The 72,089-nt window shown below is 32.4% G+C and overlaps 2 protein-coding genes and 1 non-coding gene across 3 annotated transcripts; 1 reads left to right on the top strand and 2 right to left on the bottom strand.

The window, feature by feature from the left end:
* Positions 1 to 20,039: 20,039 nt before the first annotated feature.
* Positions 20,040 to 20,111, bottom strand: Smp_tRNA_02269_Pseudo_CGA.1.1. Its single transcript has one exon. It is a non-coding gene (tRNA).
* Positions 20,112 to 23,599: 3,488 nt separating this feature from the next.
* Positions 23,600 to 31,851, bottom strand: Smp_143090 (hypothetical protein; the record flags this gene model as incomplete). Its single annotated transcript, XM_018789344.1, has 6 exons — positions 23,600 to 23,953; positions 26,918 to 27,055; positions 27,129 to 27,228; positions 28,593 to 28,690; positions 28,799 to 28,867; positions 31,723 to 31,851. The coding sequence occupies 6 exons, from the start codon at positions 31,849 to 31,851 to the stop codon at positions 23,660 to 23,662; spliced, it is 828 nt and encodes a 275-aa protein (XP_018654796.1). The 3' UTR covers positions 23,600 to 23,659.
* Positions 31,852 to 39,219: 7,368 nt separating this feature from the next.
* On the top strand, positions 39,220 to 40,680 carry Smp_038530 (putative map kinase phosphatase; the record flags this gene model as incomplete). The annotated part of the gene is made up of 1 exon (XM_018789343.1): positions 39,220 to 40,680. One exon carries the CDS (start codon positions 39,220 to 39,222, stop codon positions 40,678 to 40,680), a length of 1,461 nt encoding a protein of 486 aa, XP_018654795.1.
* Positions 40,681 to 72,089: the final 31,409 nt, after the last annotated feature.

The raw sequence follows: 72,089 nt of genomic DNA, 5'->3' as shown, positions 1-72,089 counted from the left end.
ATTAAGGTTTACCGTGGATGGATGATTTAAAACTTATGTTATAACTTATGATTAATAGACATTGTAGTAGGCAAGTACCGTATAGGACGAAACGGGTATTCTAAACTCCACCACTAGCCTCATTAAAAATATAATATTAATTAGAGTCTTAAATTAGAACCAAATGAGATGGTTATTAAATATTCATTAAGAAAATGATCTCAGTACTAATTAAATGTTATATCCTGAATATCAAATATATGAATAACATTTTTTTATATATCTTGAAAAACATAAATACAATTTAGTGTAACTTGACATTTTCTAGATAATCAGGTTACACTAAGATTTCCAAAAGCCACTTATTCGAAGTTTTATATATGAGGTATAATTTTGAGAGATAGATTGATAATATACACAGGTAAATTAAGTTTATTAGTCAGAGAGAATTTTCACAGTCGTAAACTTTGGTTTCATAATAAGTAGTACACACCGACATAGCATATTTGCAATTGGACGGCATCAATAGAACAACAAAGAAACAGTACTCATGGATTATGGGACTTATACTGAAGAATATTCAATATAACTCTGGTTACTACTCACTAGTCTGTAAAACTAAACAGATGACCCATAGATAACATATATGAGAAAGCACATCAATATTCGCTTTATAATCATGTGACCAGGTTCAAGGCAGTTTTCTATCAAACATTGACATCATCAATCACTGCCAATTTTCCCACCGATAATAGTTCAAAGTTATTTTGTGTTTCTGTTGCCAAAATTGTTATGTACACAAATTGCAGTTTCGACTAAGTTCTACACGATCCGAGTATTAAAACTATGATTTATTAATCGTTGAACTTGAACAGCAAATTTTACTAAATGTTACAACATATTGTTAACGCATGCGAATTCAAATAGTGTGACTATAATTTATGAAAGACCTTTGAGCGACGTTAAGGTGACCTTAAAACAACTTACTAGGATTGAAAGAAGGTTATTAATTAGAATGGGGAAGTGGAATTGGGATAAAGAGTAAGATATTGAAGCTATGGATTAAAGTAAGGGCTTTTATTGCCAGCTGGCATCAGCTATACTGTCAAAATGCTATTTAACTATATGGATGAATGGATTTCGCGCCAAATCTGTGACTTGTTATCCATAATTTGCTTGGTTCGGTCATAAATAATAGTCTCGCTAATTCAAACCGACAACACACAATAGATTTGCTTGTTGTTGTAACATTTTGAAGACCACGTGAAACTTATCCAGCTTTATTTGCATTAAAATTTATTTTGTATTTGCAGCTTACACTTTGATAAGCAGTGTGTAAAAGAAATCTTTCTGTCTAAAACTTTACCTACCAATTTATTTCATTATTATTATCTACTTGAGTGTGAAATTAACTTTTTCCCTCTTTTGTATTCTCAGTGGTCAAGAGCTTGCTTTAATCAGTGGGCGCTTAGTACAGGTTTGTTTGATGTTTATTTATGTTTCTTCTACTAATCAGGTTTGTCCTTCCGTTTACTATTGTACCAATATTTCTATTTTAGTAACTAGTAGTGATCATAACAATTTTAAATTTAAAGCTTCATGTTTCACAATTAAATGGTAATAAGTTATTTGTCTATGGATAAGCTTTCGTGATTCACGCCAATATACATTCACTTGGAAATAATTAACAGATGTGGGTATATTCTATTGCTTATGAAAAAGTCTATCCATTAGTCTACGAAAGGGAATTTTGTATTAAAGAAATTAAAGTAAATTGACATCAGTTTGAATGAAGTTATGTTACTAGTTATTGCTATTATTATAGACACTTTTGCTCTTAATGTTATCAGTGGTAAATGAAGCAAAATCTAATCATATCCTTATAGATCATTATTGTAGGATGTTACTAAATCAACCAATGTGTCTTTTTTCTACTCAAATTGAATTTAGTTTTAATATTATTTCTTTAAGTTACGCAAGTTATTTAGTATGCAGAGTATTTAAAACCTTTCTATTATCAATTTTTAGACTGCCTTGAGTTCACTCTTGTGAACTGTTACTTTTTATTGATTACTTTCGTCATTAATAGTAAGTATAGCCTATGTGCACACTGAATCCTCAGTTTACGTTTTCCATTGCTTTTTCTTATCCACTACACGTGCTCACAAAACCGCATGGCTCCAGGTAAGATAGGCTTATCAAATCACACAATCAGGAAAAATAACGGATAATCAGTCGTCCTAAGTAATATACCACATAATATGTGTTGAACTACAGTCATAGCAAAGAGGATAGATTGAAGGTTATCATTTCTGATGTTAATGTCTATTGAAAACTATTAAGATATTAAAAATATCACTTTTGAATGTTCTCATACAAAAAGGTTGTCTGTAGCCACCCTCAACAAACAATAAAATTGAGTAAATCAACTAAATGAGTATGATTAGCCACATTTATTCAAACGCGTTGGATATTTATGACTACAATTGTGCGAAGAAATAAATATATAAACGCTCACAGTGGGGTTTGTGATTATCACCTTCTTATTTTCATAATCTCGAGGAAATCAACGGAAAAGCACTGGTCGTAATTCTTTCACTAGTCTGTTTCATAACTTTAACTATACGTTACGTGAGAACTGAAAGATTGTATCACACAAAAAGATAGGTCCAGAAATGATGAATTTATAATATCAGTAGTCTTCAATTTAACAAAACATCACTGACTGTTTTCTCTGAATTTTTATCTTTGGTCAATTATGTTTCTATTTTCGGTTTCTGAACGAACATGGTTGCTTTAATATACACTTGATAATGTTTCATGAATTCCCCCGTTCTCCTGTTAGGCTGTAGTCAAATTTATTTTACTATTTAAAATACATGCACTGTAGATAAAAATTTGAGAGTTTGTACAACGGAGCCAAAAAAGCAACGCAGTATTATAATACACTATATCACTACAAATCTCCTGAATCTAAACACCTATTTACTATGTTTTGTTTTGTTGGTCCAGTGTTTTCAGAAACTAAATAATCCTAGCTTAAATTCTCAGCTTCTTGTCGATAATAATTCTTATGTATTATGCATGTAATTCATTTGATGTTTTCCACAATTATTAAAGCATATTTCATTGATTCTACATACCATTTTGTCTATTAAGGATAATGCTTCCTTTATCATATTCAATTATGTTTAATTAATGGGTTCCTTTTCAATTATTTAACTCATTAAAGAAAGTGATGTCTCAATCTATGTACTTTGATTTCACACATCGTATTGCAAGTTCCCATGTTACGTAACTCTGGTCATTTTGGGGATTAACTAATCGCACAAGAAACAGTTGATAGACCTTTGAGAAACAATTTGATTTTATTCTGTTTATAACTAATATACGTGTTAGCGATCTAATTATTAGTATATTCTTATCAAAAAGGTAAAACAATACTACCTTCTTATTATTAAGCCTATAGCTGACAATGTTCTATTACATAATTGTAGAACCAACTCGATCACTTATTTTAAATTTTGTTTTTACTACATTATACTTCTTCAAAGGGTTATCATGCCTTCTCATATGTAACACATTACAGTTATGCATTTTGATAGAAAACATATTGCATGAAATTAATAGAATTGCTGTGTAGTAAATCAAATTTCTCCTTAAAAGTATGTTGATTGTAAGTACATTGAGTATTTTTAGTAAATGCGGATGTCATATACAATTCACGAAATAACAATTTCATTGACGTGGAACTAATAGCATGTTTATCTATTTTTTTAGTGGTATTAATCATGGGTAACATCCAAGTAAACTTTAAGGCATCGTTGTGTATTATAAGGTAAAATATATTATAGTGATATGCACTGCACTGTATTTATGAATGAATTGTTGAAGCAAAAAATCATTTTTACTTTAGGTGGGGATCCCCAGAAAAGCGGTTAACGACCAGGATTCATATTAATTTTTCGTTATTATTAGGAAGCAGTCAATAATTAAAACTACCTGTTTAGATGAAAACTGTAAATTCTAGGTATTCTTTAAGGTATTTTACCAATGAATGGTAACACGCATGTAATTTTTAGATAGATGCTGTTTGCATCAAAGACTGTTAGGTTGTTATTGTTTATCCCTTTGACAATTTCTTTCAATTCGGATATGAGACAAATAACAATGACTGATTTTAAAAGGCCAACATCATTGAAACAAAAAAACATAACAAAGTGAAATCTGACATAAAAGTATACAAATTGTATCAACCACAAAAATACAGAACCAGAAAATCAATGAAAAGTCCTCAAAATCTGCCTAATTAACCAAGCTAGTTAGGTTGTTTATTATTTGTAAAAAGATAATCGCTGTATGCAACCACTGATTGCAGTCAACGTCCAATTGTTTTATCTTTATCAGAATCGTCTCGTTCTTACTTATCAAGGAAATCAATTATAAAAATCAATAAAGAAGAAGATGAATCAATCTATGGTGTAAACACTTGCCATCCAAAATAATAAAAAAATCATTTCTTTGAATTATGGTATACTTTTAATGTATATTCTTTATTCAAACTTACTACATTGTCTTCGTCCAATATTAAGATCATTGTGAAATATGCAAATGTACATTCGAAAAGCTTTCTTGACCTTGTTTACTCAGCCATAAAACTATGTTTAATTGTGACATTTTTAAAGTATCATTTGCTTACTGGTTAAACTTGTTCCAAAGAATAAACTATAAAATAACTCAACATTATTTTTCTCAAACATGAAAAAACATCAAAACTATTATTTCATTATTTAAACAAGTAACTTATCTTTCTCAAAGATTTCACATGTTATCACCTAGACCGAAGTGCCATAATCTTCGACGAACTTCTATAATCTAAGTATTCATAAATCTAAACGAAATTAAATCAGGAAATCTTTATTTCACTAGAACTAAACTTTCATGGTTGAGTTCAGCTTCCCAGTAATAATCTAATTCATACATAATATGCACTTGAAATTAGTCGAGAGAAATGTATATAATTACCATTTGTTTCTTAAATTATTCCTTTACATCCCTACTGATTATATATCTGACTGCCACGTCTGAATATAACCTTTTTTTTAATACAATTTGCTTTTAATCACCATTTACTTCAGGGAGATTTTCCGAAGTCCCTTAAAGTCCAGTATGATAGAAATTAATGTGTGTAGAAGTACAACTAACTTTCAGGAAGTAGTGGACAGAATGATGAAAAGTGTATTGGAAATTATCTTCATTTTCTTATTTCAATTTCTAATGTTTAAAGAATATTATGTGATACCTAAGGTTTTACAGGTTCTATGTATTCTGCACATCATTTACTATCAATGCTACGTTTTCAAAATATTCCATCTACTGAGATACGTTTTTAAATGCGCAATAATTTTTAATAAAATGAACTAAATGTTTTCATCTGATATACGAGAGAACAATGATACATTACTGATATATATCTTCAAAAAATAACTATATCTTTGTCTAATATTAGCTCAATAATTCTATTTATTCTATAATCAATAGCTTTACAATTAACTTATTGACTTTTTACTAAGAATCTAAATTCAACAAAGAGTTCAATAATTCAAAGATACTTCTCATCACATTTCATCATCATAGTTCCTGGTTATTTGTTCTCAGTTACTTTAAGTTTTGTAAGTATATTCCCATACTAGTACTAGGGTAATGCAATTGGCACTCATACGTTTCTAATTGACTGATGGTAAAAATGTAAGCACCCAGTAATTTATCATACAGAATATATATTGATTATCAAGTTTACAATGTGTAAACCTTATCATTTGTCACCAGTAAAATGAACTGTTTCTTTAAAAGGTGATCTTAGTTGAACGAGCATTAAGAACTGGATGTGTTTATGTTAGCTTTACTTCTCTGAAGATTATGATCATGACTCCAGATAGGATAGGCTCCCGGATCTTGAGATTCAGATGTTTTCAAGATAACACTAAGTCTTTGAATTGAAATCCCGTTCTTTACCAAATATTAACTTAAATTCCTTAACCTAATATCATGGATAAGCCTCTCTTCTAAATACAACTTCTTTGCCTATTCAGATAATAAGTGTTTGCTAGAATTCATTAGAATATATCCGGTAGCTAGTGATTAACAGATTCATAGTTGTTATTTAATTATACGATTTATGAATATCTCCGTTTGATTTGAACACAAATTTTAATTCTGGTTGACATTAATCGGTAAGAATCTCTATGAAGCCAATGAATAGATCTTTGTATATTGGTTTTATGTCTAATCATTAATAAATAATTGATATTTTTACATGATAAAATACTGAATATTGATCATGCGGTAAGGAATGACAAACAGTTGAATTAGTCATTGGATATATCCAAATTATTGTAGTAAAACATTTATCTTTTTATTTTTGGCTCCATACTAACAACTTTTCATGAAAAACAATTACAATTAAGTCTCATGGTATTATTTTCAACAAACAAATCTATTAATACTGCAACAGTAACAGTAGAGGTAATAGTATTTCATAAATATATCTATTTACTAACTATATTATGAAGCAATAAAGTTGCTTCATGGGTGTACTTGTTTGTATGCCTTTCAGCCCCTCTCCTTATGTACGCGCATATATATATATATAATATGCATATGTAGTTAGCCCAAAGTCTCATTAAAATCATTAAACAATTATGTTAATGATCTACAAAACGACTGAATCAAATGTTATCACATACATCAAAGATTATAATAGTAAAAACGAATAATATTAGGTTCAAAGTCGATTAATCATATACTATTTATTTACCAATTGAAAAAAAAAACGGTTCCACTAAAATAGTCTGTGGATATACATTCATTTAGAAACCAATGTTCATGATAAACTCTCAAACTGTTGGACCATCAAAACTACCTTCAAACTGGGCATCAACTGAAATCATAGTCATTTAAAATCAAGTGATTGAATTAAATCTGTATGTAGCTCCAGAACACAATTTCATATTAGATTCACTTGTTAACGGAATGTATTTGGGACATTGAAAAAAATATGCGCTGCCTGTCGGACTCTAACTTTCCTTACTCAGTATCGAAGTTAACATGAATAGCTTAATGAAAAATGTATCTCACTATGATATTCAGTGATACAAGTCCGAATCTTACAGAGAGCATTGGTTCCTTCAATATTTCATGGACGCATTGACAACAACTGCCAACTTACAACAAAAACCAAATTTAGTTTCTTTTCCAGTAATCCAATGTCACAATGTAGTATGCACAAAGTTGAGTTACTTGAACTTTTTCACACGTTGCAACTTTATTTTTTTGTGGCAACCAGCCTTTATATTTTTCCTAACTTTTAACAAAGCTAAAAGGTGTGTTACATCAATAGATTAGAAAGTAACAAAATACCCCATCAGTAATAATTCGATAGGAATTGAGGGATTTCGAAAATCGGCCGAGACATTCGCTCGTTTACAGTAAATCACTAGCTGACTTTAAATTTCTGTAGGAAATTACTTCTGAACCATACACACATCTTTAGAAAGTAAACATCGAACCGGCACTATTTAAATGTTTCAAGCAATATAAATTCCATTTTGAACAGACCAAATTGACGGGAGGAAACTTAACAATACAATATTCTTCTTAAAAGGATGTTAAAATTTCAGGTATAATCAAACTGCCTTAACTTTTAACTGATAAAATAACAGCAAGAAAGTAAAGTGATACTTTTTGATCAATACGGAGGAATTCTTCTAGCTTTGACTCTCAATGCCAAACATTGGCTACTTTATTTTTTCTCTTTTTTAAACCATGACTAATTCAATTACGAAATCTAATTTTTGAGACTTCAGATGAACATGATTCACAATGACTGTGTATACATTAATTTGCAATATTCCTAACAGTAAAATAGAAACAATGACACATTAAAAGAGAACCGAACTAATAGCAAAGAGGTGTTTTAACTGGAGCAAAATTAAGGGATATCTGGAGTAAAAAATTTTAGCAGAGAAAACGGTCAAATACAAATTGTCGAAATTAATTAATGAAAATAACTTCATAAATAATCTTCAGTGTTCTCTTAATGTTTGCTAATTTCAAGTATGTTTTTATAATTTATTACAGTCCATTGGATTTTCATGGGAAATATGAGTTGGTAATTAGAGTACACTGCAAATTACCTAAATAGTTTAAGGTAAAATGTTATGTTGTAGACGTATAAAAGTTTAATCATTGTTCTAAGCTAACTGATTTCAAAACCAGGAAGAAAACAATTACAAACAACTTACCAATAACTTTTTCACATTCATCCAGTATGTTTTAAAATTTATTTCACCAGTGACTACTTATTCTGGTCAATATAGTCATGGAGACAAATATCTGTATTCTCATGGCACGAAATCCCACACGTATGCATTGCACAGACACATATACACATACATACTGGTCAACTCCAAATACTACATGTATTTTGAATGATATATCTCTTCTTGTAAATGCCTAGCGTTAATTAACAAAAGTAGTTAAATTTATGTGTGAATAAATAGTGTATACTTCTGTGTAATACTGATTTCCAGTTATAATACAGAATGTATTTGTTTACAACTAAGTGATTAATGAACATGCTTGTGTGTATGCATTTCATTTTACTCGTTTAAAGTTTTCAGTGCTAAAGTAAAAAAGAAAACACAGAGTGTTATTTTGTAAAATCAATATTTTTGAACAAATATCTATCCAGCGTATGTTAACAAAGTGCCGAAATCATAAAAATTGTTCCCTTTCAAATCAGCTTCGTAAAAGCATAATTATTACGATTCTACAGTTTAAAATGATTTTAAAATTGGCTATTCCAATTAATTTTAATCTACTGAACTGTGTGGATGTTACTGTGAACATGTGTTAACTGTTGTGCATACTATGCACAATTCGGCTAACTGAAATGTCATTATTATAGTTTAAAATTCTCCAATTTTTATAACTGAAGTATGAATTTTATATTTTAAAAGTTTAAATTGTTGCACTCTCTTCATTCATATAAGTGACTGATGTAGAACAATATAAGTAGCTGATTCTTCGGGTAGCTGCAGAAATTTTATGCTTTACATTTTTGTGTTGACTAGTTTTTGGTGATTTATGTGCAGCATTAGACGGTTATTTCTTCTTGGTATGGACTCATCACTCGCATCCATCTGTGATTCCATCAATAGTTGGATTATAAGATTTTGCGGTGAACCCCGACTCTAACATTCCAGATTCAGTAAATCAGACTGGCAATCACCTGATATCATTGATAACACCTGTCTCACTCTCATCAGGGGTGAGTGCAGTCAAAACTTTGGAAACTAGAGTTGATAACTTACGTTACCATATGCGAAATCCCATCATATCAACTTCGAATTTCTGATTATAACAAATAAAATCTAGTAAGAAACACTTAATGTAATTTATCAATCTGAGTAATAGTTCACTATGTGACCGGTTTTTATTTTCATTATAAAACTGAGCATATTGATTTATTATAGCTCATTTAACCTAAAATGTTTTTCGATATATATATATATATAGTATCAGGTTTCAGTTCCAAGGCAAAATGGTTCATTGAAACATAACTAGAACACCGTAAATGGAAACGGTGAAGATAGTAAATTATTTTTATTTCAATTTCCTACAAATGAATATATAGATAGAAACAAATCACACAATTAATTAAATGATGCATCTTAAACACCATTTTGACAGTTCTATATTGATTTAATTTTACTGATATGGATTGTGCTATTTAAACAATGGAAGAAATTTTTTTTTCTTTTTTCAAATAAATAAATCTTGAACAATCAATTTATTGAAATAACAAGTACTTACTTGTGTTGTTTTAATGTGTGCTTATTTGAAATTGACGCTTTATAATTTACAACCACACTATTTGAAATGCCCTTATTTATTTTTTTAAAATCAAAGTGCCGAAAATCACTCAATAAGAAAATATGAAATGTTTATTGTAAAATCATATATTATTCAAATGATGTTTGTTCAAATGTTGACATTTTAATTTCCTAATTCATAAGTGTATGTTATAAGTGAACGAAATTTAGGGTGGAAAAGAAACTTGTGAAGTTTCAGCTCTTGTTATTCTATATTTAATGTTGAAATAAACACACACACACTTAACTAATAATAAACTAAGTTTACAGAATATTGTTCTCCCTCATTTACAGTATCAGTGTTTTCTTCCTATTTAATATTGGGTAGAAATTTGATATAGATTTTTAAAAAATTCTATTTTCTGCCTATAGATTCTTAACCAGAGAACAGTGGAAATCCAACTCAATAAACGTCTATATGTCGCGAGTTCTGCTCGATGAGGCATTGTATTTATTTAATAATGGGTAGTACTAAATTGATATGAAATCAGTCTTTGGAATGTATTAGGTTTCATTAACATTCCAGTTAATTTTCGTCGCTCACGAAAATTGGTTTCGAGAAGTCACTTTCACTCTTCACAGATTAAAAGACTTAACACAAGGAAATGTACTCATTTACTCAAGACCTTGTGATATTCAATATTTTCAAGCGTTATCTTACATACTTATAGTTACCTTTATTCGAGAATTTAAAATGAAAGTTGTTTCCGATTGTCCTTTGACTTTTTTATTCAAACCTTACATACCCCTTCTGTGTCTGGAAAGAAAGTTAACCTATTTTGACCATAAAAATATATTCACAAAACAGTGTAGCTTATGAGATCGATTTCATTCCTGATATGTACGAGTTCATTAAACATAGAATGTCCTGGATTATCTCACTAATCATTTCTTAATATTTACCTTAAATACTTTTGACGGTATATATCAGCACAAGCTGACATCAGTAAAGAAACTCTGTGCGCAATCATAAATAAGCGCAAATTCATGGTCTTAAACAGAAAAAAAATAGTCGTCAAGCCTATTTTCCTGAATTGAAAGGTTTAATTACCATGCAATTATCTTTAATTTTAAATTCCTTTACAATCAAGTTTAAATTATGATTAATTTCATATTGTTTGAAATAAGGATAATAAAGATGTCAAAATGTTTCAATGAAAAGTGACTTAATAACACTATGTGTATCAACCAACAGAGTATCTAGTTAATTTTACTTTCCCATCCTAACTATCTATTTGTCCTAATTAAGTTCACGTTATTCATGTTATACCGTTTTTTTTGTTGAATGAATTTTAGTAGTATACAATGAAATAGATAACTATCTGTGAATAGAAAATCGAATAGATTTTATATCAGTAACTAAGCTTTAGTAATACCAATTCATTGGGGATATATGCTAACCACTAATAAAGGGGCTAACTGGTACATAATACAAGTTTATTGACACAAAGAAATATTCTGATGAACCATGATCGAGTTTGAGAAATAGTGATTCCTAAATTCACATGTTTGAAAAAATGGGGTGTTTTCATTTTTCACAAAATAAGCAATGGGGAGATTACCATCTACAATTTCTTACGGTCTCCTTAAAATTAATTGAGTTTATGTCGTTTTTCCTGAAATGTTTGCAGTGAATCACCAACTAACTCAACACACATACCAGTAAGAGAGACCTATGATTATTATGATTAATTTACAAGCGTTATGATAATGAAAACATACTGATGAACTTACAATATTGTCAGAATAATATTTATTAACATAAAAACAAGTTTATTGATTATTACTTTTATCGCTAAGACTAACTTCCTGTTGGTTATTAATAAACCTACCGCCAAGCTTGTTTTCTTACGGAATTACTGTGTAGCAGGTAATAATAGAACGACAAACAAACATACCGATAGTCTCAAAGTAGAGATGATTGATGAGATCCATAAGTGGTTCATCCACTATAAGTTATAAACAAAAGTGATGAAAATTAATCTCATTTCATAACGACTGATTGTGAAAGCGATAAGGGATTGAACTATTAGCTCATTAATCACTTTTCATAAGTTGATAAACATAAGTCATTTCATGTTTTTAAAAACATTAACTGAGATATGTATATATAACCTTCATTTTACATTGCTACTGGTGATACTTCTTTGAAAATCCTTAAATAAACTGTCAACAATAGCATACTTTCTTTCCGACTGTAACAACAATACACTACATCAAGCATACATAGATGTTTTAACATTGTATTATTCAAAATAACGAGTATCTGGTTTAAAAATTTAATTTACTATACATTAATACACATTAACCTAAATAATATCTAAAGTTACACATCCCCTTTCTTCAAAGCATTATCGAGGATTTTCGAAAGTATATATTTCAAAGTTATGTACCAGACGATTGAAAGTCTGAATCACTGATTAAGCTTGATGAGTTGTTTAAAAACTTGTTACGTAAATTATATGGTGGGGTAAGAATTAGGTCTGATAGTGAAATACTAATTCCATTAGAGAGTGAATAACCTGTAGCTGTCATATACTTCAACCCTTAATTTGTTAAATGACTTATAAAAGTGTCCATTCTTGTGTCCAGTACCTTGTATGTAAGCTTGTTATTTCATTAGAAAATAAAGCCTATTCTAATGTCAGCTACTTTACCTCTGATATCAGTTTAGTTTAAGCTTACATCAATAATTCGGTTTGGTGAACAGCTATTATCGGGCCGTATTTTCCCACTGCGTATCATCTGTCAAACAACATTCGTTTCTTTAACAATTACAACCAAGAATTCGTCCATAAAACTATGAAATCTAACTTCATAATAGCTCTCATCTTATTTATAAAAGATCACTTACAACAAACATCATTTGGTTTAGAGTTTACAACTTTAGTTTGTAAGAATTTTTCATTACGAATAGATATCAGTTGGGGTGTTATTTAAAGACAGGGAGCGCAGAATAACTATGTTTGTTCCGGTACTTGAACTCTTAGCAGTATGCACTCATAACTACAACGATAGAAACCCGTATGTTTTGGTTTCACGACAAGCGCTTAACCTCACGGTTTCATAACTGTGCATAACAGAGCAGTATAGCACTAAGATTAAACGTTTGTTCAATGGTCGATAGTTTTCAACAGTACCCTACACGATAACGGTAACTGTTTATAATTCATTTATATACAACTTAGTGAATGATGTACTTGTCACATGATTCTCAAACAGACTAAGTCAGGTTTCTAATTGTGTCATGAAAACAAATGTAATTGACAATCTACACTTAAGTGATGCTCACTGATATAGTTTTCAGTATGCAACATAAGTTCTGTATTAATTTTCAACTTAAAATATATGTCCATCTCATTGGTGCTTATTATATCCTCATTAAATACACACTACAATCATTATTTAAATGGAAAGGTTCAAACGATTCAAGATTCATTCACACGAATATTGACTTTTATCAGGATAACATACTTGAGTAAAAAACAAACATTTAAATCCAAATTTAAAATCATGCCAACTAAGTACATTTCTGTAGATCAAATGATGTTATAGTTGATTTGATAAGTTCAAACATTTGAGAGAAGATCAGTATATTCAATAATTTACATATACTATATCATCAAGTGTCAGTAATCATATCGCTTAGGCAAACTGTTTCATAAGCTATTACTAAACATGTTCAGTCATATAATTAATTTCAAATGACAATTAAGAGTATCACAATATCATTGTAAACTTGGGGAAAATATATTTGTTTCCTCATTAATAGACTAATATTTGAACGAAGAGTATTCTTTTCGATAAATTCTCTTCAGGTTCTACAATTCATATATCCAAATTAATAATCCGAAAATAAATGGCTAGGTTAAAGGCAAAGCACATCGTTTAAAGCATGTAAATATAGGACCGTCAAACCAAATAGAATAAAATTGTTAATATTAATATGGCTCATATAGAATGCTAACTTGAATCTGTATATGTGTTAAGTGAAAATCTTAAGATCTGTGATCAGAATAAATATGGGTCAGATAGGGTGAGAAAGATATGATAGTGCAATCACAATTCGATCAAATGGAAGACTAAATTCTGTGAAAAATTATTAAGACGTAATAAGGAGGAATCAATGCGAAGTGAATGAATCATGTCTAGGGGGGATTAATAATGATGTTTAACCGATAATCATAGTAATAATAAGATTTGTGAATAAAGATAAGAGAGACAATTACATTTGACTACGAAAGGTCGTAGGTACATAGTCAAATTAGGTCAACCAATAACTAAGATTACTATTGTGGTTGGCCAAGGGAGAAGCAGGGATTGGAGATATTTCTTCTGCACGCTTAGCTCCGGTTGCTTCATCCTGATGGCTACTGCCTCAGCCGTTTGAAGGACCCTATAAACAATTGAAAAGGATTGGTTTATACTGGCGCTATGACCAGTTTGTACTAAATGGGCCAATATCGAGCTGTTTACTTTCTTCACCAACACTTTACTTAGACACGCTGGGAGGTGTTCACGAGCACGAAAATGTAAATTCCCTAGAACTTCGACCAATATAGCTTGCTCCACAGGAGCAGTCGAGCTGATAAATACAGGTAATTCATCTTTAAGCCTCGCTGTCACCATTCGACGTGTAGAAAACACTAAACGTAGTTCACTGGCGTTGAAAGATTTTTGGATTGATCTGCGTAATCTCTGAGTTAGTATTTCGCTAGCTGCATCCCCTACTGAATTTTAGGTGCATGAACAAGTAAAATAAGTAGTAAAACTTTTAAAATAAAAATTTATTTTAATTTATGATTATTCTACTTCAAAACAGGTATTAGTTTACACAAATTATGGTGAGATTTTATCTACTATATAGATGTTTAGTGAGAACTCACTATATCCTAATTAACTAAGTAAGGATGGTAAGCTGTGATGCTTGTGTTCCACATTCCCTTATTTGAGATTCAGTCTTTCTTATAAATTCGAAGACTTCTCTTGTCTATAGAGAATATTCAGATGAAATAATAAATAATAATTTTTGCTTGTTGAGAAGTGAAAATAAAATTTTTAAATATAAGGGTTAACAATAGGTGATCTCTTCCTGGATTCATAACCTTGTAAGGTTATTTTTAAAAAGACGTTTAGTTTGACTACAAACGGTAATTATAACAAAACAAGACTTTAATATGTATCCTGAGATGGTTTGGTATTTTTTGAAAGCTTTTTTTATAACTCAACGGTTGTGTTATTATAAGTTCGATTAATTTGACTTTCATATATCACTTGTTTTTCTTATATAAATCAATATGATTAATAACAGAGAACTTCAACTCAGTAAAAACCAACTTATTCAAATGATATTCTGGTGAAATTAAACAATTCTTCTTCTTCTTCTTCTTAGGTTCTTTATCTTCTATTATTTGATCAAAACACCACTTTTGAGATCAATTTTGAGAGTAAGCAATACCCTTTTTTGTGTATATTAACAAAGGAACTAATTCCCGTAGGAATAGAATGACAAAACAGATCTCATCCTAACAAATTCATATGTATATGTATATATTTACGTTCGGTGAAAAAATAATCTAGATATTGAATTTCATATTCGTCACTAGATTGATTTTATTTAAATTTGGCTTCATTTTGAAGAATCAAAATCCTAGAAGACGGCACAAGATAGCAAGCTATGTGATAAAATAGTTCAAGAAAAACGGTTACTCAGGTTAATTTCTTTCTGTAGTTCATTGTTTTTACCACAAAAATACCATTATCGGAATCACGATCTTATTGTTGTTTGAGTTAACTTTAAGGGGAGTAGGTGATTTATACTCTAACCATTTTTTCCAGACTTTCCACCAATATATATATATATATATATATATATATATATATATATATATAATCTTTATTTTCATAAAAACAGTAGCATTATTTTTCACTTCATATAAAAACTTTGATTGATTATCTACTTCTTTAAAGCTGTTTTTGTATGCCATTTAGTTACACGTGGATGATTTACAGAACAAGGATTTTTAACAACCTATTGGTAACATAGACCTACCTGCATTTATAAGATAGAAATTAACGATTTCTACATGATTCTATAAAAATTATGAGTAAGTTTTACATTTAATTCTTGTATGTAAAGTATTTACGGTTTGTCCAATTATTAAACACTTTTGACCAATTTATGGATTGATCAGAAGAACATTTGTGAAGAAAACAATTAAAAACTAAACTCCGAAAAATACAAATGATTTCACTGAGTGACATTGTTTTTATAATTTTTACTCATCTGATAACAAAATCTATATTTTTGATTAAAACAGTGAAAGAAAGTAACTTTAAATCAACCAAATAATATTTTAGTTCCTGGAACCATCAACTACATTCATCAGTCATATTGATCACTAGTTGTAAGATTTGTTTATGTGTTTACTAAAAAGCCTGAGCATCTTGTGGATGAAAGTGAAAAACTGCACATTGAACACTCCACTGTTTCTATTACTAATTCACTTTAAAATTTTATTGAAACGAGAAGACTAGAGCAAGGAGCTAATTTGATGTGTTAATTCAGACAAAAATGTGTTTATCTCATTCAGAAGAAAAAAGAATAGGAACATAGATGAGTAAAGATAACATCAAGACTAACGTTCATTTCAGTACTTCAGATTAGTCGACAAAGCTTCATTCTGTGAATCGAGATGCTTCTTGAATTTTATACTCTGCCTTAATCTAAAATACTTTACAGCTTTCTCATTAGCATATCTGTACAATCAAGCATGTTTTTGAATCTGAACCAAGTTAAATTATGTATTGAGAAACTGGTCCAGAAAAGTAACATCTCATCTTTCAACAACTATTTGACCGAGTAAAGCTGTAGAAAAATAACATGATTCAATAACACATGAAGTAATTCATTTGGAGAAAAAAATGATAATCTAATAAAAATTTTTAAAACGCAAAAATAATATTCGAGGTGATAAACACACCTGAACACCAGAAACATTGAGTTAGTAAACGTCATGAAAACCTACGAATGAATCTCATAAGCTAGGTAAATAATTCGAGTTATGACTTGATTAACCTCAAATTCGGACACAATGAACTTAGTGATTATACCCACGGCATGCCATCTAGTTTAGAATGAATAATTTTTAAGGAAAATGGAAAACTCCCACCAAGTTGTTATATATATAAAATTAAGTTACCGTTTGTTTAACAAAAATAAGTCGTTTAATAATGGTCTAATCAATGTTGTATCTACCTCAACTGAATGACGAAATATCAATTTGATTACTCTGAATATCACTATCCATTACACAAATGACGAGGAACGCAGAAAATAGAACTATACTGGTTCTTTACAGAAAATTCTTCATCTGGTGTGTCAATTAGAATATAGGAAGTTCATCTGTAAACAGGTATGACAATGACCAAAATGCTTCTCTACGCACGAATGCGTAGAATACCCATTTATTCTAATTTTTATACTAATTACATACCGTTGAGCTTTACACAATCTGACAGTTATAAAGTACATTTACATAACAGATAAAGTCTTCAACTGTCCTAATTTCTCTGCTTACACTTGATAGACTTCATACAAAGACATAAAGACACTAAGAAATCATTTAATTAAAGAGACTGAGGAAAGAGATGTTTTGAACATTTATCATTTTAGTCTCAAGTTTGACCTGAGTTGAGTTTACGCTGGTTTGTAACACTGTTTATTACTTCTTTTTAAATGTATTCGTTGAATTACGTAATGCATCAGAATATGCTTTATTTTATTACACTGATCTTCTGATCACAGTTTCTTACAACTTACATCCAAATAATGTTTTATTTCATGGAAGGACATGCAGTCACAACAGTGAGGCTAGTATTACCCAATAAACACATCCTGCAATAATTTAACATAAAATGTAATAATCAAAAACTTTCATTTACTAAATAGTGGATTAAAAATTATCTTATAATGCATTCCAAATGACATAATCTCTGTTTAACATTTGTGAGATGCCTTTCATAATTTTGCTAATAAATAAAGGAATTTTGAGAGACAAATAACAATCAAAGGTAGAAAACACCCGTGTGCCATGGTTTTCTTCAAACTAGCAGCCTTTTGATCATCTGTCTGTCTTTTACTCAATTAGATCACTTAATGATCTTATCATCAGATTTCAACTTTGGTGATATTTCGTTTTCTGAGCCGGATAGTTTAAGTGTAAAGCTACTTCAAAATGAAACAAAGATTGATGATATTTCGTGCAAAGAAAATGAAGTCTTTATCGGTAAATCTCCTATCTCAAAGAATTCAATACTGAATACTTCTATCTAAGATGCAAATCTCCTTCACCATTTCAAGATTTCACTTTCATTTAACCCCTGAATGTTCTCCTTAGGTGTCGAAGTAGCGATGAACATTGAACAAGATGGGACTAATTACAAACTGTTAATCATACAGAGAATTAATGAATTAAATGTCACTACACTAACTGTTTGAATTCTATTGCGATCCAGAATTAATTAATTTGGGGGAATGTTTGTATAATTTCAGAGTTATTTAATTATGGTTTTCAAAAGAAACTCAATTTACTTATACTTTGTGTAACATTTACGTTTTTCCAACTGGATATAAAATTATTTTCTGACTATTCAGAACTCTGTTAGGCGATTCTGTAATAAAATATACGCATTTTACTGTAATTTGATTACATTTAATGTAAAAAATAAATATGTTTAGCACATTCCAAAAAACATGTCCCACTTTATATGTATATGATGAAACTGTAAAATGTAACCATCCAAGTTAGAGATGGGATATTTATGCATCAGTTACATTCAATAAAGATTGTGATATATTAGGGAAATGACGAGAGTTAGATACTAACCGTAGGAGGTAAATTCACTTTTTTCAATTATAACTACCCCGCTCCAACTCTTGAAAGAGTTTGGTTTGATCCTGTGTTAAGGATGATATCTGGTATTGATAAGAACTCCTGGTCTATGACTAAACAGTATTTTAACGCTTCTAATTTCCTCAATTGTTCTTCATTCACTACCAGTTACTTTAATTCAACAACATCACAAATTACTCAATTGACCTAATACTAAACTCCAATATTAGGAATAAATAAACAAAAAAAGAATATTGACACCTTTGTTTGCTACCATATGATCAAGAGATGCTTTCGAAGATTATGAAGAAGTTCGATTTTTTCTGTTTTATTTCCCCTTACTTCTCTTTACCAAACTTTATCTTCTATTTACATAGCTTGATAAGAAATAACGCCGTAACACACTTACACAAATACGGAACAACAAAAACCAACACCAAATACAAATTTATTCATCAAATAATACAAACAAAAAGAAGAGGTTAGTTTATAACAGATATTCGAAAAGATACTCAAGCCCAATAGATAGTTCAGTATTCAAGCTAACTGATGAATATTGGTTAGTCGCAAGTATGCTTTTTACACCACTTTTTATTTACATTTGTGTTACGAAAAAAAAGGGGAAAACAAACAAAATTCACCAAACAGTTTGTTATTTTTGGCCATCGCTCCTACAAATGAGACTGTCTAATCAAAAAGTTTGGAAATATAGAGTTCTCAGAAGACTCTTGAAGAATCTCAGTGTAGTTAAGATCAAAATATTCACGAAAAATGGTAAAAAATATATTACGAATTCTTCAAAGAAGTAAAAGTCATAAAAAGTGTAAATAAAATGACATTTCATAATGACTTTTACATCAAGTAATATCAAAGTAGTTTTTCACAAACTCGAATCTTTTTAAAGACTGAATGTATATTTTGCCATAGAAGCGATTCAAGACCGTTTTAAACACTATTTATCATCGTATAAGGGCCCTCTATTAGGAATCATTTTGAGCCTTACACATGAATTTCTTTGCTGGACGCCTCTATATCCTACAAACAATGAACCAATTTACCACCTAAAAGAATTCATTAATCATATTATTTTATATCCACTATAATTTGTTATTTTTGTTTTATAGTTAAGATCATGAGTCAATTGAGGCTAGACCACCATCGAAAACCTGGAAGCACTGGACGGCCGTTTCGTCTTATTATGGGACTCCTCAGCAGTGCGCATCCACGAACCCGCTCTCGCGAGATTCGAACCCAGGACCTACCAGTCTCGAGCCGGAGCCCTTAACCAATAGACCACTGAGCTGGCATCCAACGGTTTTAATGTCTAACCTCAACCAATCCACGAAATTGCGCAACCAACTTCCAATGTACTGAGGTAGATACCTGTCTCTACCTGACATGGATTAGCTCCACTGGCCACGACTTCTCACTAGAACTCCAGGAATTACCTCAAGGAGCCAGTCACTAGTGAGCATATGATCATTATCACAAGGGGGGTTTTATAAATTCTAGTTTGACTAAACACTGTCTTCTAATTGACCGAAAGTCTCTCAAGATAGGCACAATAGTTTACTTTGGTATTCGGCACGCTGTAACTTGGTTCGCTGAACTTTATCAGCATGCCAGACTATTGTAAGAAATTTGAACCAACTGTAGGTCAATTATTGCTTGAATAACTCAGAGATAACTTATCTGCCTATAGCACTAAATAAAAAGTTTCACACATGATTGAGGAACATTAGTTCCCTCGAGGTTGCAAAAGTGTGAACAAAATCAGCATTACATCATAACAAGCTGTTAAAGTCAATATAGATAATCTCGAAGACTGTCACAAAATAAAGACGACCTGTTTGGTTTCAGTTTTAAAACTATATTAACCATTCTATGGCATTTTAAATATTAAAACTTAACAAACTGCGAATTTCCTTGAAAACAGAATTGAAAACCATATTTCGATAGGTTGAAAATCACTTTGAAGTTTGAAAACGACCGCATATAGGTGCAATAATTTGGTAACCGATCTTAAGGACTTTTTCTGCCTTCTGTAAATTGAGTAGTCATGTTATTAAAGTAAGCTTGCCTGAATAAGGACTGGACATCAATTACTATTAATGTGCGCGGTGCCACTGTGAATCTTACTTGTTCTCCTATTGCTGAATTAGCTAGTTTGTGCATTTGTGGGTGAATATTGTGCCACCTATAACCACTTTGTTGGATGTAGGTAAATTTTCAAATCTGTCACCATTCTTGTTCTTTTCCTCCAGTCAGTCCATGTAGTCCCATGATATCTTCATATCCGGTGTTGTCCATTCCAACTTTGGGGTACATGTCTCCCATCAGGATAGTGAGATTCCTCCTTGGGCAGTTCGCTGTGATTGATTGCAGCCTCTCGTAAAACTGTTCTTTATCGTCGTCAATACTATAATCGGTGGTGCATGACACTGGATAACATTCATTATAATTTTCCCCTTCTTTGTTTCGAAAGATGCTTTGATGCTCCTAGTATGGTGAACGAGAACACAACTGGGGACAATCGAATGTATTTTAATACAAGATTACAGAATCGCTCAGTAAAATCTGAGAACCATACAGTAAATACTTCATTTTCAACATATCAGTCAATCGTCTAACACTTCATTGTTCCTCCATTTCTACACTAATCATTCTCTGTTCTCGTTCTCTTTTCTTTGATCTTCCTAACTTTCCGCTGCCAGGTATTTCACTTTCGATTGATGATACATACTACTTAGATCTATCGAATTCAGTAGCACACACCACATTAGGTCCATGAGATCCCCATCCCATGAGTGCATTTCGTGCTTCTTTGGACAGCACCAGAGCAGCTCACTGAGTGTGTGGAGATTTTTATATTACCTGACCAGAGCACAGGAGCATCGCTCCTGAATCCATCCTTTTCTGTTCAGCTTGGGTCTAATGCTTTCCACTCATTCCAAGAACCACTACATTGTATCTCCTAATTTCCGCAGCTATTTCATTGATTCTCCAGGTCTCTTACTTTGTCCGGACACTCTATGTGCCTATAAAAGTTGTTGCTCTGGTTGTCAGAATGGATATGTGCCTCGTGATTTCCGAAGAATCTCGGCTTTCATCATGAGGCGTCGTAATTCCTCCTTTAACTCGGAAGGCAGAGTTTAAATAGTTTAATTTGTTTGTTCTGGTTAGCATTTATTTTAGCAAGGTTGTTTTCTACGGGTTGGGGTTGCCGATCCCATGCCCAACTTTCTTCACTGGTGTGGACTTGGGACCGGCAGTAGTCCTAGAAAAGCTACAGGCGGAGTTATCATCAGTAATTATTAGATTATTATTTCATATGATAAATTTTTTATCACAGTACGCTTTAGCCGAACATTTTTACAACACATATCGTTTTAAACACATTCACAAGTATTTGTTTGAATGTATTTTCCAAACACTACTAATGTGTAGTTTGATCAAAATGTAACTCTCTGTGTGGCGCCAGAAATACGGTTCACGGTACACAAGTTCAATCAGCCGGTGAAGTTCGGAAAAATAGTTAACTGAGGAGACTAGGACCGTGTGTTGTGAACGTTGTGATTTTTAATCGTTGGTCATTATATGTGGTGGTATTAAATTGAAGCTAGGTTAGATGATGATTTAGGCGAATGAATCAATCTGTGTTATTCATTGAAAGTTTTTTAGTTTACAAATGTAATCAATAAAGTATGACAAATTGAATCGGTTCAGTTTCTTACATGATCCTACAATGTAATATTTGTCCGTTTAAAAGATGAATACCACTTCATTCAATAACAAATCAAAAGCTATTAAGTAAGTTTCTTCAAGATATTTTCTATAAGATAACTTGCATGATAAATGATGAAGTCTGGAAGCATTGAACTTGTGGAGAAGAATCGATGATCACCAAGTAAACTAGTGTTGGGACGGCTTCCAGGAACTACGATGGAGCCTCCAGAAGCACTTAAGGTTCCCACTTAATCAGAACGTGATGGAGCTTTCTAGAATATGAACGTGACATGCTACTATTGGACAGTAGCATAACTTACCTCTTTGAGGGTTGGCTAAATTATAATGTTGATAGAACAAACGCTAATACCTATAAATACTCATGATTTTCTGTACATTTTGATTCTTACCCAACAAGCACTTCTCCAGCCTTCTTTTGTCTTCGGATTTGTGACTGTGTGGTTCTGTACGTTCAAGTGCCGTAGTTGTATACCGTATTCTGAGTTAATCAATTAGCGAACTTAACAATTAGATGATGATTGTTTTATATCACAAGACAACTAAAAGAGGTCTATTCTTCAAAGATCTCAATGGACTAAATAGATTTGCTCCTATTTGAACTAGAATGAATAACCTACGGAGTATACTTTTTTATTTGATGATAATATACCTAATGACATCTAATAAATTAGTGTACAATAAAACAAAGACTCGACAGCAGATGTTATCAGTAATTATTTATTCTTTATTTTCTTCTGATAGTTAACTAACTCATGAAGTAAAGGTTTAATAATCTACATCTCATATTCGTATATATCTTCTTCAATAGTAAAATACTGATTGATCGTGTCCATTCAATTGTATATTCTTGAAAAATTGTAAGCAAAAATATCAATAATTCTTTTGAATATCATATTTTATGTCCAATTTAAGTAAAGAAGTCTAGTTCTTTCAAATAAAAAAAATATTTAATTACTCACGAATTACATACATCTAACAATTACAAGTGTGAAAAATCCTTTTCGTTCTAACTAGTGTCACAATGGACAAAAAAATTCAATTTGTGTTGTAAAATAATGTTAAAGACGACAATCAGTTTCTGCTTGCTTACAAGTAGATGACGATTTATTCGCTTTTTTCAACTTGATCAACAGTTAAACAAGCATTATTGGTATTATCAGCATTGTTATCATGAAAGATGGGGGATGTTTTGAGAAAATCAGGCTCAGTTTCAGCTAGTTGTTTCGGCGGACCTACTTTAACATAATCCGCTATTGATGGTGGTAAAGGTGGTCTACCGCCACCAGGATACCATGAACGGTTTAAGTCACCTATATATTTATATGATGGTGATGAATGAAATATTGACAGTGATGGATGTATATTTGCTGTTACTGGAAGAGAAGGCTTTACTAAATGCTGTGAGAAGAAGAAACAAAAAGCAGCAATAAGGTTATTATGGATGATATATATATATAAATCATTCTAAAAAAAGAACTTATCTGAACATGGTGGAACAGTTCCTGAAATTCCTTCTGGAGCGTCAATCTAACTGGAAATACTCTAATCACTGATCATTAATCGTCCGAATATGGTGTAAACAAAAATGATTTTTATGAATACTTTATATTTTCAATTGGTTGTTTTATTAGTTTTTTGATTCCTCCCATTGACTTTTGGAACTAGCCACCATCCATCTCTGCATATAATGATTGTGACTGAGGGCAATATTGAGGCAATCCGCACAGGATGCACATAAGGCAATAAGAGACTGATCAATTGTAGTCCTTGATGTCAATGGAAAGATCCAAACAACCAAGACAAAAATCAATTAGGCTCCACTGAATTGAACAAGCTAGTTGTTGTCTGGGCTCAGTAACAAAATGGACAAAGAGATGTCGTTTGAAGCGAACGTAATGAGTTCAAGTCTTTGAGTGAATATCAACTCAGGGATGCAAGTACATCAAGCTGACGAATCCAAAATAGGATGAAACGCGTACCCAAGATTCCACTGTCAGACACCACTCATCTCTATTTCATATTTTTATCATCAGATTGTATATTAAAACATTAGGATGATAGAACAAACCATATTAAGTCTTATAACTATCAGCTCAAATCAATTGGTCAAAACAGAAAATCCGTTATTCATATATTGAACAGAAATTACAGAAACAACTGTTTGTTTAAACTATGGAATGGTAACTAACAGTAATGATAGGAGTTTTTACGACTTGCATAATCACAATGGAAATAATAAATGAATACACTAGAAATAGGCATAATTAATATTAATTTAGCCTAATTCTTTATTCCTATATTTATGTTTTGACATAAACAAGAACAGTGTATAATACAGATAAATTTTTTGAAAGTAATGAACGAAAGTGATTAACTCGCATAATCGTTATGTTTCATTCGTTTTTACTAATGGTCCTAGAGGTTATATGAGTAGGTAGCAGGGATAAAGTACATACGCTCTTATGATTTGATTTTCCTCATGTTTGGTTTTCTTTCAATTAATTGAAAACAACATGAAATATTAAAAGCATAGAAAAATAAAAAGGACCGAGACAGTACGGAGAGGAGAAGGCCACTGTTTACATATTCGTTCCGTACATTTTTTTCTGAATAGATAGTGTATTTGGAAAGATAGTAAAATTATATCAATATTAACCTGAATTTTATGCATTCTCGAGTTCAATCAATTAGCTTGAAGGGTAATGAAAATAAGCATACTCTTAATACCATATGCATATATCACTTATTTTATCAAAATGTTTTAACCAAATGAACCGTACTAATTTGTAACCTAACTAAAAGAAATTAATTAATTAGCTTAACCACTTGGAATAAATGTTAAATAAAAGTCTACTCATGTGTCTGTAAAACTTGCTTAACTTTACTTATTTTTATCTACATAGTTGCACAATTATTTACTTCATCTTTCGACAACAACTCAGAAAGGATTTATCGCAATTATTTAATCAACAAATAAATACATTTTAATGCTCCTTGTCATTAAATCATGTAGAAATGAATGTGTATCATATGAAATTACAGTTACCAAAATTACAACATGATAACTGAAGTAACCATACCATGTCACAATGGAATTTTTACTGAATTCAACTACTAAAATATGCACCATAAGACTGATCACTTGAGGAAAACAAATTAGAATTCATTTCTATCACTTTTCCCATAAGTTCTTCAACGAATCAACTTGTTCTTCTCGAAAAAGATTTCAAACAACATCTTACTACTTATAAGTAACTAACGAAGTAGAGATGCATTTTTCTCCGGTTTTCGAAGTTGTGAAACAGAGCATAAGAATATGAATCGGTCTTATTATTATCCATTATTTACAAAGATAGCAAAATTATCTAAATTGAATTATTCCTGTGAAGTTTTTCTTTTGATCTTCTTACTTTGATGTCATTTACAACCTCAGAAGTGACTTGTTGTTGAGAGAAATCGCTGGTAGGTGTATTTGATAACTAACATATAGTAGATAATGTTGCATTCTACATTTATTAACCACTAAGCATATACCATCGTCATTCTTATGTAGCCTCCAGTGCTAATTGAATTTCATCAACCGCCTTGTAATGTGCCCATTAGTCTAAGTTACGAGACAGTGCACAATGTTAAGATATTAGGTGGTTTTATGGAGATCCCAAAAGTACTTGTCACTTGTCAGCTATCCATATCCACGAAGTCTCAGATTAAGATCCCTAGTGACAATGGTTTCAAACCTATGGAGAGAGTCGATTCGCTGAAGACTGACCATATGTGACAACTAGTATGAAGCCTAGGTCCATCAAACAATATATTGCCTGAAGTTGATACGCTTCACTTTTAGTTGATCAAAAAGAAAGTAATAGTAAAAATAAACAGTGCTCAATCGTTTTTAGTAGTTGTACAGTCGATATAAGTGCTCGGTAAGATTCATCTTACAACTGAACCAATATTCACAAACCACCCAACTGAACAAAAAGGAATTGTTAATTAATGACTTCCTTTAAAATGAATTCTCAGAGTTCTAGTGAGAAACCGTGATTGGTGAGATTGAACTATCTTGTAGGTTAGACATTTATCGCCTTTATCATTCAATAATCCCATATTCACTAGTGTTCAAAGTGTAAACTCTGACTAAAATCCTTACACGACCTAAAGGCTTTGTGTTCAATCTTGTATGTGGTCACAAGTACACAACCCCAAGGTGTAGTAAACCTTTCAATACTCTACAGTATTCAGAGATTCTTCAGCTTATATCATTATACAGCGAAAGCTAACGTAAAAGTGTATTACTTACTGCAAATGAATTTACTTAACCAAAAGGTAATAAACTTATTTGTAATAAAAAAGAAAGCTTCTTACATCTTTGAGAGCCATTTGTTCACTAATTGGTCCATAGAGTGCCTCACAACCTGGAAAGCTTTGGGTATAAAGACCACCAAATGGTGCATAGACTTGATGTCCACCACTGGCTAACTCTTTTTTAACATACATACTAACCTATATGTATGTGGATAAAAATAAATAAAGAGTGATTATATTATTTGTAAGACAAAATAATCTGAAACATTACAGTTGATAATATTTGTAATGCTTTCAATTTATCAATTTCATAAACAAAAGCTCTCAAGATATATTCAATGCCATCAGTTGTTTCATGATCAATTAATGTACTGAAAAACAAAAATAAAAAAAGTGAAAGTGAAAAGCGACATATTTTTTTAGGTAAAAGTAAATGAGTTAAAGAGGAAAAAGAATTAGGAACATTAATTGATATATATATATATCAACAAAAGTATCCTAGTTAAATTATTTTATGAAAGCTTTGTACAATTCAGACGTAAATTAATGGCATACGAAGTCAGTCAAACCAAAACAGAAATAATAATCCACTAACAATACTAATTATGGTATATTAATGTTCGACTGAAATTAATGATGTGGAGCATTAAAGACCGAATAAGTGGTTCCAGTAGTTAGATCAGTATGTCAGTGATTAGATCTGGTTCGGAGTTGCAAGTGTACACAGTTATGGAATTTCTAAGACTGTAAATTTGTTCATACTTTTACAATAGTTTCTTCACTGATATCACTGCTGTGAAACTGGTTAACCAGTGGTGATAATCAAACCTAAACGAACCAATTGACTCTGTTATGAAAATAACGAAAAAACTATCCGTTCAATGGTGTTTACGGAAGTTCGTGATTAAATCACGATCAGCTACAAAATTTACCGTAAACGTTTATAATATACATGATGAACATATCAGACTATAAAGAGCTTTTAGGCCTAACTGTAACCACCAAGTCAGCATGATCCCTCTGATCAATATAATTGGACCTGATAAACATAGAGACAAAAGAGGATGAGTCGGGAAACATTTGCAAAATGAATTGTCAAAACCTTAAGAAAGATGAGACGAAACAAAGTGACGACCCTCTTCAACCTGATATAAGTAAAAATGAATGTTATAACCCATATTCGTTCGTATCGTTTATGTAAACATGAATTCAACTGAGAAAATGTTGAAAACCTATGCAAATGCAACACAAAAAATGTCAAACAATTCCTAAAGCCATGGCATTCGAATCATTAATCAAGCGACAGATATTTTGTAATAAGTTAAGTAGAAAAAGATGTTGACAAGGTACAATGAAAAGAGAGTAGAAGAGAAAATAACTACCGAACTACATACAGGCTACATGAAAGGATAACTGACATTAACAATCAATCAAATCCACCGACGTCGTGAGAAAAAACTACCCATCACCTGTATTGAAATCCCAACAGCTCACTTCTTTTAAAAGTCTCCAGTGAAGACAATCAAATACTTCATAAGTGAAGTATCTAGTGTAGAAAGGGTACAACTACTAAAATCTGATTTATGGGCTGAACATCTCTAACGAAAAAACATCCGTCACTCCATAGTTTTAAATCTCTCTGTTCTTTAATAATTTGTTTTCTAAAATTTACGTAAGTTAAACAAAAAAGTTAGTTAATTATTTGAAACAATTAGTGGAATAACAAATGGTTTACTGTTTAATGCAGTCCAATGCAAATAATCGATCATAATTGGTTGATTGTAAAACATTTAATATTTCAGTTGCTTCAGCACATGTCATACGGCATAATCTCTACAATGCAAAATAAACGAGAGAATTGAAGTAAAACAATGGATAATGTTTACAATCATGATTAATATTCAATATCAGACTATATATAATTAAAGGATGTAAACGTACTTTTTGTAAGGCTTTTATCACCTTGACTCTTTCTGGAGCTGTTTTATAACAAGCTAAGATGGCCGCAGCCTAAAAATATGAGTGACAACAAAATGAAAATTGATGATCATTAGCCTGGTTAGTGAATAATAAAAATACTTTGAAGTTTTTTTCATGATAGACAAGATATTTCAATGATTCCCAGATTTTAGTTATGGTCTCAGATATTGAAATATGATGATGATTGCAGTCAACGCAACTTATCCTATGCAATCAAATAAATTAGGAGCAGCAAATTCTTCTTTCATGGTGTACGTATGGATAGAGTGAAAAGCAATTACTCTGTTGATATCTAATTAGTAATTGACGGATTAACAAACTTTCAACTAATGTCAAACTTTGGAACATTTAAAAAATGAAATGTATATATGATGGTTTAATTTTTTACACTTATGAGTTTTATTCACCGGATAAAATTGTCGACATAGTGTGAACTGCTTTTTTATGCAGTTAGTCATATATAAGCAATGGAAACTACATAAGGTCTATCAGTCGAAGATGCAGTAATTAACATTTTCACAAATAAAGAACTTTAAAAGTCTGATGCAAAGTGGAGTGGGCAATCGAATATGCGAAGCACTGTTTGAAAGAGAAAGAATGAAAGTTCGAACTCGAAGGTATAAAATACTACCAAGAGTCAAGAGTTATCTAAAATAAATAAATAAATAAACTTGTACTGCTTGAGACCGATTTTTGAGCTTGCTAGTAGTTGCACCTTCGCCATTGCAAACGATTTTGAGTCATATTATTCAAGGTCTCTAACCATCGATTGCCATCATCTCATCCCAACCAGGTAGTCTACACCTACCAACATGACTCAGTACACTTGTAAGTGACTTCATGGAGTTGTGCCACGCTTCGGTCTGGCCACCCCTAGCTTTCTTCCAACCTAATCCTACACCATAAAACATTGCACGTCAGATTACTGCTTATACTCTTACTACTTCTACCACTATGGGATTTGAATGGACAACTACATCTCTGTGCTAATGTGGTATGGCAACTCGAACCGATGTACGTACGTACGAAGTTCTACGTTGTGACTGACTGACTAATTTTCAACACTTGTGTTAAAATTTCCTGCTTTACAGAAATGAAATTTCTGTACAAAAGATGGAAATTTTCGACAGGTCGAATGATTGGAACAATAATGTCATGAGTTACGTTTCCTTTACATTACGTAGTAGGTTGGTGCTAGTTGATATTTTGTATTTTCATGTTTAGGTTGTTAATTATTGATAACTTTATGTACGTATGACTATCGGTCATGTTTTCAGTTTTGATATTTAAAATTTTACCATTGTGAGACATAAGCATCATAATAAACAAATCCCTCTGTATATATCATTCGTTCTGACTTTTTAAAACACCCTCAAAGTTCAAATTAATTCAGTATTTAATTTTTCATTATTTCATCATATATATCAAAAATACTACAGTTTCCAAATTTGTCAACCACTTTACACAGGATTTCTCCACGAGATGAAGGTTAAAATATCCGCATCAATCCTTCACAAATAACCCAGACTATTAAAATATATATTGGTATTCATTCAAATACACCACCTGACTGATCAACTAAAATCAAGATTCGAACTATTCTATTTGTTATTCACTCATTTAACATCAACAGCTTTGGAGAAAAACATCCGTGTATAATAATTATATTGTTAATAAAAATGTCTTAATGTACTACACAAATACGTTTGTCAGTAAATTATGAAAAACTTAGTGACAGGCACAAATATAGACGGTTTCAAGTTTTCATAATATACGCACGGTGAGAATAGATGAATAACACAACATGCAAAGAAATAGTACCCAAAGTGATGAAAATTACCAGGAGTAGAGAATGAATTATGAGTCGAAGGGTTAAAATATGGGGATAAAAACTGTGAAATAATTCTAACCAAATCTAAGATTAAGGAGAAAGACATCAAATTCATCCACCCTATTGTGATCTATCTTGATTCATGTTACTTTAAGCTTCCAATCGGTGATCACAAGTAACATACGAATTTCAACTAAGAGGTCTAAACCCCTTCATGCTGCCCTGATTATCATTATGCGACTGTCTGAACTGATGTCATCTCTTGTTTTCACCCCCTATAGCTTTCAACCTACTTCTACGTCAAGTACTATCAATAGTCAGGTCGGGCAGTGACTGGACATCCGTAACACCTGTCCCAATCATCACGGCAGATGAAATTTCGCCTAATAGTCAATGGATTTGTCATCTTTACAAAATTGATGACCTTAACTTCAGCATTACTCACTTGGTAGTCTCAAATACATTACAGACTAATAAACTTCAGTAAAATACTGCTGATTTGAATTATTCGCACCTAAATCATGATATCGCAAATTGTTTGAAATTATAAATGGAAACTACTGGATGATAACTTAATGGTCCAAAAATTAAACACTCGTTGTACTGCCCGCAAGTTCAGGATTCGAGCCTTAGTGGTGTTGTGTATCTACACTAACAAGGCGTTCCGTTATAGGATGAAATAGCTAAACAGCACTTGCTGGTTCTTAAAAGTTATCTATTTCAAGTTGGTCCATAATGTAAAACCACGGATTTCAATAATCTTCACTACCCAAAATACCAAAATTTGACAATCAATCAGAGAACAAACAAACAGGGGCATTTTGACAGCTCCTCATGCGCTTTGAATTAATGAATTTAAAAACATTTCTCATGAACTTCAGGATGAGTTTCAAAAAAATAAAAACTTCAAACAGACAGAATTCACTATATCTTCGTGACTTTGAAATGTTTCAAACGACAATCAAAACTAATATGAATATGAGGTATACTGAAACTATGCTGACAAGAAATGAAATTTTTTCAACCTCTAAAACTTTTTAGTTGCTGCGCCTACCTGCCGTCCTGTAAGGTATCCTTTAGAATAATACAGCTTATCAAATTTGTCTGAAACACTTGCTGATTCTGATATAAGTGTAGTTCTTAAATATTCAAAGTCTGTGTCATTCAACGGAATCTTTGTCATATTCTCTTGGTCAGTTTACTTCGCTTTGTGCTTTTGTAAATTCTAAAAGAGTGAAATTGCATATCATAAGAATCATTCATATTCTTCTCCTCTCAATCGTAGCATCATTTAAAAAAATAAATTGAAAAAAATTAGCCCTGATTAAACTATTTTATTGTTCAAACTTACATTTGCAATTTGATCAGGAAATGTTTTCTGGACTGCTGTTATTTATATAATCTTAAAGAACTATATATACATCCACATTTGGTAAAAGTCAGTCAGTCACAACGTAGAACTTCGTACGTACGTACATCAGTTCGAGTTGCCATACCACATTACCACAGAGATGCAGTTGCCTATTCAAATCCCATAGCGGTAGAAGTAGTAAGAGTATGAGCAGTAATCCGAAAGATTAGGGTTTGAAGATGTTATTTATGGAGTAAAATCCAGTGAAATAAATTTGGAAAGAAAAAAGATAGAGACATGAAGAATTCAGAAGATTAGAATTTGGAAGAATAAAAAGAGCGGACGCACCTGAGCCATTGCATACGATTTTGAGTCATATTATTCAAGGTCTCTAACCATCGGTCGCTATCATCTCGCGGGTTCCAACCAGGTATTCTACACCTACCAACATGGCTCAGTCCACTTGTCAGTGACTTCATGGACTTGTGCCACGTTTTGGTCTGGCCTCACCTAGCTTTCTTCCAACATACTCCTACACCATAAAACATCTCACGTCAGAGCAGCCGGTGGTTGGACATACGTAGCACGTGCCTTAGCCATCTCAACTGATGAAGTTTCACTACTTCATCAATCGATTTACCATCATTACCTAGTACCCGTCTCCTAACAACTGTATTACTTACATGGTGGTCCTAGGATATACGAGCAATGCTTCGAAGACACTTATGATAGAACACTAGTAGCCTCTTACCGGTCATGTTTCACTGCCATAAAGTAGGACGGAGTGAACTGCGGAGCAGTAAACCCGTCCTTTGGTTGCTAGACAGATATCTCGCCTACGCCACAAATGACGCGAGTTGGCGAAAGCCAGTCGAGCCTTCTGTATCCGTGCTGAGATTTCATCACACATCAGACCACAAGGGCTGATGAGACTCCCAAGATAAGTGAAGCGGTCAACACGTTCAACTACTTCACTACCCATCGTTAGTTCAGGTGCCGATGAAATCCAATCCTGAAGTAACATTTTGCACTTCGAGGAGGAGAATCGCATCCCGAACACACCTGCATTGTTGCTTATGGTGGTCAGAAGACTCTGCATTTTGTGAGCGTCTTCACCAAACAGAATTATCTCATCGGCATATTCTAAGTCAACAAGTGAGTCTCCTGGTAGGAGTCCAACTCCACCAAATTTGGATTGGGTAGGTGTTTATAAAGACTAAAGAATACAAGTACTAAAAAGGCTGTCATGAAATCTTTTTGTCACTTTTTCAAAAGATGATATTATCGATTATTCGAACAACTTTATAGCATTACATATGATGTCTTTCGAACAATATCTGTACGAGCAGTACTGAATATTTAGTGTCAGACAAATTAAAGTTTCAAATAAGACTAGTCAATTTGTAAACACTCAATAAACAAGAGAACCGTAAATAGAGGTTTAAAATGAGCACCTAGCTGTTGTCATGACGCAACAGTTCAAACAATAAAATATGAAATGGTCTATTCGTTATTTGTTCATTTTTAAATCATCATTATAACTTAATTTTGAAATTTTTAGTGGGGTTTTGAAATGTCACATTTTCTGATGCCCATAACTTGAGGAGGTGAATTTATATTGGTTGCTCAACGTAACGGTTTATCCTAGGTAGTGCTTGTTCCGCTTAATTCTGTTATGTGGTTTAATTTTTTGAGATACTAGTCATTGTACTGATGTGATAACGTACATGTGCATGTCACTGAGGTGTGAATCGATCCTGTGTGACACTGGTCCTTCCACGAAGGACCTATTCATCTGTAGTTAATCTTTATAGCGTTTCTATGTTTGTCCCACCGACCAAACCTACTTTAAAATCTCTCTAAGAATTTGCGAGAGTAAGTCTTTGTGTGGCACAGTTACGTCAGAAAACAGCGAAAACCGTGGTAACGTTAAGGAAACCTTTATCACAATTACTTTCCTTACTCGAAAAAAAACGTTTGAAGTATGAATTCATGTTTTTATAACACTAGATTGAATATAATTCATTAATAAACTCGATTATGTCCTTATTTGACGAGTGTGTAGAGATCGGTATTTTTATATCTTAAACATTGTGGACCGAGTTAGTTTATGAAATGTTTTGAATCTTATTTTCCACCTGGATAAAACCCCATTTAGGATACTGCATACTGAAAGCTTTTTCCTGTCTCATTATCGATGTAGATGTACTTGAACGTATCTAGAGTATCTATATGGGTAACAGGACTGTCCAATCTCTTTGATAAATATCCACTAAAACAAATATGCATCATTCCCCTATGTTATCGTAAAATCTAACCCTATATTACCATTTCACATAAAAGTCTCTAAACAACTATTTAGCTAACCCCATGTGTATTAAAGTTGTCTTAATATCTATCGCAAGTTTTTAGACTTCACTAGTCTCCCAAAAGCAAGATTGACGGTTATTTGATTGTTTTGGAGGCTTTATGTCTTTTCAAACCTGGAGATAATCAAGAATAAACTTTCTAGGACCTCCGGACAGTACTGTCAAGTATTAGTTTTCAGCACGCCTAATGTGTTTATGATTATACGGTATAATTCAGAATCATTAATTTATGCTTGAACAGTTTTTAATCTTTGATATAACCACAAAATTCCTACTGGATTTGACAAATTTGGGTAAGCTGTTGATGATAGATAGCACCTAACATTCTGCTAAATAGTTTGGTGTCGGTTTAATACCTATAAATTGGGTAAATTTTCTTGGTAAATCTTCATAAATTCATTTTACTGCAATTCAAGTATTTCATCTGTTGCATTATTTTGTCCATACGCAGCTATAATATAATATAATTTTCATCTATGAGCTTCTGGTAGATAGAATATGAAACAACTTATCAGATAACCGTCTTCTTTCAACTACGATTTACATATATTCATGGAAATAAACTTAACAGCGTGTTATGAATAGTTCCTTTAAGCACCACTTGTTACACGGGACACGTAGTCATATATCAGTGAATGTTGTGAATTCTAGCGAATTATGTGACTCTGAGTCGAGTAGTGGGGGTGTTGTTTACGAAATTGAGGGGACGGAAAGCGAATGTCCGACACTTTAACCGGGTTGGTGGACACGGCGAATCCACCTAGAGGAGTTGGAAAACCCTGATTCCGAACCAATGGTGCACATGGGCTCCAGTATCCTGAGAGAACAAATGGCGTATGAATCAATCGTTGGTCACCGGCTACCATAGGACTGCATCTCCTTACGATGCTCCACTGCCTTGTGGACTAGATATTTAGGTCAAAGGCTCCGGATGTGGGCCCCCTAAGAAAACCACCTGTTTCGGTCTGGGCACCCGAGCAGTATCCCAGCCCTCACACAAGTCGAATGATTTATGTGGCGCATATATATCTGGTGCTCCCTTGTACCAATATTTATGTGTTTCAATAAATAAATAAATAACCAACCATCATTAATGGAATCTTTGCGCCGATACTAAATGCCCGTTTGATTCCCAACTTAAGTCACGCGTGGTACATTTGAGTATCAATTTGTTTACCAAAACGTATGTCAAGAAATAGTCCACTCTGTATTGCTGTACAGTCGTAAAACAGAGTTACTGAAAGTCAAAGGCATATCTATGTCCCAAGTTTTCGAAACTCTGCCTACGTGTTGTATATGCTTGACTTCCACATACCCTGGCGCTTTATGTTATTTAGCTAACTAATAAATTAAAAAGGACTCGGGGCTACCAAACCAAGATATGGAATGAGTTCCTAAAGTTATCAACTATTAGTCTGAATTGTTCTCAAAAATATGGGCTATCTGGTTACGGTTGGTGAGTTATATGTAGTCATCGGATTACAGTGTTAAGTGATATGACTGGAACTCGGTGATACGGACGCACATGTGGGGACTTTAAAACACTTACTGGTTCTATCATTCTACTAAAATTGTAACCCCATAGTTTGGGCCCTCGAATCTCAAGAGGTCAAGCTCATGTTTGAACCTTGCCTTGGTTATTAATACTTGAGCAACTGAATAATATCGTTAGCTCCAACATGCAAGACTTTTGAGTTGTATTATTATTGTTTTGTTTTATCACAATTTATTGTTTTATGACTCTAGTTTAAGCAAAATTTTGAAGAGAGCATACCTTAGCTTCACCGAATAAAACTTAGTTTCCTGGTTTGCGTGATAAATATTAGAAACATTCTTTTAAAGCTCTTGCACCAACTGAAACAAACTTTTAAGTTACCATTTCATTAGGGTGCTCTCGAAATTCATGTTGATTGCTAATGTTTGTTTGTAAGCGTCAAATTTTTGTTCCGTTTCCATCTGGGTGCTTTTATAAACCATAAATCTCACATATCTCATTTTTCCACATTGTTTATTTCGTTTTCATTTTTACCTCCGACAGGCTATTGTGTCATATACTACAGAGTCATTTGATGAGTATTTGTACGACAGTTTTTTCCATCTTTCTGCGTATTTAATCCCTCACAACGAATCCCTGTACCTGTCTTATCATCAGCCTATGACTTCACATCACCGCTAGCACAGAACATAATACATTGTCTCTAAAAGACGTCATGAGTTGCGCTGTTATGTGCTTTTGAATTCTTTCAACAATTAGAATTCACACTTTTTAATTGCAAGGATTCCAATCATTCATCACTGTGTTTATGAGATTTATTATTATTTTATCGTAGTATCATTTTTGTCACAAACCTTACAATTGGATCCTAATGTTCATCTCTCACAGCATATTTGTTTGTTTAAAATAAAATATTGCTCCAAAGATGCTTTTATTTCAAGTCTTTTAACTAATAATTTTTACCAAATAAGCTAGTAAATTCTTGAGCTTTTGATAGTAGTTTAAACTGTTATAAATATCAATTGGTTGCTAAAATTTTGGATAAACTTCTAATACTTTGATATTTTGAAATGATATACTGTACCTAAATAATAATTGCTCATAAGATTGGATCGTCATTTTCCTATACTTCTAGTATGCGTTTAGGTAGTGGAAACTTCTCGATACCTCTATTAGTTCTCATGTTTCTGTTAGAAAGTACTTAGTACACAATCAAGATATAGCGACATAATCATTGTTCAATATTAAACACGTCAACTGTCTAAATTCAAGTCAAACAACATATTATAATGTCTCAGATATACTCGCATAATTACATCACTTAGTTTTTTTGTTTACGGAATAAACGATTGTCAAATAGCCAAAAGTGTTCCATATCGATCTATATTCATAAAATGTACAGTTAAAAGTTGTTTTGTTGTTTCTTAATCTTTTTCCGACACGTGTTGTAATAATCTCTTAAATTCGCAGTAATCAAAAGTAAGTGAAATAAGCAAAATATTTATATCTGACATATTATTTTTCACTCTAAACCCAAGTTTTTGGTATGGAATACTATTTGTATACGTATACTTGAGAGTTGCGGTAGTTAAGATGTTTTAAATTTTTCTAACTAATTATAATCATGTAAAAAATATTCAGACTTCATGTACTCCCACATGTAATTACATCAATGGTTGGTCAGTTCTTAAATTATGTGGCAAATAGGGAAATAAAAGCATACTAAGAACTGTTTGAGGTCACTCTTTTTACATAAATGTATAGAAAACTATGTGAATTATTAAAACCAAAGTTCAATAGGCTTATGTAAGTCAAAACGACTGTTCAATTGTATTCTTGAATTTTGTGGGTAAAAATTTACAGACACATTTTTGTACCGCCAAATATTAGTTGATCATTCCATAATTGCAGGCGACCTACAAAAAGTTCTACTTCATCTGTTTTATGTATAGTAGCACTCCCGAGCAATATGTATCCACGATGAAAGTTAATGGCCCCCTCTACTCATCTCCACTTAAATAAAACAGCGCTGCAGTCAAATGCCGTATCATTTATTTATCTGAGTTTAAATCGACCATCTGTAAAAGTAGATCACATTTTCTGTTCGTCCACTAAACAATAGTTAACTAGTCCTTAGTGCTGATCAGATTATATAATTCGAGCTCCCAATACTATCATTAAGTCGGGGAACATGACATAGTGCTCCGGTATAATTCTTATATTATGTTTCATATTAACTGTTAAAAAGCTTTGCCCATGCTCAACAAAGAGTATTTACAATTTCAAAATCATCACGATTGTTAATACCTTCACAATGGAAAATGAGACAGTTTAATACGTTTACCAGTTTGCTTAGAAGTATTACTGAACTTAACTGATCAGCTTAGAGTAATTTGTGTCAACTGACTTCGTTCTACGGAAGAAAACCAAGTATTTGCCAAATTTAAGGTATAGGACAGTGTTATTTGCTTTGTCGTACACGGCAATCAGGAGTAGATAATAAAATTAATTCACCAGTCACCTTAACTACCAAAGATCATGAAAATAAACAAAATAATTGAGTGTATGAGAATAATGTTACTTTCTATAATGTCTACACTTTTCAACAACTGTACCTCAACAATATTAGACGAAAAAGTAAGAGCAGTATAGATACAGAATAAGCGCAAACAACCTCCAAAGCAAGTGTACAAAAGCAGAATTACAAGGGAATAAGTAACATATTTATATCATTCTCTCGCTGAACTAATTCATCAGGAATCAGTCTTCCTTATGGTTATAGAAAAAAACTTTCACTATGTAGTGGAGTCGTCAACCTTAATAAGCTACATGGCTTCAAATATCTAAGGGGAATTACTTTATTATTATGCTTAAACATTGTTACTTAACTGTTAGTGTAGTCTCTTTTTTGAAATTAATGTTGGCACTTTATACTTAAGTGACACTGAATGACGATTAAATTTACTTTCTAAATCAGCTAGCTGTTTGAAGTTTCTATAGATTTTGATTACTTAATTCAATGATTTGTTTGTTTATCGTCATAAATTCATAAGGTTATTAATTACTTCGTATCTAGGGGGTTTTTGTATTATCACATTCGATGGTTTTATCGTAAGTTTAACTTTTTATGTAACCCTTTAATATTCTACACTTAGTGTATGTGTAATTGTCTAATTATTCCTATCAAATCCTAAAATTACTATTTTATTTTCCCTTCATATTTGACCATCGTAAGAAGCTGAATAGTGAACTAATCTATGTAATAATCTTTTTTAATTTATAAGATGTACCGAATTCCTGTTTATCTAGAAATCATCAAATTACAATTAAATTACAATGAATCGTTATTCAACAATCTACAGTTCAAGTTATCGTCCTTTTGATGAAAATCGACGAACAAATGCAATTAATAAAGCTACCATTCCCCCTCCGCCTCACTCAACCACAATTTTACCACATCAAAATATGAATGGCACAAGTCTATCATATGTAGGTCAGACGTGGGCTTCCGATCCCACTAATCATTCAACGATTACGACTGGCACAACAACTAATACAAATTACACCCACGCCTCCCCATATATTACTTGCATTAATAATCGTTTAATAAATAACAGTACAACAAATCAGACATCAAATAGTCTAAGTTTACGTCGTAATATGTGGGATGATTGTGAACTACCAATTGGTGATAAGCAAAGATCAAAACCGTTAGAATTTTATAATTCTGATTTACCTGTTAGTAATTTATTGAAAACCAATGAAATTACAAAAGATGACTACACCAATACACCTAAACGTAATTTTAGTAGCACATATACCACAGTAGTATCGGATAAATTAAATCCGTGTTCAGTGGTTTCTTCTGCTGGTGCTTACGAGAGTAATCGTGATAAACAAACTACATCTACCACTATAACAAACACTACACAAACAGTGCAAAGCAATTCATCTTATTGTCAAACAAGATCCAAAACACCGTCAGTTACTCCAATATTGTTTAATTTGTCAGATAAATCACAGAAAAACTGTGGTACAATTACGAAATCAGGAAGTAATAATTCTGCTATTGGGAATCGAAATAATACTGTCACTCCACTCATACCGTACAATACTGTTTATCAAATAGATTTTATGCAAATGTTTAGTCAGATTGCACGCATCAATAATCATCTGTTTCTGAGTAGTTTAAATGCCATCACACCGGACAGATTACGTCAACATGGCATTACATTGTTAGTGTCTGCAATGATTGATTCACCACCGGTCCATATTCGTAATGCTGTGATGAATACTGTTCATGTCCCCGTTGAAGATATAGAGAGTGCAAATTTACGTGCTCACTTTGACAGAGTATCCGATCGAATAGCTGCTGAAAATCGGCGTGGTGGTAAAACATTAATACATTGTATGGCGGGTGTTTCACGCTCCAGTACACTCATATTAGCTTATTTAATGCGTCACACAAATATGAGTCTTGCTGATGCTTATCAACACGTGCGCAGAATAAGACCATGTATTCAGCCAAATCCTGGATTTTGGCGACAATTATTAGAATATGAAGAAAAACTACGCGGCAGTCGTTCGATTCGTCTACTTCCATCGCTTACTTATAGTGGAACATCAAGTGTGAATTATAATACAAATCGATTATACACAAATAGTCCAAAGAATATCATTGGCGGGTCATCGTATTCCGATATGTTTTCTAGAACATCGAATGATTTATTACCAAATAAATCATTCATTTCATTGTATCCTATGGAGATAATCAGTTGTCGTCAACCTCTTAGTTAATCAAATTGTGGAAATATTGAAACAATATTTTATGGATTTTACGATAAATAAATAAATAAATTGAATATTGTGTTTCGAAGCATTTAAACTGATATTCTATAGAGATATTCATATATCGGAACAAACTCATTCGTTTTTTCTGCTTCAAACATTTAACATTATTCCACATACGCATACCTCTTCTCAAAAAGTAAGATTTTTGAGAAAAGGAGAAAACCATATAATTTATTCACTATTAGTTTTAGTCTATATTAGTATCAAATTTCACTGATGACCTTGTATTCATATTACACATAAACAGACACACATCCATATATATATATATATATATAATGGGATAAGATTATTTAGATGTTTATTTTCGGTGAGTTTTTATTTGTGTACAGATCTGTGTCCATACACAATGAAAAACAGATAGATAATTTGTTTATTTTCTTCTGCTTTCTAATCTGCTAAACATGAATATGTAAAAGGTCGTACTTTTGTAGTTCCCTTTCTGAATCACTACTTATCAGTTTGCAGTTTTAATGTTCTATATTTTGTTATGTATGCGTGTTTTGTCCATCGAACAAGCCTATTTGCCTCACTCTATACCATTAATATACTAAACTATTCATAAGTCTATTTATTTACACGTACCTTCACAAATCTAGTAAATGTCAAATATCCATCAAATCCATTGATGAAGTAAGAATTCATTTATTTTTTTAGTAGAAAAGCTTTTCCAGTGATGAAAAAGAAGAAATACCAATTTTGTACCTTTTTGAAAAGATGTCATATTATTTTTCGTTTGATAATGATAATGTTATTATTGATAATAATAATAATGATGGTTTAAGCCTGGAAAAAATAGTTGATAAATAATTAACTATTTTGTTCAAGCTTAAATTGTATTTCATTTTTGCTATTTTCAGTTTCTTTAGTGTTTTAATTTGTTAATCTTGTTAATTTTTTTCATTAAATACACATAAACGTTTTGTTTCGTGTTATACACTTTGCCAAAAATGATAAGGTTTAATCTGTTCATCTTTTACAATACACAATCGATAGTTGGCTTTGTTACATTGTTCTGTTTATTTTCCGTGAATGAATAAGACAAACTAAGTGAATATACATTGAGAAAGATTTTCTTGTATATTTATTTAGTAAAGATTACAATTTTTCTCCTTACCTATCCCTCATCTTCCTGTACCCTGTGAATGTAAGACCAATAATATTAATACTGACAATTGAGTATATAACAATTAAAGCTTGTATTGTTCTGCTACCTAGGGAGTAAATATTTGTTTCTCTCCAGAAAACAATATTTCTCCTGGTTTCGTTGTGATTTTTCTTTATTTTTCAACTTCCCACATCTTGTACTATTCTCTATTTTGATAACTATTTTACTATCCATTACTCTCTCCTTTTGATTTATCCATTTCGTTTTTTTTATTTTTGTCACTATAATATTTTTTCAATGAATTTTTATTTGAACCATTCTGTTTGATTCTCTCGAAATGTTGAAAATTTACAGATATGTCACAAACATAATGTTAACGCCTATATATATAGTGGAGACAGTGGATTGTTCCATATTTTTTGTATGTTATTCACTGCTATTTTCAATATCCAATTAATTGAGCACTATTTTGTTTTGATTTTACCACAGAATATATACAAGGTAAATGAATTAATGCACATGCTAAGAATAATAATAGTAAAGTGGAGATTATCCTCACTAATTAAATTTAAGCACAATCAATCAGTGAATGCACAAAAATTACAAACATATTGCTTGTGTACACAATTACATCTTTTTCTTATTTCATATTTTGTTAATTTGAATTCATTTGTTCACACTAGATTTGTGTTATGAACTTTATTGTTATAAAAAATGAACAGAGAGATTTCTTAAAGAAAAACCCAATTAAATGTCATTTATTTTTGTGTGTAATAAAATTTAACGCCAAACTTTTCATATTTCTATCGTCTCTTTTTGTTGAGCGATTTTCAGCGAGCAGTAATCATAGAAATAAGAAATTCATATGTAATTAATATAGTTAGGAATTTTAAGGAAATTAGATGCTCATTTCGTTATATTTCATACTCATTTAGTGTTGAATGAATTATAGTGACTATTTTAACCTTGTAGCCTAATGAATAAGGCATCGGATATTGGGATCGGGTTTCAGTTTGATCCACATCACTGAAAAAGCACGTTCACCTAGCTGGCAAGTCGAAGATAGTAAGAAACAACTATCCTGGATCACATTGGTTATTGTTTACAAAAATAAGATTTATCAGAAGGGGGTTTTGTGGAGATTTTAGTAATTTTGTATAGTTGAAATCATGAGTCAATTGAAGATAGATCACCATGGAAAACCTAGAAGCACTGGACAGCCGTATCGTCCTATTGTGGGACTCCCCAGCAGTGCGCATCCACGATCCCCCCTTCTGATAATGATCATATGCCCACTAGTGACTGGCTCCATGAGGTATTTCCTCTAATTCTAGTGAGAAGCAGTAACCAGTGGAGTTCAACTAGGTCTCTTAGGAGATATCAACTCACTGAAGACATTGGTGAATGGTTGCTCAATTTCGTGGATTGGTTGAAGTTAGACATTAAAACCGTTGGATGCCGGCTCAGTGGTCTATCGGTTAAGTGCTCTAGTGCGAAACTGGTAGGTCATGGGCTCGAATCTCGCGAGTGCGGTGTCGTGGATTCGCACTGCTAAGGAGTCCCATAATAGGACGAAACGGCCGTCCAGTGCTTCCAGGTTTTCCATTGTGGTCTATCTTCAATTGACTCATGATCTCAACTATATAAAAAAAATGAGATTTACTTGTAAACACAGAGAATATTGAAGCATCAATTTAAATAGTTTGTAAGTCCACGAAGACTGGTCAAATATAGTCCATAATATTAACAAGTGAGAAAAACAAGCCGTATAAATAAAATAATCAGTAGTACTCTGTCTACTTGCTTTTTCATTCTGTCAGCATTATTCACTATGATATCGAATCAGCTTTTATGGCACACGATGTTACTCGAATGTACGTAAATGTGTCAGATACTAATCTATTGGTTTCGTACAAATCCCCTAATATACAAATTTCATCTAACAATTAAGTTAACCCATTGTGTCATTGGAAGCAGAGGCAACCGAGGAATTTCATCTTCTTGATTTCCTATCACAAAGAAGGTCAAATGGTTTTTCCGGAGATCTATATATAGAAAACCGACCTGGAATGGTCAGTACACAAATTTCCAAAGCTGGACCCCACTGAATAGAAGGATGAACTTAATTCACTCTTTGTCCTCAAGGATAAGGCGAATATGTTTTACTGGCACAATAAATGAGGAATTACTTTGACAGATTCTCATTACAAATAGTTATCCACCTAGGCTTGTTGATAGCAACTTAACACCTAGATATCATGCGGAAAAAGCACCAACAGTACAAAAGAAAACTTTTTATGAATATGGAATTTAAAAAAGATACGGCTGTTGAAATCTTGAATAACCGGATTTCAAAATCGCCGAATAAAACGTTCTACTCAGCTAGGCTCCGAATTATTTTCTCAAGCCGGCCTACCATTCATGGATGTGTTAAAGATAAACTTCCGCTTTGGGCCACATCAATGTGCATCTATAAATTCACTTCCTCATTTGGGGAAGCCTACACTGACCGCACAAGGTGATCATTTTCCAAATGCATCTCAGAACACTACCTGGCATAGCTTTTAAAAGGAGAATTTCAAACAATCACTAGTTCTATACAGGAACATTTAATCAACGATGGACATATCGCTCCAAAGGAGTCTTCTTTTAAAATAATCTACAGAGTCAAAGGGAGGTCGAATCAAAATCTTATGTATTGCTGAGACATTGGCAATCTACCAACTCAAGCCCGAACATTACGTACAAAAACAATACGTCCAACCTCTCATCCTTTCTTGGCCTTAATTCCCTTCTGTAGTATGTTTAGATTTTTTTCCACTTTTTCTTCATTTTTTATTATTATTGATTTTTCAAATTAGTGTTTTGTAATTTTAAACTGTAATCAGTTATTATTAAGCAAGTTTTCTTGATTATTATTCAGTTTTTATTATTATGACCTTTATGTTTTTCATTTTACTTCGTATCTGTTAATTGGACAATTATCTTCCATAATTCTGACCGGTAAACTATTTCCAGCCTTAAATTTGTCTCTTTCCCCTTGATTATTGCGTAATAAGAGTCTCGAATCAATTTATGATGCAATCTTTTCTATCCTCCCATAGATATATATTTACCATATAACTATAATTACGAACGTACAGCTTAAGTAAATGATTTCGTCGAAAAGAAAATTTTCTTGCCTGAATTCTCTTTATTTTCATCTAATACTTGTTCATTCTAAAGCTGATTTTGCAAAACCGGTATCGCAAGTTCTTGTGATTATAAGAATAAGTAGTACCTTTCTCGATCGAATTATGGTTCTAAATGCTTAAAGCCTACTCACCGTATCATATATTGAAAATCATCTAATCTAACTTTTATTCTGTTATAGAGGAGTTTATTTTTTACGATTAAACGAACTTGTATGTATTACTGAATAACATTTATTTTATTCATCTTTACGTGATCTTGCCAACAACTAGAGTGTAAATGACAATCTGTTCTCCATAATTGTAACTGTTTAGTCATTAAGCGAAAGACTATGTAAATATTATATTCTGCTGTTACACAGAGTTGTTATGATTGAATTGTCTACGGATACTGTGTCATATAAAATCTGTTAACTGTTTGTGTAACTCAACGACTAATCAAATGTGCATATACTTGGAAAGCATCCATGCTTTTTCGTATATCGCGAGTGCATACTATTAGGTTTTCCAAACCCACGTGGGTGAGTCCAGGTTTGAGTCTGAAATTAAAAGTCAAGTTCTTAAATCACAAAATCACGTCTTCCTACACTTTCACCGAAGGAGATTATTTCAGCAGTACATCTTTATTTAAATAAAAAACAATTTTTCTTATATCTATTAGATGTTACACAAAAGAGTTATTTTGCTTAGGAAAACTATCCCTACTAGTCGTTAATTAATAATATTCCAAAAAATATAGACTATAATGAAGATAGTGATTTCCAATATGCTTGTCTTTAATTCATCTTGATAGATGCATATTTCAGAGTTAGGGATTTATTTATCACCTGCAGGTATGTATTTTAAGGACATCTTAACAACGTTATTGAGTATCCAACCTACTTCCACTTATCAAATGTACTTTTAATGATAATGATGTAGAAATTGGAATGTATACAGTCATAACAATAATTTCTCTTTTCCATTTAACCCTTGTTTTAATTAAAATAATTTAGTGGTTGTTGCAACTGATTTCTTAATAGACGTTCTTCTCTTTTTTACCTCACTCTCCCTGTTAGTATGTTTATGTACTGGTATGGCAAAATATAAACATGTCCACGTGACGTTGATGATGGTAACCTGTAAATCTTTTATGTAATCACAAGTAAACATAAAGTTTAGAAGAAAGATAGAGAATGATCCAACTACAAAAAGTTTCTATTTGTTTACATGTGATATTTTGTTTCCTTTATCGTAAAAAAAGAACAGTGACTATCACGTGTTCATATTCGTTTGTTTGGTTGCTTCTGAAAAATACCACAAGCATACTTTTGTATGTTATTAGTGTAGTTGTTTCTTAACGTAAGTCTTTTAGTGTTCTTGTTGTTTTACTTGTTTATGTTAGGGGCAAAGTAAAAAACAATAAGTTTTTTTTTTTTTGGTTTATTGAAAACCTCTTGTTCAAGGGCTACCATGAGATTCATCCTATTTTTATTTTAATGCTTGCTATTGTAGCGAACGATAACACAAGTGGGGACAACCGAATATACCTGAATACAACATTACGGAATATCTTAGCAAAATCTGGGAACCATACAGTAAATACTTCATTTGCAAAATATCCATCAATTGTCTCAGACTTTGTTATTCCTTCGTTTCCATATCAATCACTCTATGTTCTCGTTCTCTTTTCTCCGATTTTCTCAACCTTCTACCTCTAGGCATTCCACTTCCGATTGGTGATACATACTACTTATACCTGTCGACATCAGTAGCACACACCACACTACGACAGTTTATAGGAAACTTGTTCCGTACGTTTTTTATTAACTAAATTAGTAAAAGTAGTATTGACAGTTTATTTGTAGGTGTTTATTTTTAATGAATTCCTAATGGAAAATCGTGATGGAATCGGAGTTGTTGCTGTAAGTTGGCCATAACATTGAACGTACATCATAATTTATCACGAATTCACTAAAAGTAAAATTGAAAACAGCTGGATTGGGACTCAGTGATCTTCAAGGTTTCATACTAACTAAAAGGTCCAAACTCCATAATTTCAATCCTGCTTGGTTTCCCAAGTTCACTTTAGCGATACAACTTAAATTATAAGGAAACAGACTTTGTCGTCCTATGAAGACACCTATCTTCAGAAAAGAATTATTCATTTGTCCCTTTGTAACAGGTAGAATTATTATTTGTTATTGTTCCTGACACTAAACCTGTTTAGAATCGAGTCCGCTATAGTCCAGGTGAGTAGTTTCGTTAATCCTATGTACTTAGACTAGTACAGTTCAATGTAAGACATTTTGCCTCAATGCATAGTACGTTTCATTGTTCCAAACAAACAATTAACGATAAAGTCTTAAATAGGAAGAATAACCAACTACCATACCTAGTTACACTCCATAGTCGAAGAGATGATAGCACTATAAAACAACCTGTTTATGAGGACTGACAGTTTTTGTCCGTTTTAATACATGCGCGGCTTAGTAAGATGCCTTTGCAACAGATTTTAACGAATTCGCACTGTGGATACGACTGAAGATATAAACTGCCGAGTGAAACACTGGTGCTAAATAGATATTCATTGAAAACTATAAATCCCCGTAATAGTCAATTATCATCGAAACCCCTTCTTAATATTGTTTGGAAGAAAAGGTTTTACATCACTTTCCCGCAGAGAGCAGAATCAAACAATATAATTTTGAAACAGACCGAGAAAACCTGTTGAAAAAACACATTATGCCACCAAATTGATTGTCACTGAGAAAAATAAGCCTACAATTTTACGAAGAATTCAACAGTTCAGAAATGATTATGTCACCTCCTATTGCATTTGCTAATTAACATGTGTTTGTAACTACATAAACTGGAATCATAGAACAATCCAAACAAGGGTCGTAGGATATGTACTTGAATGACTTCAGAATCGGTTAGCATCAAAAACAGGGAAAACCATTCTCCTCGATAGCGAAATGTTTAAGCAAAACAGACCTTAATATTGATCTAACAACTTTCAAAGCTTTATATGGAAATCGTCAAGACCTCATTCCTCAATCTGTAGAAATCCTGGTCATTAGAAATTCAAGACTCCTTTGTGTGTACAAAAATAATTTGTTGTAACCTTGATTATTCTTTGATAATCTTCAATCTATTTTCATGCCTGGAGTGGTGTAAAAACTCGTTCCTTCCATATTATCTCATCCTTCTGATTATCACCATATATAAGTATCAGCTAAATCTTAGCAAACCATGTTTTGTAACAAACAAAACTCAAGCTTTTACGGTTTGTACACAACTAAAAAATTATTAATGAAATTTGCCTTTAATACTGTTGAGTTCTCTAAACTAGAATGGTCACACAAAGAATAAGAAGGAAATCTTATTAGTTATATGATTCTATTTTTATCAGTTGTACTCTTTCAGTTTAATATATCATGGTTTGTAAATGATATTTTGAATCTCCCAGTATGTCCATTGGGTCGGCTAAAAGTCCAATCACATAAAGTCTCTTCATTCCAGTCATCACAGTATTTTAGGAAATCCGTCATAAATATTTATTTCACGAAAAATAATTAAACCAAATCCTTTTAATTCAAGAGCCGATTTCATATCAAACTTTCAGATTCTTGATCTTATCTACTGAAGTGAAACGAACTGGCCGTTAAATCACTCGGCTTTAAACCATTGGGTCGTAGGTCCAAACCCAGCGTTACCTTCTGTGATTTAAGCAGTCACCTAGCATAATTAATCCCACGTAAAATGTGCTATTTGAGACTGAGTTAATAAGCCCTTACTTTGTAAACTTGTTAAACCAATATAAGAGATACAATATTAAAAATAATGAATCAATAAAATTTGTTTGTGTACGCAGATAAACCGTAAAAGTGATTGGTATTTATTCCCGGTATTATCAAGCATTCATGGTTACATTTTAGTATGATACTTCGTTTTGTGTACATATGAATTGATTTCTTACTTCATCTGTTGGTAAGGGACTTAATGTTACTTCATCTAATTTCTCTTGCATAATCGCTCAATGTTAATAATGTAAATCTATGTCAAAGCTTAATACATGAACGTCTACATAACTTTAGTTATGATCTACATTATAGTGAATTTTTATGTTAACTATGTTAAATGAATCAATTAAAAACAAATCTTATTTAGAAGAATATCATATGAGTAGGGTCTAGGAATAAATTCAATGTCATACAAGTACTGATTCACATTCTATTGGATAATAGTTTTTCATCGGAAAGCAAGTGTAATCCAGTCATCATTCAACAAGTGTAAGTGATATTACCATTAAAATATAATTAGATGTAATACTTTGTAATCCGTGATTTACAGATTGAATTAAGTACCTAGATTACATAGACCAGAGTAATAATGATAATACCATTCCCAGTTACGTAGAAATTGTAGTGACATTTGGTGAAAAAAGATATTGTGAATGAAGTTCCTCGTCACACTGACCCATTTTATATCTGTATTTATGTACACAAATTAACTCCTTCTTCCTACAGTTAGTGACTTTTAATTCTCTGCATCTGACATATATATCGACGCCTCATGTATTTGAAAATGTTTTTCATCGCTACTTCGTGTCACCAGGAAAATGAAATATTATTACTTTACTGGTTTATTATTTTTTTTATTGAAATCATGAACCAATCAATGTTAGACCATCATTAAAGACCCGGAAGCACTGAACAGCGAAAGTAATGAGATTATACGTAGTAAGTGATCCTCATTGACATCTATATTACATCGAAATATAAACCATATTTTTCCCTTGTGACATTCAATCAAAACATTCGTGTACCAAACTGGATATCGAAAGGTCATTTTTCAGCAGCCTCACAAGTAATTTATTAGAAACAACTCGGGAGTCAAATATTCAAAGCTACTGACTAATGATTTTTATTTATCTCTCAATAAGAGTCCCAAATTTAGTGGACACGCTAATGAGTTGTGTCTACGTGACATGAAATCTCATCAACTACATTTGCATTTAATTTTTAATAGCCTACGATCAATATGGTTAACCACATGGTATAAATCTATCTTCCAACTAAGATCCCTTAAAGTTATGTAACTAATTAACTAATAGTCACGTACTTAGAAACCATCAGTTACCGTAATCTCTTACTGATAAATTCGAAACAAAGTGATTAACTATCATGATAATCGCTTCTGGTTTTATCAGGCTGCTTAAGTGTAAAGCAGCTGACTAAACAGATAAAATGATCACTTCCTGAAATAAAATATTTCACAAGCTTGTATGAACTAGATAATCTGACAAACAATAAATCCGTGCTCAAAAGTAAAGTAGTTTTAAACTGTGTTCAACTGTACTATTAGTTGGCATTGGTAACCGAAAACGAATCAGCTGAGCAACAATCACGTGATATATTCAATGAAGCTTTTGTATCAAAAATTAAGAATATACATAGTTTATTTTAAATAGGTTTTTTTTGAATAATTATTAACAGTTAATGCAATAATTGTTCAAACTATGGAACCCATTTTAAAAACTAGTGTATATATATTTATTTTATGTTAAATCACTTTGTAGGCTAATTAGTCACAGGTTGTTTATGTGATATCTACTTTCAAATGTTTTGACAGTCCATCGGTATTAGATATTCATGCCCCAAATGTAAATGTATCAGTATTCATATGACAGTTAAATTGTGTAGATATACTTAACTCGAAAAAAAAGTGAAGATAAATAAACTGTAATATATATATGTGCAGATATCCAATATATCCATAGGCGTTAAATATAAACCGATGCTGACTGCTGTGAAAAGAAGTCGAAGATGATATTAAAATACAAGGTTTTGCCAAAATAAGTTCGATTAGTAACTGGCGCTCTGTGAATTTATTTCCAATGGCTAAAATATTACAGTTCAACAATTACAATTGCTTCTCATGAGTTAAATATGCTGTTATACACTAAGCTAATATATGAATACAGCCAATATAAATACATTTCTGGTAAACCTATTCAGTTGACATCGGTAATTGTTTTCTTAAATTATGATTACGCTTTCTAGTCAGTGTACCGACAACATATCTGTACGTCTCAACTCAATTTAATTTTTTCAACTTACAAATCTTGAAGATTACAGGTATTGTTCTGGAAAACATCTTGTTTTTCTATTTAAGTACAAAACTTTTATTTTGTTGTAATTCAAATTTGCTTATAATCATAGGTACTTATTGGATACTTTCCGGATCACTTACCGTAACTCCTTAGCTCTGTTTGAAAGAAGCAAACAATCCTGACATTTTACTTTAAGATTTCTAAGACACATCAGCGACGATAATTATAAATGTCGTTTTGTTATAACTACCAAGTAAATTACTCCTCTCCTTACTTTTACACATAATATTAATCAGTATGATCCCATGACTTATTTCAATGCATTTTCGGGAAATGTAAGTTCTAGTAATTTCCGAAACAAGCTAAGCAACAGCTCTAGGAGGTTTCTTCAGTGAGTGGTTTACTCTTTCATTTCCACTCCAGAAGAATTCTGAAGGAAAATCATTTGTCCATTATTCTGTCACACATAAATCATCATAACTCCGCCTGAAGCTCTTCTAGAGTTACTTCCGGTCCCAAGCCCGTGTAAAGGGAGAGGGTTGGGCATGGGGTATGTAACCCCATCCCGTAGAAAACAACCTTGCAAAAATAAACGCTAACCAGAATAAACAAATTAAACTATTTAAACTCTGCCTTCCGAGGTGAAAGATCTTCACTCAGAGAAATTATGATGCCTCATGATGAAAGCCGAGACTCTTCGGAAGTCATGGGGCCTATATCCGTTCCAACAACCAGAGCAACAATTTTTATAGGTACATGGAACGTCCGGAAAATGTGGGAGACCGGGAATATCAGTCAAATAGCAATGGAAATGAGGAGATACAAATTAGCAGTACTTGGAATCAGCGAAACCCATTGGACACAAGCTGGACAGCAAAGACCAGATGCGGGGGAGATGCTACTGTACTCTGGCCACGAAGAGGGCAATACTCCACACACTCAGTGAGTTGCTGTGATGCTGACCAACGATGACGACGACTGATTGCAGCCTCTCGTAAAACCGATCTTTATCGTCGTCATTGCTATCATTAGTGAGTTCATATCATTAGATAACGTTCATTATAATTCCCTCCTTCTTTGTTTTGGAAGATGCTTTGATGGTTCTGGGTCTATGAGATTCCCATCCTATAAACGTATTTTGTGCTTCCTTGGTCAGCATCACAGCATTGTTGGTTGAAATTAAACGTTGACACTGATGAACCCCAGAGCAGTGGTCTGGAAGGTAAGCGTTTGCGCAACGTTGAAGGTCCTGCATTTGATTTCTTCGTGAGGGATCGCGGATGTGCACTACCGAGAAGTCCCATACTAGAATGGAACGGCCGTCTAGCACTTTCAGGTTTTCAATGGTGGTTTAATATTGATCAGTTCATGATCTTAATTAAGATATATTTTATTTAAATAATATTTTTAATTATTAATTTATTCATTTGATCAGTTAGGCAAAGATCTTGAGTCTTTCTTCAATCAGGACTGGGAGGTCGATACTACGGTTATACTGTTACCTTTAACCAATTAATTGTGTTTCCATAACAACGTTAGTTTTCGTAATGAAAAATTGATTATTGGAAAATATTTTCAAAACTCAAGAACACCATATTACACTACTTATTATAACGAACAGATTCATACATTTAATTTACTTTTCTGTTGAAGTAAAAATGTATAAATTTACATTTTTTATGAATACCTTACGTTCCCGTTGTTTTGGTCTCAAGAAACGTAAAAAACAAAAGTGAAATTCAGTTGAATTCATGTTCTAACACAATGTATCACAGGTTAGATGAATAACTCAATTACATTTCCATAAAAGCTTAATTATTCATGATTTTATGATGGTTTATCAATAAATTTATTATTCAAATACATAAAACTGTAGAGTTGTGAGATCATGTTAGTTTTCGTTTAAAAAAAGGAACTAATTATTCTGGATCAAATCAAGTCTTTGAAAATCACATTTTTGTTATACATATACTAATGAATTCAGTTTAAGTAACCACTTTATTGATGTAGGATTAACAGTAATTAAGAAGAAATAAATAAACAAATCACAACTAAAAATTCAAAAGTTCCAAAACAAACAAAAAAATTGCGATGTAAAAGAAAGTAGGTGAGTAGGTCACTATTTTCCTGTATTTTAAGAATGTGTTCTGTTTTCCTTCTTTAAATAAATAGGTCATTCGCAACAGTTGTGCAGTTTGTTAACTGATGGAAAGATAACATGCGGAATTTTAAAACACAAGGACATCAATCGAAAATGGAACAAAAATATCAATTAATTAATCACTAAAAAAATTAAACTAATAGTCAAGATGAAATATAAAATCATAATAACTTCGGACAATGGAGAAGAAACCATCGGCAGTTAGATATAACTGAGCTGAACGCAAACAACTACAATAACTTCATTTTGTATAGTTTGTTTGAATCTTCCCATTTATGTTTAGTACTGAAACTGATTAGTCTCTTATTGGCATATGTACATCCTGTGTGGATTGCCTCGATATAGACTTAATTCACAAGCATTATAAGCAAAGATGGATGGTGACTAGCAGTGGAATCCAGGACGCGCACTTCGTTCTATTTGGGACGCGTCAGGTGGATGTATCTGCATCCCACAGCTGCTGTTCACTCCGTGACTCAAGCTCAATACTGTTCGCTTCAAACGCCATCGCGTTATCCACTTAGTGTCGGAGTGAGCATCAACTTTGGATGCAGGTACATCCACCTTACGAGTCCCAAATAAAACGAAGTGCGCGTCCTGGATCCCACTGCTAGCTACCACCCATCTTTTATTATAACTACAATAACTTCCATCATTATGAAAGACAAAACTACTTGAATACAAAAATAAAGGAGTGTAAATGTTGTAACCAAGATTGAACTAAACGAGGGAATGCAACAGAAATATTCAGTCTAATAAAGTAGTAAAATATTTAACGAAAGAAAGTAGATACATTAGTGTTAGTGCGACAACATTTAAACCGTGTCACTTAAAATGTTACAATATTGATTCGCAGATCCTATCAAAAACCATCCACCTGTCTACATAAATCAAATGTACAGACAATGAATTGATAAATATTTCCTATATCATGGTCTGGTCACTCGTTATCTCGTCTTACTTTTCCTACGTCCTAAACACTTTAGTACACTGATCCATGTAAATTACATACACCACTTTTCAGTAAAGCGTTTTTTAAAATTTATTTTTCCTTCGTCATCAAATTTTAGTGTGAAATCTACTTTGAGATTTTAGTAAAGTTATTTAAACGAGATGAATGAAATGACAGTCATCTATTTGATTTCATTTAAATTCACTGGAACGTTGATTTGAATGCGATCTGAATTCACCTTCAAAAGACACTACACTTACCGGTAAACAAGTATCGACAAATGAAAATTTAGGCAAGATATTGATCAAGTATAAATTTCTGTACAGAAATTTAATTTGAAGCCAACTACTAGGTGGTTAAAGTTCTTTGTATAGTGAAAAAATAAAATATTTAGTAAGCTGACACCCACGATCGCATTCGATGGACGATTTTAGAGATATCGCCACTTAAATATGTACTCTGTTATTCATTGAGTTGATAATTTATAGATGACTCCATATCACTTAATGGGTATCTGTTCTATGTACAGTTATACTTATTGACAGTCCATCAAATCTTCCAGTGTTCTTTCTTATAAACATTAAACCTATAAATGTTTTTTATTTACTTTACATTTAGATACATCTCTAAATAACACTTTAATTTTTAATGAAGCATTTAGACTTCTTGTTGTTAATGTTTAGATCTAAATTGTCAAGTTTCTCCTAATATTTAGATTCATTAAAAGTAATCCTGGATGGTCTTTGCATTTGCAGGCCGACTATGTTTTGGATAGTATCTAACAGTAAGATTCAGTAGACATCTATCCTAATTCATTTTAACTGCTCAGACTTACATATATTCTCATTTTTCATTTTAAAACTTGTCCTCAGTACACACTGCTTCAAAGGATTATCTTATAGGCTAATGATTCAGAATATTTATCACTTATTTAATAGGTATAACACCACTTTATTTTTATGTGACCAAGATTTCCTGACCGTGAAACTTGGGGCTGAAATGATTCATCTGTATTGACATCATGATCGATTAGTCTAAAGAACAACACTGTTTGAAATAATAATAACTAGATACAAGGCAAAAGAGTAATATCAATGCGATTGCAGACATATTACATTGATGAGTTTCGATTAGAGTAAAATGAGCTTCTTTTAGCCTTATTGTTAACTAATAATAGATATATGATCAAATTATTTTGTATGTACTTTATTAAATTTTCATGTACGTTTGATTTTTAAAAAGTTGAAATGAATTGCTTAGTAGATATTCCATCTAAATTCTCTGAATAAATCACGTACGAGATAAGTGAACTGAATGGAATTGTTCTATTCAATATATCATCCACTTTTAATAATCATCAATATTAAAGAAAAAGTGCAAATTAAAGCCGATCATAAACAATGTTAACTTTTATTGGTCATTAAAACAATTTCATTCAATTATTTCTGTAGGCTAATAGTAAAAGAATCCAATTTGATGTTCAGCGGAAAACATGTACTTAATTTGACAATATTGACTAGCTAGTAATTGAAACCTAAAGAACATTAGTCACAGTCTTTTCTTTAAGTCGAAGAGTCTGAAACAGTGAACACTTGGATCAGTAGTTAAATAGAATGATACTGTAAGTTCAAAAAGTTGTGAGTTGAGTGCTTAAATGAATCTAAGACTAGATAGAAACAACTGTTGAGTGTTCTTTGACTTTTATGTTCCCATTTTCTGAATGCTCTGATATCGACTTTTCACTACAAAGACAAGACACAACCATATAACCTGACGTAATCTTGTTATAGTGTTAATTATACTGTGTTATTACGACTCATTTATCATTAAGCAATCAGTTATGAATAAAATGTAAATAACTCAAGTTTATCGACATAGATTTAACAGGCTTAAGTTTAAAATGCAAACAACTAGATAATAAAACTCGATTATCTGAAAAAATTGTATTCTCCATGAGAAACCAACGTCGCAGTTTTCAGATGGAGAGTTGCAACTAAGAGATTACAAACTAGGATAAAAATCATATCCGAATTCTCTCTGGTTTCCAGGAACTCTCCAATTTGTGATGAAAATTAAATCGACACGACCGCTTGCAAAAATCATCACCCATTTATATTTCATTTATGAATGAATAGACATCATATAATTAGACTGCTTCTCAATCTGAAGGAAAACGTTTTTTTGGATTATTCGAATCGACAATGATAACAATGTGAACGTTACATATGTCTACAAAACCCAATTTTCGTTGGATTATTTTAGCATATAATTTCAGTCTGACTGTAGAATTTCATCACAGGCTTACATTCACTGACATAATTTATTAGAAACTGGAGAACACTAAAAACAAATTTATATTCAGTCACTAGTCTATAAAGTGGAACTTTGATATTGCATTTTATGCATCTTATGCAAACTTACCCCCTCACCGTGAAAAATATATCATTAGCAAAATCAAAATTATGAAGTGCAGGGCCATCTATAAAAAAATTCTTCAGAAACTGTGATTGAGTAAAATATCTTCCAAAATGAAGTCATGTTCGTCACCTTACTTCAAACTGTCACAAGAATTAATTTGTATAATTCATTGCAATAAAAAGTTTTCAGAATATTGAACAGTTAAGACAAATGGTATTTTTAAAAAAAAGATACATTCCTTCCAACCTCAGAAATCGAAATTTAAACAGTCACAATGTTTCACCCAACAATTTGGTCTAAGCTTCTGTAACGAAACACTCAAAATTATCAAAGACGAATGTCACAGTTTATCAACTATAATCGCTAGATAACAATTAGTCAGTCAAATGGGATCAGTTTGATATAAAGTGAGTTAATGTTTTTCGAGAACATGTAAGTAGTAACTCACTCACTAACAGGTGTGAAGATGGTTAACTCGATTATGCATAGGGCCAAATATGAATTTTGCTGTCTAGTTCTAGTTTCAAGTTAAAGCAATAGTCCAGAAGTCACCTATTCTCAATAATGCTTTCCACTTGCTAGGATTACATGACGAAAAAATCAAACCAGTTGACTAAATAGATTCAGAAATCCCCTACATTAATAGTTTTTAAACAAATTAAATTGGTCGAATTAGTATTGGCAAGCCAACTCAACATAACAGTTTAATGAGGATAAGAAAAATGCAAAAGCATCCTATTTGGAGATACTGTTTGAAACATTTAACAGGAAAAATATTTAAATTGTAAACTCTGACATGATTCCTACTTTGAATAAGGTACTATTGGTTAAAATGAAAGAAACTTGAAGAGTAAAAAGTAACTTGTTCTAAGGTTTGTTCCGAAAGATCTAGTGATAAGTAAGGACAAGCGAAGCTCAACCACGTCGATAGTGAGGCTGTTACCCATCAGTGGCACCAAATAACTGTCATGAAATTTTCAGAACCGATTCATGTCGAAAATATTAACCATCTGTTTATAACGCGATGGTCAGAAGTTGACGTGGTTGTCACGATATATGATGACCCTGGGTCCAGCCTTATGAGTGTGGATTGCTAATAAGTCCTAAATTAAGACTAAACATTGGTCCAGTCCTCAACGACTTCCAGTGGTTCCCTACCTAATGTCAATCCTCGAGGAATGCTATCTTCAAAGAGTAAATTGTTAGCCAAATCAAAAATTTGACCCACATTTGCAATATGAGTTAAGTAAACTCTAATCATATTATGGGCTTTAATGGAAACAGATTATAATTTCTATTAATAAACTCAGTTAGTCATGGAGTTATTAGTAATTAATCATTTAGCTCTAGTTTGTGAGGATGAACACTTATGACCTGATATGAAATTAAGTTCATTCGCTTAATTTCTCTTAAAAGCATCAAATTATTATGTTACTAATCCCATGTGTATTAGACCACATATTCCACCTTCATTCAACCAATTACAGTACACAATTATCATTCGATATCACCACCAGGTGCGCATTTTATTTGTGAATGGATTAATTCATTAGATAAATTCGAATCAGATCTTATTTGAAAGTGTTATCCATTAGGCTATTGGACTAAGCTAATCACCTTCTGAATACAAAAATACGCATATATATTTAGTAAACCATCAGCATGCAACTTATTAAAATATCTTAGCTGAAATGTCTAGTTCTCTTACCAATAAACAGTAGGTAGTTTAAAAGTTAAGAGAAAAAGTAATTTTATGATTAAAATTTTACTATGGTACCGATGCTTCTAATTATAAACATATATATATATATATATATATACAGATACAATCAAATTGTAACCTTAGTAACAACTGTTTGAAAAAAGAGGCTAGATAACTGAACATTTCCATATGCATTCACAATACGACTAACCAATATTAAAAAAAACACATTTTCCTATATTCTAAAAGGGACTCTTATCACAATATAGGGAAGCCACATTAAATGAATAGACTAATGCAGTGTTTCAGTTTGAGCCATATCGGCCTAACAAATCTAGCGAAAAATAACGACTGTAGAGTTCACTCAAGCTTGGAGTAAACGGCATCAGTTGTCGGTAACGTCATCATCCTGCAAAATTAACCTGCTTTTACAGGTATCTTAAGCAAACACTCAATGAGTCATTGAAAACCGACATGTTTAGTATGACACATTATGAACAATTCGTACTAATACTATAACTAATATTGCCAGACATACCTTCACATTAGAATGTAATGACTTTGGATTTTCCAACTGACAATCACTCCGTAAACCATTTCATTTTCATTACTCTTTCTTTTAATTCTCAGCTATTTAAAAGTTCCTGTCATATTGAAATGAAGATATATAGACAAAGACTACTCTTTTCAATAAATTATCATCTTGTTCTTCAGTCTTAGGTCCAAATTAATAAGTGAGAGGAACAAAATACATAATTTAAAACGATAACACATGAATTCAGGGTTATAAATAAAAAACATTGTTAGCGTTAAAATGACTTATATAACGTATGTTAGTAATTACTTGGTAACATCTATCAGACTCAGGATCCTTCGAACGGTATCAGCAATAGCTATAAAGTCTCAGAATGCGAAGCTTTGTGAATAGAAGAAAACAAGTCCTCACTAACGATTAATTTCGAGAGGTAAAAAATCAGGATTTTATTTAGAAGCTGCGATTCAACCATATCAAATGTGAGACAGTTACCTACCAATAGCATTCAAAGATGATTGTACAATATCGAGACATGATTGAAGCTAGAATTGTACACCATTTGATGTTTGGTCGATGGTCTGAAGATCAAGAGTAAGCTTCGATACTGAAAGTTCTGAGTTCTATTTCCGATAGGGTCATAGATGCATACTGCCGAGCAGTTCCGTACTACGAATAAACTGATGTCCAGTGCTTCCTAGTTTTAAATGGTTGTTTATCTATGATTAGTCTGTGATGCAAGTATTGAAAAAATGTTCAGCCTCTTCTCTTATCTTGGCCAACCCCGAACACAATGCTCACCTTATTCATGAGATGACTAGTTTGACCTACATATTTATGCCCTTCCCTTTTGAATATTCATAACTGAGATTTATCGTGTTCAACTATCACTATCATTACTAGTGTGAGAAGTTTATGGGACTTACTGGATTTTCATAATTTACATCACGGACATTTATGCACTCATTCATTCATTCAATCACTACTACGTGAAGCTATATATAAAAGAGTGGTATTTTTCCTCAATTACAGGCTTGGTTTCGCCTTGAGATATTCTATGGTGAGATAATACGATCCTAAAGAAATTCAACATATTCATTGTCCATTTGTATATTATCCGTTTCCAATTACCGGATACAAAATCTCGTTCACATCATTTAGTTGTGTTTTTCTCCCCCACATTATTTAAATTGTACTTTAATTACCACAAAGAAAAAATTATATTGCTCGTCTGAGACGATGTAAGCATACAGTTGACAATAAAAACTAAGTATCCTTTAGAGCCTCCGAAGACGACTACAAGTAATAAGTAGATTAGTCTGAAATGGAAAAAAAACTTTTTTTTGTTAATATTTCACTTTTTCCCATGTTTACTTTTCCATTAAAAAAACGTAAGGTTATCATCTGATATCAAAATTAGGTTGACATGTGTTTTTCTTCTTTATCCACATGGTAATTTTTACTCACGCACTTATTATTGATAAACAGAAGAATGACAATCACATGTTAATAAAAACATATTTACACTTCCGTTCTATTTGTTTAACATATTGAAATTTAATCCTGTGAAAAATAAAAAAACTGTACTTTCTCCTTTGTGTAATTTGAACATTCGTTTGCGTGAAATATAGTTCACCTGAATAAGTTGTTACTTAATGAGCTTATTTTTTGTCTGGAAATTCTCAATTCCAATCCAGTGTTGAATATAAAGTGGAGTTTATGCAACAGTTTTTTCTATTACCTTGAACTACAATATTCAAAGTTTTGAATGGTGATTAGTTGTGAAATCCAGAACACAAGTTTCCTCATATTTGAGACTCATTAACTGAGTACGTATTGTTGTGATAGGAGGTATCCAAAATCTGATACTGGTACACGATGTGCTACGCGCTAACCCCCCCCAAACTAATTACCTTAGCGAGAACACGAGAGTGAACGAGAAAGTGTATTGGGCTACCGAATAAAATTCATAAATACTCATTCATATATATACCACTCTAGTCCTTGGGAAATTGATTCACTTCTTAGCCAATGGAATGCACCTGTCCTTTAGGTCACTTCTGTTTGCCATCGATTGACCTTCTCATTAAGCTGCTTGTGACTGGCTCTCTATTCCAAATATGTATTCCACTATTGATGTTGACAGTTAAACTGGAATCTGTCGCCTTAAACTTTTGAAAGACATTCATTAAACTACTGAGTCATGACAGTTACGAACCTATTGAATGAGTACGATATTCAAAGTAAATTAATAGATTTATATTTTCTTTGTGTTAAAATTCAGGAGTAAACTTTCGTCATCATCTAGGTTCTCTAAATTAGTATCTTAATACTGCATGTATTTACAAGTAGATTATATTTAAAATGGTTGCAAGTAGTGTAACCTAGGACCCATGCCTCATCCTCTTCAGGAATCATCCTCCAAAGGTACTTCCATTCCAGCGTCGTTGCCGTTAATACTGGAATATTCATCCTACCACCAGTAGTTTAGACTGTAGGGTGTCATTTACTAAATTAATGGATTACGGTAAATACCTTTTCCCAACGCATATAAACTATTTTTAGAAGATATAAGTTTGCATTGATCATATTTACAAATCAGAATTTATTAAACTTAACCAACTGTTAGTTTCTACACACAAGTATCTCCCTTTTTCAAAAATTATGTGCTAATGTTTTCACATACATAATGGTATTTGAAATCACGAAGTCATAGTTATCTTATCTGTGACTAAACTGTATGACAAACTTGTGTCACTTTACCATAAACAGACTGGCTGAATTATAGTTTTCACTAACGTGGAGAATAGAGATGAATTCCGACAACTAAAAGGCTTCCTTTGAATTTCTTTATAAATTTACCCCTTACCTTGCCAATTATACTATTACCAGGTCATTGTTTTTAAACATAGACTATCATTTTGGTCTTAGAGTTCGAATAGAACAAGTAAATCAATAGATCCAAATAATTTTACACTTGGTTATATTCATCTGTTCCTTCTATTTGGCCACTGCTGATTGAATGTACGTCTGATCGATGCTTTAAAAGTCTCATAGATGCTACTCCAGTTCGACTCATCAACAACTATTTATTGAATTTAATACAGCATTATGTGGTTGCTTAGGTACTTGCGTATTTTGCAAATTTCTAGTCAACAGAATCTTAACTCATGATCATTTCACTTAGATTACAGAAATATAACTGATATTTAGATACAGGTGTACATTTAATTAAACATGTGTAATCATATGTTCTGCTTCCATTTTAAAACATTATGCTAATCACCTAGAACTTATAATTAATTCATATGATCATGAATGTTTTTTTTGGTTTTCTCCATCAGATATCATTTTATAATTGTTATAATATATCCCTGGATATTTTAAGTTTTAGTAAGCTTAAGAAGACCTTTTCTCCTGAATCAATCTCATCACCTTATTTAAGAAGTACCATAACAACTATTTAACATTATCTCCTAAACCCAGTCCGTGCATAAACAATCAACATACTAGTTTAGAGTTATTCATTTATTCAATTATTTTTGGCACTTAACTATTACGCACATAATGGTTACTATTCTCCTAATAATATAAATTTAAGTGTTTGTTTACGTTGGCAGAGAAATATTTTTAGAAATACCCTATATTTCATTGTGACCAAATTAATTTCTCTTCCCAAGGTTTTATGACTTCCAGTTACAAAGACTATGTAAATAACCATTGGGACCTTCAGAATGTCAAAGTTCACTTTTTGTATTTCTCAAAATGTAAGAAGGTAGTTATAGAAATTCACATAGATATACTAGATCTCTACATCTATAAAAAGTGTGTATGTTCTCCCTCTTTGCCCAAGCTGTTTAATAATTTCCTAGATCATGCTTTCATTTTTAATCCCAGTATAATGTAACTAATTCTAATAATAGACTGATTACTAAACTTAAACTGACGCCCACGTATCTCTGTCTTTATTCTTATGTAATCAAATAAAAGTAAAGGGAATTCAGCGTAGAAAACTTTCTTTTCGACGAAATTATTTATTTAAGCTGTACATTAGTAATAAACATATACATTTTTCATATTCATTCTTATGTAATCAGTCCCCATTACAAACTACAAGACACGTCCTTTTACAGTCGAAGTGGTACATTGTTAACTGATAAAAACTATTAAATTCGATCGTATATGTCATTGTCGAGTCATGAATTAGAGCTAATTGAAAAGATATTTTTTTGTACAATCTGTATTCTCATCATAACTGTTATTATTAGTCACGTGATTTAGCCTATCAAATTATAACAAATATTTCCCAACTGAAAAATCATAAATTCACTTAGTATTGTTTGTTTGAATCTTCCCATCGATGTGTTAGGACTGCAACTGGTCAGTCTCTAATTGGCATATGTGCATACTGTGCGTATATTCATACCTGAACCACATAAACATATTCTGTCAAACTTAGTAGATGTAATCTAAACTCCACATCTAACCCCGTTTTTATACACAAGTAGGCAACATTCTTAGCAAACAATTTGATATGAGTTACTTGAAAATATGAATCCTTACTTTTTCATTGGGTATATTTTTAATTAATATATATATTCAGAATGGGTTTTTGTGGAGATTTTAGTATTTTCATAGTTGAAAGCATGAGTCAATTGAAGCTCCTCAGAAAAGCACAATAGGACGAAACGACCGTCCAGTGCTTCCAGGTTTTCCTTGGTAGTCTAGCTTAAATTGTTTCATGCTTTCAACTATGAAAAAAAAATATATATATATATATATCATAGATATAAAAATATATATATGTTATCACGTAGTTACTCTGTCCCATATAAGGACTCTCCACGAACATAAACCATTACTATCTCCAAAAGTATCATAATGGAACACTGAACTCATTTAAGCTCATCGTTGCAAAACCACTATGCTTAAGTGATCCCACTGTGTTATTTTATTTATATCACCCTAAGATTATCAACCTGTAAATCATATGCTTTCTACAGACCAATGAACTTTACCCTGTCTCATCAAAATTCCGATATCATACTGTGTCAAAAAAAACAGCATGATCAATGATTTTTATTCCTCATATTCAAGTCATGTGACTATAGTGAATACAACCTGTCAAACATATTGACGCTTACCAACTAAATGAGCCACAAGAATTTGTCAAGTACTCCATATTTGTCTTGCAAGGAAGTTTTGGTTTGTTTTATAGTTTTAGTACGTCACTTTAACGTTATAACTCTAGTTCAGTGAGTAGTAAATACTGTTTGATAAGATTTTCATTCTTTATGTATTTGTTAGATAAGAGTAGCAGAAATTACTAAATCTAGATTGGTCTTTCTCACAAAGATTCGAAAGCGTTTAAATATACATCTCGATCACTTCACAATAAGTTATATACATCTATAAGCAAGATTGTGTTCTTTCTTAATGATCATGTACTCAATTTCTTTTATTTTCGCATAGCTAACAACGATTCAGAGGCAAACAAGGGCTTGAGCTTCACAACTGAATATATTCTTCATGAGAAATTGCTTTTTATTAATGGAAAATTCAAGTTGTACGATTTAATTATATGAGTATTCAGAACACGTCAAAATACACATATTAATTTTCCTAAATGGTTGATCATTTTTAAACTATATGATCTTATCAAAGTGGTCTGAACAGTTCAGCAATATAAACCTGATGAAACAAATTCTGAATAAAAATAATTAATTGATGTTTCGACTACATTGATGTGGCTGATGGAAATTGAAAACCGCCTTGAAATGTCAAGAATAATTACTATAACTTATGGAAATTATATGTATATATATATATATATATATATATATATATAGTCACTTGTAAGTATCTAACTTTTATACAGTCCCTCGGGTTTGCAGAAATCAGACATAGGCGAAAATACCATGGATATGAGTGTGGAGTGTTGAGGAATTTCAAACTGGGGCGAGACCGTTATCTAGTGTTCTTCGCGGTCCGATGTTTCTTCTAAAAAGGAACTTCACCTCGAAAATAAATAAAATCATGTCGTTTAGTAAAAATTTCACTACTAAAATACTTTTTTTGAAGATCGTTTTAACAAGCATTTGTAGTGACAATAGCAGTATCAGTTTGTCTGACTACTTAAAAAACAAACACTATATTAGACAAAATAAACATAAAGACGGGTAAAATGATAGACAGACACATACATTTCCTTTTTACATATGTGACAACTAGAAGTTTTCATTGATTCGCTTCCTGTTTTTATCCATCTTTTCTCTTCCCTCTCTTACTTAACTCTTTCTTCAAAAAGCCTTAGTTGGTCTTATGCAGAATGATTATTCGAGTCTTCATTGACATATTGATTAATTTAAATAACTGAATATGAAAAATGACGAAGAAACTTTCTTTCCATTTTTGAAACATAAAGTGAATAAAATTGGTCAGATTATGTTTCCAACATAACTATCAAATATACGTGGATAAAACGATAGTTAAGAGGAAGAAGTTGAACAGCCGTTCTGTTTTTTATCGATTGACAAACATGTATTACTTTAGCCTTCGGTTTCACTTAATCAAATTTGACAATCTTGTCATTTTTTTCCTTTTCCTTTTCTATCAGACTTAAAAAAAATTACGCTAGTAGCCGAAGGGAACCAGCCATTTAAATGTTAAATATAAACATTTCAACTAAGTAAAGTGTAATTAAATAAGTATTGAGGTTCATTATTCATATAACATTGAAATACTTATACATTTAGTGAGTGTTTTTCTCTATGCCAGTCGATTGTTTCCTTACAGCCAAGCAGAAGATTTGATGGTTATGCTTTAAATTTACGTCATTCTGCAACATAATTTTTTTCAAAATAGAAGTTTCAGGAAATTAATAGACTTTTCTGCCTATATAAGTACGTAGACACAACTGACGCGGTATTAATCACTGAGTGGTTAAATTATTGTACATAAATAGTAAGTAACTACTGCGTATTTTACATTTCTGCTGTGTTTTCAATCAAATAAACATAAATTTCAAATAAATGGTTCTCTTTATCAACTTTATTTGGGAATTCGCTACATTACCCTGATATGTAATCATATTAAATTCTTACTAAATCAACTTCAATCTCGAAACATTACAGTTTATAAGCAGCTGATGATAATCTAACGAGCTAGTATGAATTCACTTTATTCTGACCAAATCTCTGTTCTTACTCTCTTCAAAAATCGAAGACTAGAAAAGAAACAACGCATTTAATTCATGCTCAGTTCACGTAGTTATCACCCTATAAAAATGTGATAATAACGGGAAATTTCATATAATAGTCGAACGACTATGATTACATTACAACTAACTTTACATCGCAAATTCAGGTCTACTTTTTTTGATTCAGTTGAAAATAAAACACTTGTTCATATTGTCTAAAAAATGTTCCACTTGTTATGCTGTCAAGAATACTTGTTTAGCTGTTTTTCTATACCATAAATAGAAAAACCTAGGTACCTAATGAGTGATTAGGGACGAAATAAGAAGAATTCTTAAAGTACATCAACTACTATCTTGAATATATTATATAGTACAATGCCTTCATCGGCGACACTCCTTGACAATTGTCGATTCGTACATCATGTTTGACCACTGGATTGTTATCTCCAGAAATATTCAGCGTCAAATCCTAAAACAATTCCATAGCGGGTACCTGGGAATAAGTAAAATGAAGTCACTGGCTCAGAGTTACGCATACTCACCGTCAATGAACTGTGATATAGAAGAAAAGTGTCGTAGCTTTTGATACGCAAAGAATCCAACTAAAATAGAACCCCAACCATGGCCAAAAGCGGATGGGCCTTGGCAACGAATACATGCTGATTTCTGGGGTCCAATACAAGGCAGAAACTACTTAATTGTTTTGAATGCTTTCACGAGGTGGCCGGAAGTACGCGATATACCGAACATGACGTCAGAGGATGAAATAAAAATATTGTCAAGATTGTTTGCTTATTTCATGGTTCCTGAGATCTTAGAACGGACAATGACACTCAGTTCATGTCATCCGCTTCCAAACTGTTCTGCAGTGAAAATGGCATTACGCATCTGCGATCTCTTCCGTACCATCCTCAATCGAGTGGCCAAGCAGAGAAATTCGTGGATATGATAAAAAGGGCTCTGATTAAATGGGACGGAAAGGCTGTTCCAGCACAAATGATCAGTAACTTCTTAATGTTTTACAGAGTAAAACCAAATTCAGCAGTCCCAGAAGGGAAGTTTCCAGCTGTGTGTATGTTCGGAAGGAAAGTCTGGACAGTCCCTAACAGTATGTTGCCACCGAGGAAGACAAATAAACATGTAAACTAGTATCGGACGGTCATTCGCAGCTTCTAGTTGGACGAAAGGGTACTTATCAAGTCGTATCAAGGTAATAGAAAATGGGAACCAGGTATTATTGAACATCGGATTGTATAAGTACTGTACTTAATCCGGAAAAGTGTCGGGACTTGTATAAGATGTGTCAATCAAACTCAAAGGGATGGTAGAACAACAATTACGTAAAGCCGATTCCCGTTTCAAATTCTCGTGGTTTCATTTCAAAAAAGCTCTAAGTTGAATGAAAGCAGAGGATATGAAAGAAGAAAAGACAAAACAGTATAGCTTTCAAGTGTGATGAACCGCATGAGGAATGCGATTCTAAGTTTCAAGTGAACCCGAGCAGAAAGTCTTACACAAGAGACTTTAAAGAGGGGAGGCGTGTGGACGGTTCCCGGTGAACTCAAGCAATTTCTAAGAAGCTATAAAATATCCGAAGACATTCCATCTAATCATCGTTTAGAATAATACTCCAGAATCTCGACATGTAGCTTTCCGATTAGACAAGTGCTAGAAACCACTGTATGCGGATTGGATGATTGTAATGATGATTTCGTTTTTACTAAAAACTAAAAATGCCCGAGTGTTTTGTACCATATTTGATACTGTTTGGAATCAGATTCCTCCCCACTCGTCTTCTGACCTCTAACTTGCGACCTAGAGGGTTCAAGCGTTCGAATGCTCAAGTTGTACGCGGGATGGCGAAAATCCAAGTTCTAGATATAACATAATTGAGCGTCATTTATAAGATGAATTACACGAAATGCTTGAGACCTAGCTACATATTTGCAAACATAGGTACGTAGTTAAACAATACCTGTCATCTTATTCAACATTAATGCATAACGAGAACAATTATCTCATATTCGATGGAGGAAATATTCACATTCCGAATCAAGGAAACCCTAAGAATACTAGGAAGTTTATCGAAGCTGGATAATCAGATCAATTTACAGTCTCTACACGCGTCGACTTCAGTCAAATCAATCCACCGATTACACAAAAGTTAGTCAACCTCATGATCAGAAAATAAACTAACAAAACAGTTAAGCACGCTGAAAGTGGATATTATTATTTCACGATTTTAAAGATAACTAATAACATAATGAATGAGTCAACAAAAAGCACTAGTAAATAGGTAACACTATATTTAGTTTTTCAAATAATCGTGCCAAAATGAAATCATATATTATTACGCTAACCAGTACTGCGTGTTAACTGTTAAGTCGGCTTACAGTAAACTCTATCAGAGCCTCCAGAGGCTCATAAAGAGCCCAACCAATCAGCGATTAGTTAGAAGCTATGCTACTAAAATAACGAGGTCCTGATTGGCTGTTTAACACACTGCTACTATGGGAACTCAAGGTCTTTTAATTACTATAAAACCCCTGTTTTTCTGTACATAAATGAACCTTGTAGTAAAGTACCTCTCTCATACTCGTGTCTTCTCTCTGGTCTTCAAGTCGTTGAATAGTTCTAGCCTGGGGTTATCAGAATAGCTTAGGATCTGAATATAGCGTTCAACCAACAAGATATAACATTAACCAAAGCCAGATTGTCTAAACTTTGTGTTAGTTAAATTCTTTCGATTACACTTTTTTCAGCAAAACACCTTGACAAAATGAATCAACAATGTGATGACAATCGATCGAAAAGAATGTTATTGCTTGTTTGTTCATTAATATTAATAGCTACATCGGTGTAAACTAATAATTTAAAAATCAACTACAGTACAATTATCACAGCTCGAAAAAATGTGAAATACGCTTAAATGGTATAAAAGCAAAAGAATATAAGTAGAAAATTTGAACTCGATGAGTTGAATAAAGATCATAGTCCCAGTGATAGAAGAAAGTTGTAGCTAATGATTATCCATCACTAAATAGTTTCGAACTAAGACGTAATTCAAACTGCAAATACAACAGGCAATATACTAACAATAACCAAGTGGTTACTTGGGAATAATTTTAAGAACTAGTTCAACTATGTCGGGCGTGAGACAGCGAATTATGGTTTGACAATATCGTAAATTGATGGGATCTAGAAATGTAAACCAATGAAAACCAGTTCATTGGTTCGCAGGTGAAGCTTTTACCCAGAGCTCTAAACCGTTATGGGTTCGATACATGTTAGGGTCATAGATACTCAATGACGAAGAACTCCATACTAAGAGGAAATACTGGTTCAATAGTCCCTTGTAGACCATCAGCCTTGATGATCTATGTCGAATGATTGGAGGCCTACTCGAGTTAGGCGGGAACGGTGTAACGAACAAGCTGACTTCGAAGTCACACGTCGCGATCAGCACCTTACGTGAATTGCCCCATCGACGTATCAAGGGACCATGGATGCTCTGGAGACTGTACAACACAAAGGAAGTTATTACAGGAATATATTAGTTAAAGTAGATACAAGAGAAAGTAGAAACACTGCCGCATGGGCCAGTCCATGGCGTGTGATTAACTGATGCGCGTTGATTGTCCTTGACCTTGACGGGGATTGATGACTTGTTCGATATTTAGTGACCCAACTGCCGGATGATTTGGCTAGGGTTCAGTGACATTTCACTAGCCTTACACCCTGATTTTCGAAGTTCCTCTGATTTAAGTTCTGGTCTCTTCTGTGTACACAAAAAATATATCCTAGATCCATTTTAATAAACTAGGTGTTGACAAGAAAATGGATGATCAGTAAATAACCACAAGTCACTGAAGAAATAAACGTAGACCAATCATCTTGGTATCATTTCTTTGTAGCGCATATTGACCAAAAAATAATTTTATCCATGTTGTATAATATTTTTTTCACAATTATGACATTATTTCTCATGTTAATATAAGCATATTAATCTGAGGGCTTGATACAATCATCCAGATAATCAAAACTAAAACTGATGATAGTTAGTAACCATCAGGTAAGTGCAAATAAAACATAAGGGATTCTCGTGCCACCTCACATACATAAGTAATTACCACTTTATTTCCCAATTAATTACAACCACTCAGTTACTGCATATTAATCGATATAATGTCATATAGCTGTGAGTTTAAACTGAATTATATCAATTAAATGATCACTGAAGTTACTTGTCTACATAATTCTACATCAACAGTCCAAGTATCTGAGATGTCATAGATTTTCTCCAGTTTACAAGTACCATCAGAAATGCAGCTTATATTCAATACTTCCTGTTAATAGTATCGACGTACTGAATTAAGATTACGTTGCCAAAGTAATCTATAAAATTTGGTTAGTGTTAAGACTTAGAATGGTTTCGATTGCCGAAATATCTATATATATGTGCTTAATCCACATCAATGTAAAACTCGATGTTTTTCAGTGTTCTGTATATGACTTTGGCCATCATCTCGGTTGATGATGAGAATTCTAATAGTTAAAGACCTACGTGTTCAACAAAGTGGTCAAGTCATCTGAATTTGTGATAATAATATCCTATTTGATTTATTAACTATCCTTTAGGTGACTAAATAAACAATTATGTGTACCAGTTTTATAATACAAAGCCTAATACTCATGTAGAGGTAAATAAGACGACCCAGACAGAAAACATTTAAGCAGTGACCTTAGTTAAGTAAATGATTGTTACTTACCCTAACTCATCCATTCTTAAATTCAATTTATAATGAAATATTACCTCTTCGCGTGACTGGACAAATCATGTCTGGTTTTTTCATCTATCATTTTGACCATATAAATCATTTATTGATATACACTACTTATGAAACCTGTCACAAAATAAAATATCTGAACAATTTTAAAAAAAAATTGTAATCACCCCCTTCAATGCTGAACACAACCTAAGCGTTACAGTTCATTATCAATTCATTGATTATTATTATTATTGATTATCAATTTTATTGATTGCTCATCCAACTCTGTTAACCAAAGATGAATTTATTGATAAACTACTTTAAAATAATCGGTACATATTACTATTTGGATTGCAACACTTTAAAAGCTCACACTTATGAAATCTTGATAATTTCGGAATTTCAATAGTTGAAATCATGAGTCATTTGAAGCAAGACCACCATGGAAAACCTGGAAGCACTGGACGGCCGTTTCGTCCTATTGTGGGACTCCTCAGAAGTGTGCATCCACGATCCCGCCTCGCGAGATTTGAACCCAGGACCTATCAGCCCCGCACGAGAGCGCTTAACCTCGAGAACTACTGAGCCGGTTCCCAACGGTGTCTAACTTCAACCAACCCACGAAATTGAGCGACACATCCACCATTGTCTTCAGTGAGTTACTATCTCACAACAGACCTAGTGCTTCCAGGTTTTCTATGGTGGTCTAGCTTCAATTGACTCATGCTCTCAACTATTGAAATTACCATAATATCCACAAAACTCCTAATAAATTTCAGAATTATAATATTTCTCTAAGCCAGATTCAATAAATTCAATACACCGTCTTTTTTCCCCCTCTTAGTGTTTTGTCTCTTTTTCTATCTGCTTCCATTTATAAATTTTTAAGTACTTGGCATTGGTTTTTTTCTTTTCAGAAAATGGCTTGTTAAATTTCGCCCTTACTGTTAAATACGACCTCCGTATTATAGCAAAAGATAAGAATGAGAAACATTAATATTCACATTTATACACTGAATATTTTAAAACATCCCATCCAGTGATTACATTCTTTTCACATTGAGAAATTTATTGATTGGAAATTCGGAATGAAATAAAAATTTTAACTACATTTTGGTTAAACTGTCGTTCGATTGACATTCTGAACTAAACTGATCAGTTTCTACAGGTATATAAGTTCATTCAACAGATACTTTGATGTTGCCTTTATTTTCATGTTGATAAAAT

The sequence above is a fragment of the Schistosoma mansoni genome, chromosome W, assembly GCF_000237925.1.
Source record: "Schistosoma mansoni strain Puerto Rico chromosome W, complete genome".
NCBI classification, from domain to species: Eukaryota; Metazoa; Platyhelminthes; class Trematoda; order Strigeidida; family Schistosomatidae; genus Schistosoma; species Schistosoma mansoni.
The sequence above is the reverse complement of the archived record's forward strand: the minus strand, read 5'-3'. Positions and strand labels throughout refer to the sequence as shown.